Below are 70,434 nucleotides of genomic sequence, written 5' to 3' on the forward strand. Positions count from 1 at the left end.
GCGGTTGTCCTCCCGACGGCGGTTGTCATCCTAACCACCATCATGGCCACCGTTTCCGCCTTGACGGTTGTCTGATGGGTCGTTGTTGCGCGAGCCACGTTGGTTGAGTGGCTGTGAGAGACTTGGGTGCTGGCGGCTGTGGCTTGACTCGACTGAGACGGATGGAGCCCGGACTTGATTTACAATCTCTGCGGTCTGGGCCATGGCAGCCGTCAGATAGGCTTGTATTTCATCGCGAACCGCTTGGGTTTCCGGGGTGTTGTGTAGCCGTTGCATTATCGCCATGGCGACAGCTACGTTGGCACTGGGAGTCCTGAAGACCTGTTTGTCCCCCACCCTGTCGAAAGCATCGTTGAGGTCGCGTGGCTGGACCCTTATGCGTCATGCCTCCTGGTCTGCTTCGGCTTCAATTTGTCGGTGATTAAACCGGTCAATATTGCGTGCTTCGCGTGCAGTCCTTTCTTGTTCTGTTTCACCAACTGCTAGCGGTTCGTCGTTGCTGACAACATGGATCAAATCCCCTCGTCTTGGCGGGAAAGACGGGAATTGTGAAAATCCTGGGGCATGGTCTGGCAAATCTAGATCGTACTTGATGCCTTCATCTTCATGATGCTGAAGCTCGGTGTGGACAGATGCATTAGATGCGATGCTAGACGAGGAGCTGGAGTCACCCTCTTGGACGGTATGGACGGATCCTTCTTGATAATCTTCAATCCAGACCATGTTGACGAAGTTGCGTGGCTTCGGCCGAGGTCGGTGTATAGGACACAGATCCAAGCGGCGTTGTAGGTTATACGCGTAGCTGGAGGTAGCGTTTCGCAGGCTGTAGGGCTGGACCTGGTGGTTCTCCATCGAGGCTTCATACTCGGAGAGTCGGAGACCCGTCGCGAAGGCTGGCCGGCGACGAGCGGAGCGCCCCTCAGGAGTAGATATGACCACGAGATTTGTACCAAGTCATGCAGGACGACTGGTCCGAGCTGGTCGGGTAGATCTGTTGTGGGGAGCAGTTACCTGCTCATTAGGTTGACTTTGAATCATACTTACCAGAGCTAGGGTTTCAGCGAGTTTGGTGCCGACCCGATCGATGGAGTCGAGCAGGTCGGTGTTGTCGATCTACTTCCCTTTGTAGCGGGGAAGCGGACGACGGGTTGTCGGTGTGGCTGAAGATGATGTAGGCATGGTCAAAGCCAGATGTACCGTGGTCGGAGCCATATCCGTCGTGGTCGGAGCCATATCCGTCGTGGTTGGAGCCATAGCCGATGCAGGTGAAGTAGTGGTCGGCGCAGACTGAATCCACGCCTCCTCCGTGGTCATGGCGATGAAGTCGTCGGAGCCGGTGGTCCAGGTGATCTGGCCGATGGTGAACGTGAGGCCGTTCGGCGTAGCCATGGAGCCGGAGATGATGACCATCTTATTTGCTTGGAGAGCAGTACGCACACCCCCTACCTGGCGCGCCACTGTCGATGAAATATGGTCGGCAGTCTACCTAGGGGTATGCCCAAGGTAGTAGATTGTCGGTAGACAGATGCGCAAGCCACAAACAAGATGGTGATGCAAGACAGACACGAGGTTTTATCCAGGTTCGGCCGCCCAGAAGGCGTAATACCTACGTCCTGCGTCTGATTTGTATTGTTGTATGTCAATGAGAGATGTTTTTTAGAGGGATCCCCTGCCCGCCTTATATAGTCCCGGGGGCAAGGTTACAGATCTGGAAACTAATCCTAGCCAGTTACAATTGCCATATGTGGCCGGATAAGGATTCCTATTCTAACCGACCAGGATCTTGCTTGATCGCCAAATCCGCCTTGACTCCTTGTGCGGGACTCCGATCAGGTTGGCTGGGCTGCACGTCGTCTTTTGGTGGACCGGACCCACCGATCCGGACCGGCCCAAGCTTAGCCGTAAGGGTATAGGGGTTAATACCCCCACAACTGGCGTGGTCCACCACACTCGGAGCAGGGGGTGTGGAGCCGACGATGCCTCCGAAGGGCGTGGAGACCACGCTCGCTTCACCTCTCGTTCGAGGGCGGTCTTCGCTCGCGGCGTGCTTCCTTGACTCAGGAACATTGCCGCACGTCTTCATATCATGCCTACTGTCGACGGATGCAACCGTGGGCTCATGGTGCTCTGCTGAGGTCACAACAGCGCCCCTATATCCTTCATCCTCAGAGGCACTTGTGTCGCCGCCCATCTCTATGTGCTCCTCCAACTCAAGCTCTGCCTCCACGTCGCTCTGACTCTCACCCACCCGGACCCACCAGTTGATCTCCTTCTCCTTTTTGAACCTCCTCTGGGCCTTCTTAGCTTTCTTCTTTTTCTTGGTAAGCGCAGCCTCCCTCTTGGCAGCTTGCCGAGCTACGCCCTCTGGCCCCTTCGGAAGACGTGACTGGGATTTATGGCCTGCGAGTCCCTTCGAAATGAGGAACTCAAAATCAATCACAACATCAAAAATAAAGGAGGAAAAGGTCATAGGAAAAGGGGCATACCAGATTAGACAGCTTCACGGCGTGAAGAGGTCCGAGCATCCCTTCGAGGGAGTCTTTATCCCTCAGTTGCAGCACCTGATCGAGTCGACTCTAGACTTCATCCTTTGGCAACTCCCCTGGCGACGCGTGGTCGGGATCCATTGGGCCGGAGTACTCCCACATTGACCGCCTTCTCTCTACCAACACGGCGACCCAACGGTGGAAGAAGGTATGAAAGACCCGCAACACATCGAGGCCATGCTGCACAAGCTTCTGAAGCTCTGTCTCGATAACCTCCAATTTGTTCTACCGACTAGCGGGACCCCATGACTAGCTCTCCCTCCTCTCCAGCCTTCTTCCGGTAAACGTCAGGAATGGTGCCTCCACTAGGTTTCTAATATAGAACCACTCACCATGCCACCCCTGGTTGGAGTCATAGGGGGAGTACATAGGGTAGGGGCTGATGGCTTCGGCTTCTTCTGCAAGGCGAGCTCCCCAACCGGCACGATTCTAGGTGGCTTCCCCTCGGACAGGGCTCACCCACTGAAGATCCACCGAAAGAGGTCTACGTGTGGCTCCATCCCAAGGAAGGCCTCATAGATGGTGATGAAGCCGGAGATGTGCAACACCCTAATCGGGTTGAGGTGCTGCAACTCTAGACCCCACTCATTGAGGAGCCCACGTAGGAACTAGTGCACGGGATACCCGAGCCTGCGCTCATGGAAGGCGAGGAAGGATACGACCTTATTGGCCTAGGGGTGCGGAACAACCTCCCCTGGTGCAAGAGCCCTCCAATGTGCCACCTCCTATGATGGGAGTAGCCCCTTCTTGGCGAAGGCGGCCAGCACCTCTTCATCCACGCAGGAAGGCCTCTAGTTCGACATCGCACCTTGGATTTAAAGACAAATCTATGAGTTTTTTCTCTCCCTCGCTTTACCCTCCTCTCTCTCCTAGAAACCGTCACGACGCACGAACGGGCTTGGTGAAAAAGAGGAAGGAGAAGAGGCAGCAGTTGGAGAAAGGTGAAAGAATGGGAGGAAAAACCTCTCTCTTCCACCTATTTAATGAGGGAAGGTGTGCGGCGGGATGTGGCCCTTAGCTGATGGGACGCACCCTGCCCCGCAAAAGTCGCCTATTTAACGGGATGTGGCCTGGGTAGGTCCCACCACTACCATAACCTAGGCACATAAAACAAGGCGCAACCGCACGCAAACGACTCTCCACCTTCCCAGGTAGGGTTTGGAAGGGCCCACCAACAGAATCTCCATCGAGGAGAGGCCAACGGGTCACCTAAGTCGATTGGACGGCTCAGGCTACTACCGAGACATAGGTAAGGAGCAGTGGGATGCCCCATGCGGGCGATATCGACTCTGTCATGAACGACGGGCCTGGATTTCATTCGAATATATCTTATAAGAGCTCCCCAAACCCGTCACTCGAGCCATCGAGGTAACTTTACCAAAAATCCTTTTTGTTTTCTAGTGCATGATCATTCATTCATCCATTCTCATGCATACATTCATACATTCATCCATACATTCATCCCATACATCCAAGCATCGCATATGCAATTGTTGCATCACAACGCTTCGCGTTGCGTCACGAAGCGGTAGTCGCCTCATTTGATATGAGCGACGACCGAGCGGGGTTCGAAGGTTGGCCCATGAAGGGCTTGAGGCCGCCTCACGTCAAATAGAGCTAGGGGAGAAAACACAGATGAGCCCCAGCGGCCCTCACCCAATCTGCTCTAAAGCAGATAGGGTCATCTTGACCTTCTCGTTCGATCCCGACCTTGAGCCATGCCCACAGAATCTCCATCAAGGGGACGCCAGCGGGCCACCTGAGTCGATCTCCGGAACGGCTCGGGCATCTGCCGGGAGGTGGGTTAAGGAGCAGTGGAATGCCACATGAGGGCTATGCCGACCCCATTACGAACAACAGACCCGGATTCCACTCGAACATATCCATTATTAAGCTCACCGAGCGCGTCACTCGAGCCATCGAGGCAAGCGATATTAATTCAACCCCTCTGGTTGCGAAAACCACGGATAGGGTAATTCATGAAACTAGACCGGACCCTCGGCCATGCCTCGACAATTAGGTTGGCGCTCTACCTCGCTCGACCCCTCGACCACGCCCGACACTTGGGTTGGCGCTCTGCCTCGACACGCTTGGGTTGGCTCTCCTACTCGCCTAACCCCTCGGCCATGCTCGACGCTTGGGTTGGCGCTCCGCCTCGACACTTGGGTTGGCACTCCACCTCGCCCGACCCCTTGGTCATGCCCGATGCTTGGGTTGGCACTCCGCCTCGCCTGACCCCTTGGCCATGCCCGACACTTGGGTTGGTGCTATGCCTCGACATGCTTGGGTTGGCACTCTGCCTCACCTGACCCCTTGGCCGCGCCCGACGCTTGGGTTAGCGCTCTGCCTCGCTCGACCCCTCGGCCATGCCCAACGCTTGGGTTGGCGCTCCGCCTCAACACTTGGGTTGGCGCTCCGCCTCGCCCGAACCCTCAGCCGCACCCGACGCTTGGGTTGGCACTCCGTCTCGTTCGACGGCGACCCACGATCTTACACCCACCGGGCGCGCTCGTGAAACGAGTATAAACAACCCCTTCATGACTTCACAGAAGTCCCAAAAGGGCTCGGGGGCTCCTATCGGGTTCATAAACCCGAGGTCCACAATGGACCTGCTTCCTTGCAAAAAACTCGGCCCAGCAGATGGCATTACGACAACGCGCGCCTCCCGGACCGGCCTAGATACATAGTGACAGGCCAGGACAATGATCCGGTCCCCAACCGGAAGGCCTGGCCAAGGTGGGGACACTGTTCGACTCTGACCTCCTTTTTTGATCGGGGATACGTCGGACCTCTGCTCATGATTCTTCTCCGACCGACACGGTTGGGGCCAACTGAGACCAACCGACCGGGGACGCCCGCTCGATGAGGGCCCAGGGATCAGGCAAAGCAGATAAGGTAAGGCGCTCAAGTCAACCGCAATACCGAGGACCGTACCCTGACATGCCCTGCGCACCTTCAGGACGGTGCCACCAGGCCATGCCATACGGGCACTATGCAACTTTCCAGGCGTGTCAGAGCACAAACAGTATTGTAGGCGTCGATGTTTGTTGTACTAGGCGAACACGGTAGAGCCTACCACATGCATCTGACATAAACAGTATTGTGGGCACCGGCAACCGTCTCGTACCTGGCAGCGTGGGCAACAAGACTAGATAGCACACGTATCCATTCTCTCTTTCTTTGACTTGTAAGGCCATCCCCTTCAACTATAAAAGGGAATGCGTTCTCTCCTCTTGAGGGGACGTTCTCTCGACTCTCGAAAAAAAGAGGCTGGACGTTCTCTCTAGCTCTAGGCAACCTGAGCACTCGAACAGCTCAATAGTTCTAGAACCCCCTAGCTACACAGAGCATACACTACAATACTTAGCGTACGTTAGAGCACCCATCACTCTCGCCCATTCAGTTCAGAGTTCGATCGGACCTCTAACACCCCCTTCTCATTCCTACTCGTTTGTAACCCTACAATAAACTTTGAGCATCTGGACTCAGGAATAAAGTCACTGACCGACTGAAACTGGATGTAGGACACGTTGCCTGAACCAATATAAATCATGTGTCATTGAATGCTAGGCCATATCCGATCACAACGTACGGCAAAACTACAAATATTTACTTGTTGGACACTTTTCGCACTGACATAGACACATTTAAAAATGAAACATAACACTAAAAAAAGAAGACACAATAAAAAATAACTAAAACTGACAAATAGAAACTGAAAATAAAACTAAAACTGAAATTTCCAGAAAATGAAACTGAAATAGAAAATCTAGAACTGAAATTATCATAAACTAAATCTGAAATTGACAACCAAAAAAATAAACTAACATGGACAAATAGAAAAAAAAACTAAAGTAGACAAAATGGGAAAAAATTAAAATATCACTGAAACTGAAATTACAGCAACCACAAAAATTCACTGAAGTAGACAAAATAAAAAATGAAAGGGGCCTCCCTGCCGTTCTCAGGGAAAGAGAGAACTTTATCGGGATTAGGCTGTCAAAAAAGTACACCGTGCGGACAAGCATGGTGTTAGTACTTAGTAGGGAGAGTGAGGGGAGTTTCATATTGGGCAGTATCGCGGCCTAGTGTCCCGCGAACAAGTCGGAGCGCGACCAATCGCGAGTTAGACTTTGCGTATGAACTGTACCTAACCCAAACTATGGGCATGTTTAGACTGAGGATATGAATCAGTATTTGACACTGTAGCACTTTGTTTGTATTTGACAATTATTGTCCAATCATGGCCTAACTAGGCTCAAAAGATTCGTCTCGTAATTTGCCATCAAACTATGTAATTAGTTATTTTTTTATCTATATTTAATACTCCATGCATGTGTCAAAGATTTGATGTGATGGAGAGAGTGAAAAAACTTACAATCTAAACAAGGCCTATACGTGGACACACTTGTACATATAGAACTTGGTTTCAAAAAAATTACATATCGAACTTTGATTTATGGTAACATATTATGTTGCCCAGCATAGCAACGGATGGGCAAATTGTGCTAGTAAAAATATAGAACACACTAGTATAACCGAGTCTAACGTATTTCTATAGTTTGCATCATCTCCATTTCTCCATGGCCGCACGTAAGTTTCAGAGTGGCAGCATTGATGGGCCCACGTGATGTAGCAGGCCGGCCGGTCCGGCGTCCGCATGTGTGGTCGCGCGGTCGATGTGAGCGACCAATCGCGCGTTAGAATTTGCGAAAAAAAGTACACGTACCCGCATATAGTAACTGGGCTGAACGAGGAGCCAGCCTACAACGAGAAGCCAGCCCACACATACAAACACCACGCGCAGAAAAAATCGACCGACGAGGAACAAGAGAAACAGTCGACAGATGGTTAGAAATCTCGTATTTTAAAATAAATTTTATTGCTCTTGTTCATAGCAGAAATTCAGTAACACTAGAGACAGGAGCAAATTTTTTTTAGGAATGTTAATATAGCACTCGCATAACTTCACAATGTCCTGGCTTACCAAGAGCAAGGTACGCTACTTCTTGTTGCAAAGATCCCACGGACGGAATGATACATAGAGCTACATAACTACATTGCTGTAGCCACATTTCACGCAATCATTGTACATGTTCCAATCCCGCCCGGGGAGGTCTGGATTCTGAAACATTATTACAAATACAGCAAGTAACAGGGTTCAGGCATGGGGCACACAATCGTCGTGAACGAGGAGCAACTCAAGTTACAGGGAAAGTGGGACGGGGCCACAAATCACTTACAACAATTAAGTACACCACTGAGAACGAGTACAGAGAAGTTCATTGTTCGGAATTCAGACCAAGTTGTTTATGTTAAACATCTACACTCCCTCTGGTCATAACTTGACACATTTGATTTTGCAAGGTCTTCAATGATATTTTTTACCACTATTTTTTCGTAACAATATATTCTTAAAATCGTTTAGATACAAGAGATTTTGCAGGTATTTCGAATGCAGATCGACACATAGACCTACATGGTTCCAAAGTAAATAATATACTCCCTTTATCCCAAATTATAAGTCATTCTGACTTTTCAAAATACATATCTTTTACTATGTACCTGGACATAATTTATATCTAGATATGTAGCAAAAGTTATGTATCTAGAAAAGCTAGAACGACTTACAATTTGAAACAGAAGGAATATATATTTGTAGTTTTTAAGGTTTGACCATATCTGTCCTAAATGACAAGTTTCTGTGACCAAGGGGGAGTACATAGTTAGTTTCCCTAGCCAACAAAGTTCAGAACAGCAGATGGACCTCGCATTTAAAGAGGATAACATGCAGGTCCCTCCATCCCATCTCTGATTCTCTGTCATCCCCGGATGCTCTAATGTTTGCAAATGAGCACCGATCTATCGTGTTTGTATATTACTACTGCTCAGCTAACCTGTAGAAAGAATAATTTCGTTGGTGAGTTTGGTTTCCTTCCAACAAAACTAGGTATATCACAATGCATCAATACAGAATTGTTGCACAATTCTCGCAGCAGCTTTTAACAAGTTCATAAAACAAAGGCTGGCGCTCTGCCTCGACACGCTTGGGTTGGCTCTCCTACTCGCCTAACCCCTCGGCCATGCTCGACGCTTGGGTTGGCGCTCCGCCTCGACACTTGGGTTGGCACTCCACCTCGCCCGACCCCTTGGTCATGCCCGATGCTTGGGTTGGCACTCCGCCTCGCCTGACCCCTTGGCCATGCCCGACACTTGGGTTGGTGCTATGCCTCGACATGCTTGGGTTGGCACTCTGCCTCACCTGACCCCTTGGCCGCGCCCGACGCTTGGGTTAGCGCTCTGCCTCGCTCGACCCCTCGGCCATGCCCAACGCTTGGGTTGGCGCTCCGCCTCAACACTTGGGTTGGCGCTCCGCCTCGCCCGAACCCTCAGCCGCACCCGACGCTTGGGTTGGCACTCCGTCTCGTTCGACGGCGACCCACGATCTTACACCCACCGGGCGCGCTCGTGAAACGAGTATAAACAACCCCTTCATGACTTCACAGAAGTCCCAAAAGGGCTCGGGGGCTCCTATCGGGTTCATAAACCCGAGGTCCACAATGGACCTGCTTCCTTGCAAAAAACTCGGCCCAGCAGATGGCATTACGACAACGCGCGCCTCCCGGACCGGCCTAGATACATAGTGACAGGCCAGGACAATGATCCGGTCCCCAACCGGAAGGCCTGGCCAAGGTGGGGACACTGTTCGACTCTGACCTCCTTTTTTGATCGGGGATACGTCGGACCTCTGCTCATGATTCTTCTCCGACCGACACGGTTGGGGCCAACTGAGACCAACCGACCGGGGACGCCCGCTCGATGAGGGCCCAGGGATCAGGCAAAGCAGATAAGGTAAGGCGCTCAAGTCAACCGCAATACCGAGGACCGTACCCTGACATGCCCTGCGCACCTTCAGGACGGTGCCACCAGGCCATGCCATACGGGCACTATGCAACTTTCCAGGCGTGTCAGAGCACAAACAGTATTGTAGGCGTCGATGTTTGTTGTACTAGGCGAACACGGTAGAGCCTACCACATGCATCTGACATAAACAGTATTGTGGGCACCGGCAACCGTCTCGTACCTGGCAGCGTGGGCAACAAGACTAGATAGCACACGTATCCATTCTCTCTTTCTTTGACTTGTAAGGCCATCCCCTTCAACTATAAAAGGGAATGCGTTCTCTCCTCTTGAGGGGACGTTCTCTCGACTCTCGAAAAAAAGAGGCTGGACGTTCTCTCTAGCTCTAGGCAACCTGAGCACTCGAACAGCTCAATAGTTCTAGAACCCCCTAGCTACACAGAGCATACACTACAATACTTAGCGTACGTTAGAGCACCCATCACTCTCGCCCATTCAGTTCAGAGTTCGATCGGACCTCTAACACCCCCTTCTCATTCCTACTCGTTTGTAACCCTACAATAAACTTTGAGCATCTGGACTCAGGAATAAAGTCACTGACCGACTGAAACTGGATGTAGGACACGTTGCCTGAACCAATATAAATCATGTGTCATTGAATGCTAGGCCATATCCGATCACAACGTACGGCAAAACTACAAATATTTACTTGTTGGACACTTTTCGCACTGACATAGACACATTTAAAAATGAAACATAACACTAAAAAAAGAAGACACAATAAAAAATAACTAAAACTGACAAATAGAAACTGAAAATAAAACTAAAACTGAAATTTCCAGAAAATGAAACTGAAATAGAAAATCTAGAACTGAAATTATCATAAACTAAATCTGAAATTGACAACCAAAAAAATAAACTAACATGGACAAATAGAAAAAAAAACTAAAGTAGACAAAATGGGAAAAAATTAAAATATCACTGAAACTGAAATTACAGCAACCACAAAAATTCACTGAAGTAGACAAAATAAAAAATGAAAGGGGCCTCCCTGCCGTTCTCAGGGAAAGAGAGAACTTTATCGGGATTAGGCTGTCAAAAAAGTACACCGTGCGGACAAGCATGGTGTTAGTACTTAGTAGGGAGAGTGAGGGGAGTTTCATATTGGGCAGTATCGCGGCCTAGTGTCCCGCGAACAAGTCGGAGCGCGACCAATCGCGAGTTAGACTTTGCGTATGAACTGTACCTAACCCAAACTATGGGCATGTTTAGACTGAGGATATGAATCAGTATTTGACACTGTAGCACTTTGTTTGTATTTGACAATTATTGTCCAATCATGGCCTAACTAGGCTCAAAAGATTCGTCTCGTAATTTGCCATCAAACTATGTAATTAGTTATTTTTTTATCTATATTTAATACTCCATGCATGTGTCAAAGATTTGATGTGATGGAGAGAGTGAAAAAACTTACAATCTAAACAAGGCCTATACGTGGACACACTTGTACATATAGAACTTGGTTTCAAAAAAATTACATATCGAACTTTGATTTATGGTAACATATTATGTTGCCCAGCATAGCAACGGATGGGCAAATTGTGCTAGTAAAAATATAGAACACACTAGTATAACCGAGTCTAACGTATTTCTATAGTTTGCATCATCTCCATTTCTCCATGGCCGCACGTAAGTTTCAGAGTGGCAGCATTGATGGGCCCACGTGATGTAGCAGGCCGGCCGGTCCGGCGTCCGCATGTGTGGTCGCGCGGTCGATGTGAGCGACCAATCGCGCGTTAGAATTTGCGAAAAAAAGTACACGTACCCGCATATAGTAACTGGGCTGAACGAGGAGCCAGCCTACAACGAGAAGCCAGCCCACACATACAAACACCACGCGCAGAAAAAATCGACCGACGAGGAACAAGAGAAACAGTCGACAGATGGTTAGAAATCTCGTATTTTAAAATAAATTTTATTGCTCTTGTTCATAGCAGAAATTCAGTAACACTAGAGACAGGAGCAAATTTTTTTTAGGAATGTTAATATAGCACTCGCATAACTTCACAATGTCCTGGCTTACCAAGAGCAAGGTACGCTACTTCTTGTTGCAAAGATCCCACGGACGGAATGATACATAGAGCTACATAACTACATTGCTGTAGCCACATTTCACGCAATCATTGTACATGTTCCAATCCCGCCCGGGGAGGTCTGGATTCTGAAACATTATTACAAATACAGCAAGTAACAGGGTTCAGGCATGGGGCACACAATCGTCGTGAACGAGGAGCAACTCAAGTTACAGGGAAAGTGGGACGGGGCCACAAATCACTTACAACAATTAAGTACACCACTGAGAACGAGTACAGAGAAGTTCATTGTTCGGAATTCAGACCAAGTTGTTTATGTTAAACATCTACACTCCCTCTGGTCATAACTTGACACATTTGATTTTGCAAGGTCTTCAATGATATTTTTTACCACTATTTTTTCGTAACAATATATTCTTAAAATCGTTTAGATACAAGAGATTTTGCAGGTATTTCGAATGCAGATCGACACATAGACCTACATGGTTCCAAAGTAAATAATATACTCCCTTTATCCCAAATTATAAGTCATTCTGACTTTTCAAAATACATATCTTTTACTATGTACCTGGACATAATTTATATCTAGATATGTAGCAAAAGTTATGTATCTAGAAAAGCTAGAACGACTTACAATTTGAAACAGAAGGAATATATATTTGTAGTTTTTAAGGTTTGACCATATCTGTCCTAAATGACAAGTTTCTGTGACCAAGGGGGAGTACATAGTTAGTTTCCCTAGCCAACAAAGTTCAGAACAGCAGATGGACCTCGCATTTAAAGAGGATAACATGCAGGTCCCTCCATCCCATCTCTGATTCTCTGTCATCCCCGGATGCTCTAATGTTTGCAAATGAGCACCGATCTATCGTGTTTGTATATTACTACTGCTCAGCTAACCTGTAGAAAGAATAATTTCGTTGGTGAGTTTGGTTTCCTTCCAACAAAACTAGGTATATCACAATGCATCAATACAGAATTGTTGCACAATTCTCGCAGCAGCTTTTAACAAGTTCATAAAACAAAGGCTGCTACTGAAGATGGAACAAGCTGTAAGCTTACTAGTCCTAAACATATAGGGCCTGTTTGGTAGGCTGCACTAGGAAGGCCTATGGGGGGGCAGACTGGCCAGGCCTGATCTGGACAAGCTGAGGAGGTGCAACCACCTGTGTTTGGTTGAGGTGTTTCACGTTCATCAGAGCTTGGTTCACTGCAGCCCATGTTTGTTTGGCTACACGAGCTGTGGGACATAGCTCAAACGCAACAGCTGAGCGCCCCTTTTTGGCCCAACTGATGCGAGCGTGAGCCAAGCCTGGAGAAACAAACTTCATTTCCGTTTCCCTTGGTGCAGGCTTTTGGCTGGTTTAAGTAGTGCCAGCCTGACCCTCGAGGCTCTCGAGCCTACCAGACACGAGAAGCTGAAGCCAGTCAGCCAGGCCCCGCGCTCGTGCAGCCTACCAAACAGGCCCTTAGTAGATAGAACAGACATGCTAGTCAACACAACAAGTCTAATACAAAAGTACTCAAGTTTATAATGTTTAGGTGCAAAGATATCAGAAAAGGCAATGAAAGTTTTGAACCCATACCCTTTCTAAGTTTTAATCATTTCTACAGCTCTGAATTATGGCAAATGACTAGAGCCATTGAAGGGAAACACAGGGACCAAAGTTTACTTACGTTTCAAAATATGCTGTCTCCTGCGTGTTCTAGTGCGACGCCGAGCAATGCAGAAAGCAAAAATGCATACAAGAAGGCCCAGCTCAAAAACTAGGGCCATTCTTAATCCTGCATTCATGTAAAAATTGAAACCACATCAAGGACGCAAATTGTATTCCTGTAACAGCAACAAGTAAATCTTACATAGTAATGGCCAATACCTCTTATCTTCTGGACAAGGTCTTTGCTGTTGTTGTTCTTAATGTGGTCTTCCATAGCAATTGCATGTTTACCCATAAACTCGTTAGTAGTAGCATCTAAATGTGTTACTGAGAGGTCGCTGCCACCATCAGCAGCCTCAGCAATATCCTTTATATTTCTACACGTGTTCTGACAATGGATGCCACTTTCGTACTCATCACTTCCATCACAACAATCTATAGAACATACACAATCTGTCAAGAGTTCTGATATCCACAAAGGAATAAATGCAGTGAATAGAAACTAGCTGCAGATGTTAGAAAAGACAGCTCAAAAGTAGTAAGGAAAAGTGGAAAAAAAACTTCCAAACTCTTGCAGTTAACTTCTTTAGTCTATAAACAAGTAGCATACCGCATATTTTGTCATTCACAAACGAAGAGAACAACAGTCGAGGGGTATCTCCGATATTTCTGCAGTAAAACTTGCCTTCTGGACAAGCTGAAGTACCTACACAAAACAAATAATGTGAAAAATAGAATTACAATGGAGGATACCTTACACATTGATATTAGCACCCCATACAAGAAATGGCCACATTTCAGCAGTAGAATTTCATCAGGCGAGGCAGCAAGGATTTCACAGATATGAAGGCTACAACATACTGCATATTCAAATCTGGTATATCCATGTTTTCATTTGGCTAAATGTGACATAGTCAAGTGCATACAGGTACATCTGGTCAGTAGTTTAGGCTCTGCTTAACAGTTCTCTGATCTCTGCTCACATGAGTTAACCTATTCCCAAGATTGTAGCTCTATAGCAAAGGTCACATAGTTCGTTTGCTGAATTCGGAAAACTCTAGCAGCAACAGCATCAGTCAATCAACAAGAGAAAGATTTACATGAATTCTAATGCTCAGTGCATTGTTAATTTATTGCCACCAGAACCAGATCTCACAGCAATGGGCGAAATCGTCCAGATCTTCCACAGTTCAACTCTCAATCCCCGGTCAAGTTCGGACAAATTCAGGAGAGATGGAGACAGAGACCTGGCTCATCGGTTCCATCGACGCAGTCGCAGTACCCGTCGTTGAGCCGGCTCCTCGGGAAGGAGCCCGAGCCGTCTCTGCAGGCGATCACCTGCGTCGCGAAGTACGCCTCATCTGGGGGAAACGGCTCAGTGAGCAAATCAAGAAACGAGGTGCGGAGGTAGGCGCGTGAGCGAGCGTTCCGTTCACCTTGGGGGGAAACGCCTATGAGCGGCGGCGCGGCGTCGGCGGCGCCGGCAAGGAGGAGGAGGCGGAGAAGGAGAGTGGCGGGAGCAGAGGAGACGACGCGACGACTCGGTCGTGGGGTCCACATTTGTCGTTGATGTGAATCTCCGTCCCCGATTCGTCACTCCGGATCACAAGGAGTTCAAGTTGAAAGCCTCTGCGAACTGGGTGGACGTCAGGATGATCTCACGCGTCCGTTTTAGACCAAGAATTAACATCCCGTTTTCCGTAAATATTTAGCCTAAAAAATTAGAGTTAGTTTTGAGTTCAAAAACAATTAGAATTAGTTTTGGCTAGCTCAAAATACGGATGGTTAAGAATTTGGAACTAGAATTGTACCTTAATACCAAACATTATTCACTATAGTTGCAACCCTTCATCTTCGATACCGAAACATTTCCTTCGTATTGCTCAGCATTCAACAGCCGCCCTGATGCTCCTTTGCTCAGACACACCTCCATCGCCGACGCGCCCCCTTGAAGCGCACCGTCACCCCCGACATTCCTTTGTCCCCGCATCTACCCTCGACGTTGCTCCACCACCACCAATGTTTTTGAAAATACACTAAGATCATTAGAAAGAGTAGAGCTAAAAATGAAAAGCTTGATGCTAAAAATAATTCACTCTTAGCTAAATGCGATACATTGGAAAAGGCTAATGTTGAGCTTAAAGAAACAAATGATGCTATATCATCCAAACTCAAGGAGCTCAAATCTTCTAAGAAAGAGCTTAAAGATAAACATGATAAACTTGAGTGGGTGCACAATGAGCTCATCACTAGCCACAACAAGCTAAAAGATGAATGCACTACTCTTAAAATTAATCATGATATTCTTGTTATTGCTCAAGAATTTTTAACAAATGAGCCACATGATGCTACTAACCATGTTGTTAAGATTGATATAGCTACATCATGTGATGATTTAATTGATGAGAGCATTGAGCAAGGATCTAGTGGCAAAGGCAAGCAAGTGGTTGAGTGCAATGACTATGATGAGTATGTCAAGCTCAAGAGTGATAATGAGAAGCTCAAGAAATATCTTGAAGAGATCAAAAGCCATAACGCCATTGTGCTAGAAACTCTTGATCATCATGAAGAGTTGATCCTTGAGAATGAGAAGCTCAAAGAAGAAAACAAGAAGCTCAAGGAAGAGAAGAAAGATGATACTCTAAAGAAAGAAAATAAGAAGCTCAAGTTGGAGAAAGAGCATCTCAAGATTAGGTTGAGCAAGTTTGCTAGAGGCAAGCACCTCCAAAGTGAGCTACTCATGAACATCGTCATGAAGATGGATAGAAGTGGCATTGGATATGTGGCAAGTGTAGAGAAGAAGAAGGCTCAAGTTCAACAACAACAATCAAAGCCAAAGCCAAAGCCAAAGAGATGTTTTGAGTGTGGACAAGAAGGCCACTTTGCTCATGAGTGCCAAACTCCACCGCCACAACCCTTGCCCAAGCATGCTAGATCCTTTGCCTTCAATGCTCACTATATGCTTAGAAAGGATTCTAGTGGAAAGATGAAAGTTATGTTCTTAGGACCCCTAACAAGAATAGGCCTAAGAAGATTTGGGTGGCTAAGTCACTTGTTGAGAAGGTGAAGGACCCTCAACAAGTTTGGGTTCCTAAAGCTTGAATCTCTTGTGTGTAGGTGAACTACAAGACCGGTGGAAGTCATTGGGTTATTGATAGTGGTTGCACTCAACATATGACCGGTGATCCTCGTATGTTCACCTCACTAGATGAAGAAATAGATGGACAAGAGAAAATAACATTTGGAGATAACTCAAAGGGCAAGGTTAAAGGATTGGGCAAAGTGGCAATATCAAATGATCATTCCATCTTAAATGTGCTTTATGTTGCTTCATTGAGTTCCAACTTGCTATCCATTGGATAATTGTGTGATCTTGGCTTCCAATGCTTGTTCACCGAGAAGAAGGTTGTTGTATCCAAGGTAGATGATAATCAAGTGATATTCAATGAATTTAGATACAACAACTTATATCTAGTGGACTTCATCTCTAAAGATGCAAATTTGAAAACTTGCCTATTCACCAAAACAACACTTGGGTGGCTATGGCATAGAAGACTTGCTCATGTTGGGATGAGTTCACTCAAGAAGCTTATGAAGAATGACTTGGTGAGAGGGTTGAAGGATGTGAAGTTTGAAAAGGACAAGCTTTGTAGTGCATGTCAAGCCGGCAAGCAAGTTGCAAATACTCATCCAACCAAAGCTTTCATGTCAACCACAAGAATGCTAGAACTTCTTCACATGGATTTATTTGGACCAACAACTTACAAGAGTTTGGGAGAAAATCTTTATTGTCTTGTGATTGTTGATGACTATTCAAGATATACATGGGTATTCTTTCTTCATGACAAATCCAAAGTTGCATCTTGCTTCAAGAAGTTTGCTAAGAGAGCACAAAATAAATTTGAAGTAAAGCTCAAGAAGATAAGAAGTGATAATAGAAAAGAATTTGACAACACAAACATTAAAGCTTATTGTAATGAAGTTGGGATTAAGTATGAAGTCTCCGCAACTTATACTCCTCAATAAAATGGTGTAGTTGAGAGGAAGAACTAGACTTTGATCACTCTTGCAAGGACAATGCTAGATAAGTACAACACCCCCAAAGCTCTATGGGCAGAAGCAATCAACACCGCATGCTATGTATCAAACCGCCTATTCCTTCAAAAGTTCCTTGACAAGACACCTTATGAGTTGCTCAACGGGAAGAAGCCGGACGTCTCCTTCTTTAGGGTGTTTGGTTGCAAATGCTACATCTACAAGAAGCGGCAACACCTAGGAAAGTTCCAAAGACTTTGTGATATTGGTTTTCTTATTGGTTACTCATCAAAGTCCAAAGCATATAGAGTATTTAATCATGCCACCGGCTTGATTGAAGAAACATATGATGTGGAATTTGATGAATCTAACGGCTTCTAAGGAGCACATGAGAATCTTGATGATGTAGGTGATAAACCATTGAGGGAGGCTATAAAGAATATTCCTAGGGGAGACATTAAGCCAAAAGATGATGTACAAGTCATTGATCAACCTTCTTCATCAAGTGTGCCACAAGATGGTGAAAAAGATGAGAGAGTAGAAAATGAAGACACTCATATCTCCTATGAGCAAATGGTGGTACAAGCACAAGATGTTGATGCTCCACAACTACCTCCTCAAGTGGTCAGTAGAAGAAATACACCTCTCCTACAAGATCATCCATAAGATCTCATCATAGGGAGTCCATCAAAGGGTGTAATGACTCGATCTCAAAAACTTACTTCATTTATTGCTCATCACTCTTTTGTCTCTTGCTATGAGCCTACCAAGGTAGAAAAAGCTCTTAAAGATCCAGATTGGATCAATGCCATACATGAAGAGTTGAATAACTTCACTCGCAATAAAGTTTGGACTCTTGAAGACCAACCAAAAGGTGCAAGAGTCATTGGAACAAAGTGGGTGTTCCGCAACAAGCAAGATGATCAAGGTGTTGTTGTGAGGAACAAGGCAAGACTAGTTGCAAAGGGGTTCTCCCAAATTGAAGGTTTGGATTTTGGAGAGACCTTTGCACCGGTTGCAAGATTAGAAGCCATCCGTATCCTACTTGCATATGCATCACATCATGAAATGAAACTATATCAAATAGATGTGAAAAGTGCATTTTTAAATGGCTTTATTAATGAACTAGTCTATGTTAATCAACCTCCCGGGTTTGAAGACCCTAGATATCCTAATCATATTTATAGGTTGTCCAAGGCACTATATGGGCTTAAGCAAGCCCCAAGAGCTTGGTATGAGAGCCTTCGGGACTTCCTCATTGAGAAAGGCTTCACCATTAGGAAGGTCGACACCACACTATTCACCAAGAAGCTTGATGGGCATATCTTCATTTGTCAAGTATATGTTAATGATATCATCTTTGGATCATCAAATGAAGACTCATGTAAAGAATTTGGTGAATTGATGTCAAAGGAATTCGAGATGTCAATGATTGGTGAGCTTACATTCTTTCTTGGTTTTCAAGTCAAGCAAATAAAAGAAGGCATCTTCATCTCTCAAGAGAAATACACAAAAGATCTTCTCAAGAGATTCAAGATGGATGAATGTAAGCTAATCAAGACAACAATGCCTACCAATGGACATCTCGACCTAGATGAGGAAGGTAACCCGGTTGATCAAACTCTCTACCATTCCATGATTGGTAGCTTGTTATATTTAACTGCATCTAGGCCCGACATCATGTTTAGTGTGTGTATGTGTGCTAGATTTCAAGCTAATCCTAAGAAAACACATTTAATTGCCATAAAAAGAATCCTTAGGTATCTTAAGCACACACCAAGCATTGGCCTTTGGTATCCCAAAGGAGCTATATTTGAATTAGTTGGCTATTCTGATTCGGATTATGCCAGTTGCAAAGTTGATAGAAAAAGCACATCCAGAGGGTGCTATTTGCTTGGTAGATCACTTGTGTCTTGATCCTCCAAGAAGCAAAATAGTGTTGCTTTGTCCACCGCCAAAGCAGAATACATTGTCGCGGGTGCTTGTTGTGCACAAATTTTATACATGAAACAAACTTTGCTAGACTATGGTGTAGTTCTAGAAAAGGTACCTCTTTTGTGCGACAATGAAAGTGCAGTAAAACTTGCAAATAATCCAGTTCAACACTCTCGCACCAAGCACATAGATATCCGCCATCACTTTCTAAGAGATCATGTTGCTAAAAATGATATATCACTAGAAGGTGTAAGGACCGAAGATCAATTAGCGGATATCTTCACTAAACCGCTAGATGAGGCTACTTTTTGTAGATTGCGGAATGAGCTCAATATACTTGATTTTAGTAACTTCACTAAAAGATGAGCTTGTGTTGTTCCTTGCATTCATTGTAATATACAACATGTTTAATTTTTGGTAATGCATATATGGCTTGTCTAACATGGTTAAGATAACCACCGAAAAGCGTATGAAGAAGCTTAACCTTGGATCAAACTTGACAAGCAACTAGATTTACTTACAAGTACTGCATATGCATGAATGTCGTTTTGTCGTTTTGTTCCATTTGCCCTTTTATTACCTATTTTCATAAAAAGAATTATAGCCTAAGGCAAAATATTTTAAAAAACTTGAGGGTTTGAGAGAGGTCACTCACATCAGTCCCAATTGGTGTTTATTTGGATCTTATTCAAGTTGGGACTTGATTGGGAACAGGTAACGTGATGGATCTTTGAAGATTTGCTAGAAAAGAGTGACCGGACGCTGCACCCGACTCTGATGTTCCACGTCCGGTCAGTTCATAGGAGGTGAACTTGCTGCGAAGGAGTGACCAGACTCTGCCTTTCTGCGTTCGGTCAGAAGATGTCTCAGCGTCTGGTCGTTTGGAGAAGAATCTGGCTGAGTTGATCGGACTCTGGCTGTGTCCGGTCGGTGTTCACCGGACGCGTCCGGTCGCGATTCCAAAGGGATTGGACCTCTCTAGAATCAACCGAACACTGGGTGGTAGCGTCCGGTCGCTACCACCGGAGCGTCCGGTCAGTAGATATCATGCGGCATCAGGTCTCTTTCCTATTTTCCTTTTCTGACTCATGGGGGCCACCCTATTTAATCAAAGCACCGGCGATTTCTTTTGACCTAATCCACCGCCGACATCGCCGTGCCCCCATCGTCCCGTGCCGCCGTATCACGCTCACCGGATTCGCCACCCAGGCGCCTCCAGCGACTTCCCGTGCTGCCGAGCCCCGCACGCCTCAGCCCGCGCTGCGCTCCCCGCACCGCCGCGCGTGCCCTAGCCCCCGTGCCAGCACAAGCTCCACCCGTGCGCCTCCGTTCTAGCGTCGTCGTGGTCTCGCCCTAACCTGTGTTGTGCTTCTCCCGAGCCGTGGCCTGCGCCATCGTGGTCCAAAGCTGACCTTCTACCGTCCAGCGCTGGTAAGGCCCTGCTCGTGCCCGTGCATCCTCCTTGCAACTCGCCCGTGACCTAGCTATTCATCACTACGCCAATTTCATAGGGCCGTCGATTCACTGCTCACCGGCAACCCTAACCCTAGATTCGGTGGTTCCCCGCGTGTCACTTCTCTTTTCATTGGATCACCGTTTCGTCAGGTAGCAAGCCAGTCGTCTCAATTTCGTACCTAAATTGCTTGCTCTCATAGGATTTCGCATCTATTAGGTATATTGTATTTATTGTATATCTATCTATTCCATCATGCAGCGAGTCGGTACCGTTGAGATCGTGTGGCAGTTGTCAGTCAACTCGGAGCCAAGCTCACGAGTACGAATCAATGCCAAGCCTCAAAAGTGTCAGTGGATAGTTGATCTTGTCAGTGGTAGTTTCTCTTGTCAGATCAGATGGCTCGCAAAAAGAATGTTGGTGGTGGTCTAGGAGATGAGGATCGAAGGCCCCCGCCTCGCCAGCCTATAGGACCTAAAGGCAAGGCGATGAAGAAGACTGCATCAAAGAAGCGCAAGTACCCTGATGCAGAGACAGCGAGAGCAACAGTAGTTACAGAGGCCGCAGAGCGTGCCGAGAGAGGAGGAGCCCGCAGTGGAGTTGTCATTGCAGATCATCTGTCATCAGAGGCGCAGGGCAGACTTGAGCGTATTGAGCATCTTCATGGTAGTCCATCTAGGACTATCATGATGGCAGGACGACGTCTTCCCATTATGGATCCTCAGCCTTAGGGGGAGTCACAGCAGGAGTCACAGCAGCAGCCCTCACCAGCAGAGCCTCAGCCAGCTCAGGAAACATAGGAGAGACAGCCGTCACAGCAGACTCAGGAGGGCCAGCAGGCCAAGGAGGCCGAGGAGACCAAGCAGGCACCCCAGCCACAGCTACGCCGCTCCGGTCGTTCCCGTGTTCTAGTCTCACCGAGGCTGCCGACGCAGCAGAGGGGATCTCGTCCACCGCCTAGACCATAGGGTCCGCCTCTAGTGACCCACCTTGACTTGAGGGCCGCCACGACCAAGCAGGTTCAGCAGCTTTGCTTTGTCGAGTTTGATGTGTGGTTTCCACCTAGGAGGGATGAGAGAGCAGCAGAGGGTTTCTACACGCCACTACAGGAGGATTTCTATAATGCCTATCTGAACAGTAGAGTAGTCTTCAGATCTTAGAGAGTCTGTAGCATAGAGGCTATAGTCGCAGCACCTGGAGAGCACATTCGCCCCTACCTTGCATATCTGTCGGGGCTGATAGATCTGATTGGCCGAACAAGATTATATGTACCATCTTGGGTTCGGCAATTCTATGCTTCGCTCTACATTGACCCGCATCATAACTTTATACACTTTGCATTCAGAGGCAGAGACTATAGGATGATGAGTCAGAGGGTCAGGGAGATACTGAGGCTACAAGAGCAGCCTACCAGGTTACATGAGGTATGTTATGGATAGCAAGAGCCTCCCAGGTGTCCTCATGGTGGTTTGATGCCCCCTACAGATCTTGTGCGCCATTGCTTCAAGGAGCCCTTTGGTGAGGGGTCGAGGAGGAACCTAGTGACCTTACTCCTACAGCTAAAGTGCTATAGGCTATCATAAGGAGGACACTACTTCCCAGGATGGGATACAGAGAGGGCTTGACTCGCCTCTAGCTTTGGCTCCTCAATGCCCTGATGCAGCAGACAATGTTCGATATTTAGAATCTTCTTCTGTCTGAGATGGAGGACATGATAGCTGAGGGCTTCAAGGGTCATAGGCAGCTTCCATATGCACATTGGGTCACATTCCTTATTCTCAAGGCTATGTAAGTTAGGACACCAGAGATGGTTGCAGAGTACAGAGGTGCCACCATAGAGTTTCCAGCTTATAACATGGCACAGAGGATCAGGCATAGCACACCATAGGCACCCACTCAGCCTCGCCGTCGTCCAGATGTACCAAAGTCCACAGCTCAGCAGGACAAGATTATCAGAGGCATAGCCGCTACTGAGGAGGAGCAGCTTGAGGCTCAGGAGGAGAGGAGCGAGTCTAGTGACAGTTTGGATGATGACTACCTGCCTATTCCTCATATGCCTCCATGCAGACATGATGCAGAGGCTGGCAGTTCTAGTTCTGCTCCACCTGTAGTGCAGACAGACCCCGCTTTGATTGCTATCCTTAAGCGGATGCAGCTGGATCAGGCGAGACAGGCTCAGGAGACCGCTGCCAACTTTGCACAGTTTCAGGCTCGTCAGGACGAGTTCTAGCGACAGCAGCAGGTCCTCCAGCAGCAGCAGCAGCAGATGCATCAGCAGCAGTTACTCATGCAGCAGCAGCTTTTGGGATTCATGCAGCATGTTGTGACAGCCATTGGGGCCCCATAGCCATAGCCTTCGCCCTACATTGGTCAGCCTACTACCACTATAACGACTCCAGCAGTATAGCCCAGTGGGTTTCAGAGTCAGGGATAGCCTCTAGCTTCGTCTACTTCTCCCACAGTACAGGTGTCCCAGTGGTTATCCTCGCCAGTGGTAGCCCCACAGTTCACACCACTTCAGACGGGCTTCACACCAGACCAGTCACCCTCGCTATTTGTGCCTGACATGTCAGTCTCTAGAAGTCTTGGAGCATCTTTTAGCGAGTTGACAGGGATGCCTACACCACCACATATGTATGCCCCAGGTCCTTCTACAGCAGCTCCCGTCGCCGTAACTACTCAGAGGCTCCCTTCTTCTGTCGCATCTTTAGATCCTACGACAGATATACCAGTAGCGTCATAGGCAGCACCTGCCCCAGCTCAGACCTAGACCGCTTCAGCGATGCTTCCAGCTACAGAGGGTCAGTCAGTATAGAGCTCAAGGTCAGATGATGATGGCGCCCAGTTCCAGCTTGCTCCTCGTACCTCAGCGCCCGGCTCGTCCGCTGTAGCCCCGCCGACCGACCCTTAGGTTTTGGTGTTTGACGCTAAAGAGGGAGAGGGTTTGAGTATGTAGACTCAGGGGGAGCGACTTTTAGGGGGAGTCTAGTTAGCTATTAGTCTATTATATACATTTGGAGTTTTATTTGTGTGATACACTATTACTATTATGCATTCGTGTGTTTACTTTCATGCGTACTATTATATCTATGTGATAGTGATATCTACGTGATTGTGATATATGACATGTGTGCTCTCTACTTTGAATTCATTGATATGTCATATCACTTGTGTTATGCTCATTTGCTTTTGCTTCCACGCTTTACTCCGATGCAAATGAGGTTTATTACTTGTACTCATGCTTATTTCATATCCTTTGAGTACATTATGCTGGCTTGGGTCATGTAAGCTTGCCTAACTATTTAGTTCTTATTGACAAAAGCTTATATGAACCAAGCATGTCAAAAACCTCACTCTTTCACATACTCGAGGTGGTATTGTCATCAATCACCAAAAAGGGGGAGATTGAAAGCATCTAGGCCCCTAGTTGGGTTTCGGTGATTAATGATAATACAAGATTACTATGACTAACGTGTGTTTTGCAGAGGCGATTAAGTTAGGTCATGGTGATGGGGATCAATTGGGCAATCGAGGTGGTCATGCCCCTACGATGGAAATCATTTTAGTTTTCAAAGGATGGACGACAAGGTTAAGGATGACTAGTTCTAAGTGTCGATTGGAGTTGGAGTGACACTTAGAGTAGTTTAGGACTTTGTTTTTCCTTTGGCCGTACTATTAAGGGGGGTATGGACGGGTAGCTTGACCTAGATGAGTCTAGTGAGTTAGGTGTGGTGCACACTTGTTAAAACTAGCGCTAGGTAGCTCCTATATATGCCTAAGATCCTTTGGAGCAAACTTTATTCACATATGATCGAGTGTTGGAAGTGAATGGAGGGTTAAATACTGACCGAACGCTGGCTCCGGTGCGACCGGACACTGGCTGCAGGGTCCGGTCAATTCATTTGATTAAGGAGATTGCGTCTGGCACGACTAGACGCTGAGTGGTCAAGTGACCGGACACTGAGAGGTAGCATCCGGTCGACTCCAGTAAGGTTCTAGAAGAGTGAATCTACGACCGGACGCGTCTGGTCAATACTGACCGGACCCTGAGGATCCAGCGTCCGGTCGAGCACAGTAAGGTTCCAGTGAGGGTTATATGCGACCGGACACGTCTGGTCAGTGGTGATCGGACCCTGCCTGCATCCGGTCAACACTTAATCACTGGTGTGCGCGTTGAACTGACCGGAGCGTCCGGTCAACATGACCGGAGCGTCCGGTCACCCCGCAGAGGCACATAACGGTTCGTTTTTTAGGCTGCCTTATAAATAGAAGCTCCACTCGTGTGTGGAGTTACTTTTGCTCATTCCAACAGCTGAGAAACACGTTTATGAGTGCCAAGAAGAGCAAGGTCCTAGTGAGGTGATTGAGATTTGAGAATCCAAGAGAATAGCCTCATTAGTGAATCAAGAGTAGCAAAGTGTGCATCCACCGTTCTCATTAGGCTTTGCATGGTCAAGTGAGAGTTCATGCCTGTTACTCTTGGTGATCGCCATCACCTAGATGGCTTAGTGGTGATTGGAAGCTTGGTGATCACTCAGCGGAGCTTGTGGGTGACCCAACGCAAGTTGTGAGCGGTTGTGTGTGATTCACCACAACGGAGTGTCGAAGAATCAACCCATAGAGAGCACTTGATCCTTGCACGGATCAAGGAGGAGCTACACCCTTGCATGGGTGCTCCAACGAGGACTAGTGGGAAGTGGCGACTCTCTAATACCTCTGCAAAACATCACCGCGTTCCTCTCTCTCCATTTACTTTGAGCATTTACTTTGAGCAATTCAATGCTTGTTTTTACATTTATAGAATTGCCATGCTAGAGTAAGTTTGGAACATAGGTTGCAAGTCATTTGTGCGTTAGATTGATAGAAACACTTTTCTAGGCACAAGGGGTTAATTGTGTTAACCGTAGGATTCAATTATTGCAAGAAAATTTAGAATTAGCCCAATTCACCCCCCTTCTTGGGCATCTTGATCCTTTCAACCACTGCTCCCTTTTCCTTAAGTAGGAGAGGGGAGAGAGTTTTTGTTCTGCTCTTTTGCCTATTCTTCATCTGCCGCCGCCTTCTCTCCTCCTCTTTGCCGTGAGCGTTCCTGAGAGCCGTGGAGGTTTCTAGGAAAGAAGGGGAGAGAGCGAGGGAGAAGAGAGGAACTCATCGACATGTCAGATTGGAGGTCGTCCACCATGAGGGCGTCGGTGCTAGAGGCATTCGTCGTGAAGGGGTTCCTGCCACCACAGGAGGTGGCGCACTAGAGGGTCCTCAGGAAGGATGAGGAGTTCCCGCAACCTCGTCCCGATGAGGTGGTTTCTTTCCTTACCTTCCACGAGCGTGGATTAGGATAACCCGTGCACTGGTTCCTACGTGGGCTCCTCAATGAGTGGGGTTTGGAACTGCAGCACCTCAATCCGACGGGGGTGTTGCACATTGCTGGTTTTTTTACCATCTACGAGGCTTTCCTCGGGATGGAGCCGCACGTGGATCTCTTCCGGCTCTTCTTCTCTGGGAGAGCTATGGCGGACTAGAGTTCGGCTGAGATCGCACCGGTTGGAGGCTTCGCCCTGCAGAGGAAGCCATGTGTGGGAGGCTCGTATCCCGCGTAGTCCCCATGTGACTCCAACAGGGGATGGCATGGGGAGTGGTTCTACATTAGGAATCCGGCGGGGGCACCGTTTCCAACGTTTACCGGCGGGAGGCCGGTGAAACAAAAGAGTTGGTTGTGGGGTTGCGCCCACATGGAGAAGCACAAGGTGGAGGCCATCGAGGAGGAGCTTCGGAAGCTTGTAAGGGGCAGCCTCGATAGGGTGTGGGTGTTCCACACCCTTTACCGCCGCCGGGTCACGCCGTTGGCGGAGAGGATGTACCTGATGTGGATGTACGGTGGCCGATCGGACCTAGACTGCGCGTCGCCAGAGGAGCTGCCGGACAACGAGATCTAGAGTCGCGTCGGCCGAGTGCTGCAGCTGAGGCCCAGAGAGACGGTGGTGGGAAAACCCATACCGTTTAATGCCTCGATCGTGTCCACGCTGGTATGCTCCCTTATTTTGTTCGTGCTTTTTTCTCTACCCCTTCTTTTTTGATTTCAGTTCATTCGTTCCATAGGGGCTTGGGAGGTACAAGTCCTGGCTGCACCTTCCCAAGGGCCGGTGGGCTAGGCCCGGCAGGCCACCCAAAAGGAGGCGACAGACACCCGAAAGAAGAAGAAAACCAGGGAGGTTCGAAGGAAGGAAGAGAAGAAGATGGAGGTCGCCCGGCGCGTGAGGGCCGGGGAACGTAGGAGCGATGTTGAGTCGGAACTCACGTCGAATGATCCTATGGATTTGGATGACATGATCTTCTCTGATGAGGAGGAGAGTCGGGAGGTCGCTGTGACCTCGGCGGAGCATTGCGACCCTACGGCGGCGTCCGCTGGCGAGGAGCAGGAGGCCACGTGACGTGTGGGGGTTCCTACGTCGAGGAAGCACGCTACGAGTGCGGATGTCGTCGGTGAACGAGCGGCGAAGAGGACGTGGTCACTGCGCCCCTTGTTGGCATTGCCAGCTCCGTCGTCGCCTGCGGCGGATGCGGCTGGACGAGCCAGGCGGTCTGAGGAGCGGACCAGCGCCTGTGCGTCGACAGAGCCGGTGCCAATGCCGGACTTGTGGCCGGAGGAGGCCCCGCCTGCCGTGGGTGTGGTTGAGCAGTCTGGGCGGTCTGAGGGGTAGACTGGCACCCAGTCAACGTGCAACTCATAGTCGAGGGACGCCCCACCCACTGCTCCGGTCAAGGAGCCCTGAGCCAGAGGTCGTAGCGACCCGCAGGCCGGGCAAGAGCCAGTTGGAACAACTCCGACCCCGTCTGAAGTGAGGGGGAGCGGGTCACAGTCCAGGAGCGGTCCTCGTCCTATGGGCCCGTCATTGTCGGAGTCTGCCTTCAGAGTAGTGTCGCTCGCCACCCGGTATGTTTCCTTTTGCTGTTTCTTCAACTTTTGGTGGTTGGGTCTTTTTTGGAGTGTGTCTTACTCATGATTTTTGTCAGTGGTCGGGGGATGCCGGGGTTGAGCATCGCCTCGACCCCCGTGTAGGAGGTTTGGAGGCCCACTCTGTAGTGTGTTGCGGCGAGTGAAGGGGGCAGCAGGGTGGCGGCGGCGAAGCCTTCTCTCTCGGGGGTGGTGCCCCCCGGGGCTGCTGATAATGTGACAGCGGCGGCGATGCTGTTGGCGGTGATCCTGGCATCGATGGCGGAGGTGGCGTCAGAGGTAACTCTTGCGGCCCCTCATCCGCCGGTCGCGGTGGAGGAGACGAGGGAGGGCGAGCTCCCTACCTCATCGGGTGGAGGGCTGCACGACCTATCCTTGCCGTCGAAGCCAAAGGCGCTAGAGGGAAGCGTGGCCGGGATGGAGTTGGGATGCCCAGTGGCGTCCCATGCGAACGTGTTGGTGGAGATCTTGTCTGATGACGAGGCGGATACCATGGCAGAACTGGTGGTGTCGCCGCGGGAGCTGGCGGTGGTCCGGTCGGAGGCTGGGCCCTCCGGCGATTCATCGGAGGGTGACCTAGAGTGGCCCTTCCCTGAGGACCCGTCGAAGGCAAGGTTTGTCCTCTAGGATTCCTAGGAGCGCCAGCTCTGGGACATTTTCGGGGGGCAAGGGCATGCCACGGTGTCTGAACTGACCAAGCTATCCGTGAAGCTTGAGAGTGCCCGAAAGTAGGCTCAGTTTGCCCGGTAGCTGGTTGAGGTCGACCTGCAGCTCGTCGCAGAGGTGAGTTTCTGGTACTTCTCCTTACCCTTTGGATCTTTCATCGGTTGTTCTTAACATGCCTGTTTTTCATAGGAAATAAGGAAGGTGTCATCCCGCAAGTCTTACTTCCTCTGGGTGGAACACGCTCGGATGGCCGAGCTTGAGTGCTGGGTGGAGTCCGCCTGCCGTGAGTCCCAGGTCTGGGTGGCCGAGGCGGCCGCTGCGTGGGCGGAGGGATAACGTGCGGCGGAGCGGGTGACTGCCACCGAGCAAGGGCTCGAGGCGGCAAGGGTCTGTCAGGTGGGGACTGAGGTGGGGCTATGGATGTCCCTGGTGAACACTGAGGCGGCACTTCAAGAGGGCTTGGTGGCCCTTGAGCTAGAGCGGGCCGCCCTGGAGTTGGCACAGAAGGCCCTAGAGGCGAAGCAGAGGGCCCGGTCGGAAGTGGATCAGGAGGTGCTCTTGCTTCAGGACCAGGTGATGGGGATGGAGGACACGAGTGCCTGGCTACGTGAGCAGGTGGCTCGGCAGGTAGAGGATCTCTCCACCCTTGAGGCCTCTCGCATCGGTGCGTACCTTTTTGTTTTCTCATGGTGATGATTTTTCCCCGTAGCCTGTTTCTGAGCTTATCGCCCTTCTTGCAGAGCTGGGTGAAAAGGTGAAGGCACTGGAGCGAGACCTGGAGATGACCAAGGCAAACTTCAGCCAGAATGTCGAGGAGCTGGCCAAGTCCCGTGAAGAGCGACGTGCTCTCGAAGGGGAGCTCGGCCAGATCCACAGCGCTGTCGAGCTCGTCGTCTCGGAAGACTTCGGGTCAGCGCCAAGTGCCAGTGCACCCGCGGTTCAGCTAGCGGAGGTCCCATACGCGGTCGAGGACCTTGTCAGGAGTAGGCTGTTTTATGGAGCGTCGGGGGTGCTAACCTCGGTGGCGACGTACACGTACCACCCGAATTTGGACTTTGCCACTATCTATGGCGGGTATGCTGAAGGCCTGAGCATGGAGGACATCCAGTCAATCGGGGAGAGCCTGCAGCCGCACGCGGTCGGTGTCAGAGCAAGTCTCCGCCGAGTGGGTGATGGATGTTCGCCGTCAAGACATGGCCTGAAGCATGCGTGGAGAGGATGCCTCTGAGCCTGCAGATATCATGGAGCCTGGTTTGTGGGGGGGGGGAACGTCGCCTTGGCCCTGATCGAGCCGAACGTCGTGCTGCCGGGGAGCGAGCAGACTGCGCCTTTGTCGGTCGCGCCGTCAACAGATGTCACCGGGCCGGTTTAATACCTTGACGAATATAAGTAGTTAGTAAATGTAAGAAGTTTAAGTTCATGGGGGGGAACCCCTGTGTAAAACGTTCGTGTGTGTTTTAATGACCGCAATCGGTTTTTGTTTTTGTGATGGAGTTGCTCCGTTTGGGGAAGCTTGTTCCCTTTCGTTCCTTAGTTTTCCCTTAGCATAATTTTGTTTTAAATTTCTTTCTTTCTCGTACCTACCCGTTTGTTCCGTAGGCCGCAACTTTATGAGCCCGGGGCGTGGCCCACGAGGCTCGGTCGGTCGTAACCGTAGGAAAAGGCGGGGTGCAATCAGTCAGAATATTTCAAAGTAAAGCTACGTAAGGTAAAACAAAGGAACGAACTACCCTTTTGTTCAGGTAGGAAGGAGTTTCTCCATACGAAAGTAAAAGAGTACTTAAGGTAAAAAACAAAAATAGAGGGGTAGTAGAGCCCCCTAGTGGAGCCCCCGAGCGCCTCGAGCCAAAAAGTGTTCGGGTCGGGGTGCTCTTATAGGAGCGTTCGCTAAGTAAAGGTAAGACTGAAACTTTGGAAAAGAAGAAACGACATAGCTGTTCCAAGGTCCTCGGAGAGGGCATCATCGTCGTTGTCCTTCAGTCGGTAGGCTTCTGGTCAGATCACTTCAGTCGTCTGGATCCTTGCTCGCTGCGCCCCTTCCTTTGGTTGCTGCTTCCTCGCCTTCTTCTTCCCTATGCTTGCCAGCCTACCCCAACAGGCACTTGAGGAGCTGGCAGTCCTTGTAGAGGTACTTGATGGGGTAGTCGTAGTTGGTGCACGAGCTCTCCATGAGATCGTGGAAGTGGCCCAGAGGCTCTTGCTGGGGCTGCGTGCCCGTGTGATCGGCCGCGGTGACAATCGTGAAGTTAGCCGATTGGCGGTGATCCTTTATGTTCTTTTTTCCCCTCTGCATGGAGGTGCCCTCGTCTTGACCCTGGCGCTTGGCCTTAATTTTGTCGCGGCCCCCGTTGAAGCGTGGCGGAAAAGGCGCTTGCTGGGGGTGTTGGACAAAGGTCCGTGGTTCCAGGCTATCAGGGCTGGGACTCCGATCGACGCTGCGCGCATCTCGGTTCAGCCTGAGCCGTGCGTAGATAGGCGGTCGGCACGGGGCGGTCGTCAAGTCAAGACGAGGTGCGATTGTGGCTTCCTGTTCCGTACTCGGTGGTTGTGGCGGTGACAGGGTGTAGTGCCCCATCTACTGTGTCCCTGTTCCGCAGACAGGGAGCGAGGTCGCGAGTCGGCGTCGCGATGCGGAGCGCTCCGCTTGTTGAATGGCGGTGATCTCCACCAGTGCCTGGAGGTTCTGGTGGATCGCTTGTTCGCAAGGGTCGTTTGGCTCGGACAGGCTACGCAGGAGCATTGCCGCAGCGGCAATGTTCTGACTGGCCCGAGCGAGCTATGGGGGATTAGTCCCTCGAGCCGAGGCGTTGCGCTGGGGCTAACGGGCGCGACCCCGAGCGCCGTTCGCCGGTCTATGCACACGGGGCGCAGTGTGGTGCGCCAAGCATGCTGGTGCAGTTGGTGGCTGATGCGGCCGATGTCGTAGATCCTCCCCATGCTCACGTGTGAGCTCGGGGGTCTCCGCGTGAGGGCCCGGTGGGGCATGGGTCCGGAAGGACTCAGTTACCCTTAGCGGCTGTTTCGGGGCGTTCGCCACTGCGTACTCCCAGGATCGATGGTGGCTAGGTGCCACATCGTCATCCATGATGTCGAGGAAATAGGTGGGAGCATAGCTCGCCATCCCCACGAACTCAGACATGAGAGGGTGCGGCGCCAGCACCTTTTGGAGTCCCCGGGCATATGTGTCCGCGGAAGACGCGAGGCCGTAGGGGAACTGGCCGTACGGTGGTTGCGTTAGAGACAACGGGGTTCTACTGGGTAATCGGTGGAAGATAGAGAATAGTGAGTACATAACAGCATGTATATTACTCACAGCGGGGTTTGAGCAGAGAGTTTGCTCAGAATGAAGCGTAGATGTCGCGTCGTCGAAGTCGTGCGTCCCGGAGTCGATGGAGGACGTCCCTCCGACAGGTGCCGGGTCGCAAGCCTTCTCGCGGAGGTGGAGTACGCCGAGTCGGTCGACGATGAAGTCCAGTCTTCTGAAGAGGAAGACCTGGGATGGCTTGAAGATGGGTGTAACCCACACTCCGGCAGGCGAGAGTGCGGGAAATTCCAATGAGCCGAAGCGAATTGTATCGCCTGAGCCAGCCACGGCGGGGGTGGCGAAAAAATGGGCCATCCGATGACCAAAAAGTGTTGACGTACAGCGTCTTCCCCACGGACGGCGCCAACTGTCGGTGCAGAAAGTGACCAACTAGTAAATATTTGTAGTTCTGCTGTACGTTGTGATCGAAGGTGGCCTAGCACTCAATGACACAGGATCTATACTGGTTCGGGCAACGTGCCCTATGTCCAGTCAGGGTCGGTCGGTGACTTTATTCCCGAGCCCAGGTGCTCGAAGTCTGTAGTGGGGTTATAAACGAGAAGGAGAAGGGAAGGGGTGTACAAGAGGTCCGGTCGGCTCCGACCGGAAGGGCCGAGAGTGACAGGAACTTTGCTACGAGCTAGGTATTTGAGCGTGTGCTTGAGGGTTTTTGAGCTATCGATCTAGTGAGTCTGAACTTGAAGAAGTCGACCTCCTTGGTTGGAGGGAGCGCATCCCCTTTTATAGATCAAGGGGATGGCTTTATAGGTGAGAGGGAGAGAGTACGGATGTTTCTAAGCCTTGTTGCCCACGCTGATGAAGATTGGATAATGGTAGGCGCCTCCAACACTATTGATGTTGCTGTAGAGTGTCAGATGAGCATGGGAGGTCGAGCTATCTTCTTCAGGAAGGATGGACGCCGGTACCTGCAAATACCTTTTGATGCCTAGTGGTATGTGAGGAGCTGCGCTATGTTCACCCGGTATGGCAAATCCTGGAGCCCATACTGCGATCGATGTCCAGAGACACGTGGGGGGCTTACCGTATGGGAGTTTTAGCGGCCCCTACAATACTGTAGGGGGAGATGTCGGCGCCTATAACATTGTTTGTGTCAGGGTGGCTGTAGAGCACTGTTTCGTGCAGGGGTGGTCCCTGGTACAGTGATTTTGACTTGTGAGCCTTGTCTTGCCTTTCTCCGCACGTCTTCTGGTTCCTTCCGAACGGGGTGCCCCCGGTCGGATGGCTCCAGTCGGCTCTGAGTGCGCCGGTCGGAGAAGAGCGGTGAGCAGGGTTCCCTACGGGCCCCGGTCGCGGGGTCGGAGTTGTGGGGTCGGAGTCACGGTGTCAGAGTAGGAAGCAGCATTTTGGGCCAGTCCTTCCGATTGGAGAGACCGCTCAGAGACGGCTGGTGCCCGAAACGAGTGCTCCGGTCGGAGAGGTGGGCCGAAGAAGTTGACGAGTGGGTGCTTGTTCTTTTGGGTAGACCTTCCGGTCGGCGATCGGACTGCCCTCCCGGTCCGTTGTGTTTTAGACTCTTGGGCCGAGCCCGGGCGTGGAAGCCGGTCCCCGAGGGACCCCGGGTTTATGAACCCGACACAAACAGATTTTGTATTGTGCCTAATCTTAATACCAAGGCTGATTTGGTACCCGATTCAATTTCAACACCTCCAATATTCACATCCAAACAAACCTAGGAAATTTCACTCATTTTTAGCAACTTGTCTCTTACCATGTGTTTAGCTACGGAGACTATAAAATTGGGGACATATTGATCCCCTTTTATTTGGTGTTTAGTTTGGGGTGTACGAGGACATAACGGTCACTAGAGGGAAATATTTTCTTCAAATGAGGGATGCCTTCCACTTATGCGTTGGGTTGACTCGTGCAACAGAGGCATCCCTCAAGTAGAATGTCACATACTCAAAAATAAGGGATGAGTATATTCCATCCCATCTCATCACAAGCCAAAAGCGCATGCTTAATTTTTCGCTCATAACTTTCTCTCTATGTCGAGATCCGGGAGATCAGAATGTTGTTTCAGGGTATCCAAGGTACACATTTGCAAGATGGTCTTATATAGAACGTGTATGCGCACTTTTGAAATGGAAGACGCCAAATTTAGCTTTATATCTTTCATTGCCGGTTGATGATTGCTAATAGTGTGTTTGGCTTGGTTTCTCCCTAACTGCTCTGGCCCACATCTAGAATGCAAGCCTCCATTGACAAAAGCTCAGGTGATGCAAAGGCATGGTTGTTCATATGCCGACGTTTAGAGCGTCTGCGCACCAGCACTCTGTTCGCTTGATCGTATCAGCCATGATACAGTGTTTTTCTCTCACAATAAAACATCATCAACCGGCTTATAAGCCACAGAAACAATTAAGCGAATAGGGTGAAGGATGGGCTGTTTGGTCTCCAGGTGGGGATACAAGGTAAAAAAAAACAATTGGAAGCACAGATATTTGGTTGACTGCAAACAACAAAATCTAAAATGGACAATTAGAGGAATGATGTATCTAAGGCCCTCCATATTGTGCGCTTCGAGTGGTGCTAAGAGAAGAGGGAGACGGTTGCATACGTAGTTGCATCGGTGTCAACCAATGCTTAGGAAATAAAATAATATTTTGTCGACCATCAGTTCACCTTAGCCGTCTCACATCTCACCTGTGCGCGCGTCTTGTTGCTTCCATTTTTTTTTCTCTTACTGGGTGGGCCCCTGCGGCTTGTGAAGAGCGATGCAAAAAGTTAGATGTAGGACCTTTTTTTTCTTAGCACTACTGCTGTACTACATCACAGTGGAGGGCAGGTATACGGTAATACCCACTTCCACTCATCATGTTTGTGTACTTCCTGTGTTTTTAACTCAGAAAGGAAAGAAAAAAAAAAGGCAGGAGAAAGTTAAACACAGCAAACTAGGCGGTCAGATTAAGATCGTGGAGGTTACTTGGAAGAAAATGGCATTTTGTTCTAGGCATGTTTCCCTTAATTATTAGCTAGAAAATTGAAGTTTTACGTCGGCTAGACATTGCAACATTATGTGCAAGTTAAGTTGATCCATTGATTATTCTAGCATTCAAACAGGGGACTAGGAATTCCAGATCAGTCGAATCGGAGCAGACATGCCTTCAGCCCTCCGCCCCAAATTCCCAAAAAATGCTACAGTACCTACCACATCGAATGTTTGCGGCCCATGCATGGAGCATTAAATGTAGACGGAAAAAAACTAATTGCACAGTTTGGTGGGAAATTGCGAGACGAACGTTTTGAGCCTAATTAGTCCATAATTGAACACTAATTGCCAAATAAAAACGAAAGTGCTACGGTAGCCCCAACTTTCTGAAACTAAACACACCGTCAATACCTCTATAGCAAAAAACCATGAACGCGCTCATCAAGGGACAACACATTCAACAAGACCTTTGTTCGAGTTTGTAAGCGCCCCGCGCAAAACCAAATGTACCTTGATTTATCAGGCCTTGGGAGGCCAATGAATGAATGAAAATGGCCAGGTGGGGGATTCTCTTCCCTTCGGTCGACTTATCCAAAAAAAAAACATTCAACAAAGCGCAGGGATGTGTATGTACACGCCAGGCGCATGGCCCCTTGCCCCTGGACCAAGCGGTAGATTCAGGTAAAAGATGTCTAGAAGCGCATATTGAGAAAGGGGCATGCGAAGCCTGCCTGGCCATTGGAGAGCAGCTCGAGTTCCATGCTGACATCGACTCCTTCTACGCCATTGGAAGGTTCCACGGGGCCAGTGAACGTTCCATTTCCATGCCTGGCCCTTCTTTCTCGTGGTTCGACACTCGTGTCGTCCACGATGCAGCTGGCCCCGGTTAGAGATTGCTAAAAGACTCTTTCACAGGGCAATTTGGATTGGCTATAGATTCCCAACAGGACCTCAGTCCCTTACGCAGTCTGGTTATCGTAAACAAAATGGTGATTAAAAAATTTGCATGAGTAAATAACTTTGTATTTTGAGCTATTGGCACCGGCCACTCGGCCAGCTACGGAGTGGGGCACGGCCGGACAGGCAGCTCGCACTGGCGTTAGAGCTGAGCATCTCAATGCAGTCCTCCAATACAACTCTCCAAATAGAATGGTATTAGGGTAGCCAATATCACTTTCTAGATTTATTAGAGGAGATGCTGCAGCAGTACCCTAATATATCTCTCCCAATATCTATATGAAATGTGGGTCTCACAAGAGTGTAAAAGAAAATATGGCTGAAAAGTGATAGTTGGAATGGTCCCCATGATATTGGGGGAGTTGTATCTCCCCTTTTTTTAAGAGAAGATGAGGGAAATATCGGTGGCCACAAAAAAAAAGAAGAGGTATTGGAGAACTGCTGGAGAAAAAAAAAAGTATAGATATCTCCAATATGACAGTTTTATGGAAATACTGAGAGGTATTGGGAAACTCCTAAAGATGCTCTAAGGTCTCTAGGCACGTCCAATGCTAGCTAACAGCATCTTATGCCCCAGCTGAATTCGCCGGCCCACGCATGCAAGCAAACACTAGGGACGTGTATCCCTCATCGCCGGTAGGGAGATGGATGCTTTTTTTTGTCTGAAGCTTTTGACAGTGCATGGAGCAGCCTTTCTTGCTTTCTATGCTCTCGAAGCAGCTACTTTCCCTCCCCAACGCGTTTTTCACCGGTGGCTTCTGTTTTTTTGTCAGTTGAGACTACCGGCTCCTCTGCAAGAGACTATGAACAACTACGAGACCACCACTCTTGGTGACATGGAGCCTAGACGTCTACATGGATGCTGGGGCAGTACTCCACAGTGTTGCATTGGGGAAGCCCTAAGAGAATGTAATGAAATATTTGTTCAGATGCATAGCAGACAGAAATACGTAATTTTAGAATGGATGGAAGTACTAGCACTGTGTGGCCTGGACAAACATCTTCTTGTATTCTTGAGCTCTTGCTCAACAAATCATAATTACTTTGGTTGTTAACTAACAAAGCTCTCTCTAGAAGAACCTAAATGTTGTAATTACTCCAGTGGTTAATCAACAGATCTCGATAATTCAGAGCTTGACGGCGAGTTTAGTCACAGAAGACCCAGGGTGAGGACTGAGGAGACGTGGCCAAACTAGCCACAACTCTGCGACTGCGACATCAACGCCTTTTGTCAGAGCATCTTCCATTACGATGATATTTTTGGTTGGCCTCCCGCGTTGCCTTTCCCCCAAGAATTGAGACGCCTCTGGCGCACCCAGTGTCCACGTTCCGTCAATTGCCACGAGAAAAATTAACAACTGAACGGCCGAACGCATGATGAGCCGACTAGGCAAACCACCATTTAAGCCGCCCCCCTGTGGCTATAACAACTTGAAAAAGAGCGATTAACCACGCATCGACAACCGGAGGACGCAAGCGCACGAGAGATGGTTGCCAATTCACATTCTGCGTGCTTTATATACTCAATCACACGTCATCAGCCCTCACCATGAAATTCCTCCGGTTTGCACCAACTCAAATAGCGCAGCCACTGCACATCTTCCTCCTCCCCGAGGCACTCTCTCTCCACCACAGGTCAACAAGAAGGCACACTCTCGTGCGTGTCGTCTCATGCCCTTGCCACACCACACGAGCAGGTCTGCCGGTACGGTGTGCGTAAGACATGAACACGTACATGTCTCTCTCCTTGGAGCGCAGCAGCAGCGTGGTCCGCGACGTCGCCACGCCCGCACCTCTGGCCAGTGGTGCCAGTGCCTCGTCGTATCCACGCGCGGGCGCGGGTGCGGGCATGGGCACGTCGCTCTCCCTGGCCAGCGCCGTGGCGGCGGCGCACGGGCACGGCCAGTACCTGCCCCTCAACGAGGACGACTCCCTGGACATGGTCCTCTTCGACGTGCTCCGCGAGGCATCTGGCTCGGCTGCGGCGCCCGCCACCTACCACCCGCCGGCCTCGTCGTTGCCTACGCTGAAGAAGGCGCTCGCTTCCGGCGCTGCCGCGCGCAAGGGCGGCGGCGTCGGTGGCAACAGCAGGGCCGCGCACGCACCGAAGGCGGCCACAACGGGGCGGCACTACCGCGGGGTGAGGCGGCGGCCGTGGGGCAAGTACGCCGCGGAGATCCGTGACCCCGCGCGGCACGGGGCGCGGCTATGGCTCGGCACCTTCGCCACGGCCGAGGAGGCCGCCGCGGCGTACGACCGCGCCGCGTTCCGCATGCGGGGCGCCAAGGCGCTGCTCAACTTCCCGCCGGCGGTCGCGGGCTGCGGGAACGCCGGCGCCGCAACCGCCACGGCGGAGCAGGCTGCTGGGGTGACGGAAGCCAAGTGAACGGCAAATGCGATCTCAAAGGAAACGGGTCATTGGCAGCTGATGACCCCCTGATAGTGAATGTTAGATCTATGCATGCATTAGTCAGTCCGTTGACCAGAGTGGCATGGTAGCGATCGCTCTTCTCGTTGTATGTAAGGACATGCCGTGAACTGTGACGGGTTGAATTTGAGGGGGGATAAGATAGCCATACAACTCCAATGTATCTTTTTGTATTTTGGGATCCTTCAACATTTGGTTTGGGGGCGAACGTGCACGATCTTCGCCCTGTTTGTTTGGGCTGTTTTGGCTTATAAGCCATGGCTGAAAGTACCGTTGACTGGTTTGGTGTGAGAGAAAAATGTTGTTTGTTGGCTGATAAACTATGGCTTATAAGTCAAACAGACCGCTTATTTTTGGATATACGTATATTTATTAATTGTGAATGAATGTATAGAAAGGTCAAGATGAAAACATGAATGCTTAGTTTAATGAAGATTTCTCAGTGTGAACAGATGTTGAGTACAGAATTAGGCAACCAAACACGAAGTGGTTGCATTCTTACCCAGATTTTAAGAACCGAACCGGATTCCAATAGGATGCACTGCCAACTAAACACGCATGAAGATTTCTCAGTGTGAACAGATGTTGAGTCCTGAATGTTCGCTCACGGAATCACGGATAATTTGGTGCGTCGAGAAAGAAACATCTGACGTGATGCCTCGAGATGACCGGTGGTCGTCTGGAACTTGCGGAGAACATAGATGTAACTCTGGCAACTTTTTTTAAACCACAACAAGAATTCAAAATACATTTTCCATAGAACATTCGCCGTGCCATGGCCCACCGTCTGCGTGACATCATGAGTGACGTCATCGTACCACAGGCAACGTGGGAATCCATGCTTCACCCACTTTGACAGGATTTTCTTTTTGAAAAATCTTTGACAGGAAATTTCAGTCCTACCAGTTTTCACCTTCCCATTGCCCAATGTCAGGTCGACAACAGAATGAACTGTCCATAATAACAAAAACATGCAGACTAGTACATCAGAATTCGTCACCAAATTTCGTGGGGTATTTAGAGGCTTTACCTCTCCATTCGTCAGCACAGCACAAATATGCTTGCGCCAGCCTAGGTCAAAAACACAGAAAAAAAATCAGAAACGCAGGGAAAAAAATCTTGTGGTTCATTAATACTTTCGAAGCCTTCGAAGCCCCACTATGCCATCTAGTCACACTCTCTGACTCCTGTTCCATCCAGGAAATTCTAACCGTAGAAGAGTCTGCACCAACCGGGATGACCATGGCACTTAATGCACCAGAGCACATGCCTGAAATCTGTTTACGATACCATGATGTTGACCTGATACCACTTCAGAACTGGAAGCTTAAAAATAACCAGTTGCTTGTTGCCTTGCTACTCCAGTTGTGGATGAATCACATGCATGGAACCCTGACCACATTGGTAGAACAAAAGATTCCTTAGCTTCTGATTATACCACCAAATTCCAGCATGCAGTGTTTTGATGTTTATCCATATAAAGCACTGTTAAAGCTGCGATCATGCTAGGAGATAGGAAATTTGATGACAAGCCTGAGTAGCCAATCTCTTCCCTTAATAAAGTATCCCGTTTCTTGATGGGTTCATAGAGAACCTTGAATACTTGGTCAGCTGATTCAATTTGCATCTGGCGGATTTGATCGTTGGAAATAACCTCACTGGTCCAATCAAATGGGATAGATGCCATGAGGTCCAATTCACATCGTAAAATGAAAACAAAATATTGCTAAAAAAATGGAAACACAATGTGACTACTGAAAACACAGAAGAGGCAATTGTAGTAACAAGCAATAAAGTTAAGGAGCTGAGACACCTGAATGTATGACAGGCCTATAGGCTATGGATGCCAATATTATCTTTGAAAATTTACTACTGGGGGAAATTGGTTCTGTAGCACGATAGAACATCATTTTCAGAAAATACCACTAGAAAATCTCCATCACATCAAATATCACCCAAAGAAAATACTAATCGGGAGATCTTTTCATGTTATTTTCTAAAAATGATGTTCTTTCGATGCTACAAAACCATTTTCTCCTTATTGATCTATACCCATTCATACGCAAAACCTGATCAACTATCAAAATGGGTTCTCTGCCATTTCTAATGGTTCACACTACGACATTACAAGCGGTAGGGAGCCAGTGGCGGATCCAGCAATCTGGCAAGCTTTGGCGGTCGCCAGACCTGCCAGCCGGCTGGAGCCTGCAATCTCTCTCTTTTCTCATTGGTCACCGAAGGAGATCAGCTAGGTTGAAAGCATGAGCTGATGGTGCTCAAGTACATTGGTTTGTGCACCTTTGCATGTCCAAAATAGAAACATATTTGTTTATTAAGACTAGTACTATCTATAACATCACTTTATCAAATTTGTTCGCTGACCAGTGAATTTGCACTCCTATTGAACTGAATAATTTACATGGTTGCCCCCTAACACCGTATCCTGCATGATATGTTTTACAGTGCTTTTTTAGAAACTAGGCAACTACTCCCTCCGACTCTTTTTATCTATCGTTCTCACTTTCCGAGAAGTAAAGCGTACTCAACTTTGACCAAATACATAAAAAAATATATTAATATTTATGATATATAATTAGTATCATTAGATAGATCGTTGAGTCTATTTTCATAATAAATTTATTTGAAAATATAAATATAGCTAATATTTTCTACAAGTTTAGTCAAACTTTAAAAAGTTTGACTAGCACGCTTTCCATGGCGACAGATATTAAGGGACAAAGGGAGTAGATTCCAGCTTGGGGTGTGGATCTGTGGATGGTAGGGCATCCTCAACAGACCACTTAGGTGGATGTGAGAGGCTAAAGAAAATAATATTTTACATTCTCTTTGCATGCAGCAGACCACTCTCTGTGTTATCAGCTCTCACAAATTCTCGATCGACGTAAAATAGCTGGGCGATTTGTTCATCGCTATTTAGTGCTCTCTCTCCTCTATTTCTTTCGCCATATTAGATCATGTCCTACTCAGCAGACTATGTCGTCCATTGTTGGGACGCCTGTAGTTGACAACACCCTACACGAAATGCCAAGCTCTTGCACGTTGCACCTATAGGGATGGATAGCTTTGCCATAGGTGGATTTCAATCCTGAATCCGCCACTGAAGGGAGCAAAACCTGTTTGTTCTATGACATGACTTGTAAAAAAATGATTTAAGAAAAATAGTTCTGACATACAAAAAAATGGAAACTATAATCACTCCAATAAGGAAGCTTAACAAAAGGTAACATACCAATTGTTATTCATTTTCATAAGTGATTGGGTCATAATTAATGTCAAATCCCACATTAACTTCGTAGCAAAGAACCAGAAAAAATTACGATTCCTATCCCACATTTGTATCCTTCTATAATAGGTGGTACTCTAAGCTAGACCATGGGTGCAGAAAAGAAGGCAAAGAAACCCTCAAACTCTCAAACTCTAAATATTGCATATTCCAATTCACTAGAGGAAGTGCATATCAATAGGTTCAGCAACTTTAATGGGCAATTCAGTGAAGGCCCTTGATTGTGATTATTTTGGATAGTAAGATGCTCCTCTTGTACCTCTAGAAAAAAAAATGTCTAGGTTAGAAACATGTTACCTTAATTTTGCAGCTAGATTCTTAGCTGTACAAGCCCGAAATAGGATCTCAGGCACAACAGGAGAATTCAAGAGAATGTTGGGCAGAGAAATAAAGTTTATCTTTTTCCTCAAGTGGATAAAGCATTCTGTAATGAAATGAGCTTGGTAAGCTACCACACAGGGTAGTCTTGCTAACATTAGTTCCATAACAGCTGTACCTGAAGTACATAATGCTGCTCTACTAGCCTGCAAAAGGAAGCATTACCTTCTTAGTTCACTCAAGGGATGCTGAAAGTGCAATCAAATTTGCAGTAGCATCTAGCAATTAACTGCAACAACTAAGTTACGTGATGACAGTTTGCACAGGCAGACCTGGCTGCTTAAGTCAGACACTAAAAGTTAAACCGCGAACCAGGAATTTCTCATTAGCTCTATTTGTTATACTTTACTTGATTGGGTCGAGACGTAACAGATGCTAATGAGGATTAGATAATCTATAATCATACCAACATGTGTACTCCACACATCTCAAGTAGGTCTGAACTAATTGATTGTGAGATACTATGGGTGTGTTTGGTTGGGTGGCCAACCCCTAGCCTGGCTCCCTGGAGCCAATTTTGGTCTGTTTGGTTGTCTGGAAGTGGGCTGGGGTCTGGCTAAGGCCGGCCATCCGTACCCCTTTAGCCTGGCCAGGATTGAACGACCGAATCGGTCGTTCAACTGGAGCCAGGTCCGAGCCAGCCCCCCTGCTCGTTCCCCTCACCCCCGGACGCCCTCACCTCCTGGGCCTCCCGCGCGCCAGATCTCGTCGCCGGAGAAGAACACGAGCAGCCTTGCCGGAGTCGAGGTGCTCCACCCTCCCGCGCCGTGGACCTCCACCCTAGCCAAGAGTCGCCGCGGCATGGACGTCTTCCTCCACCCTCTCTCGCGCGCCAAATCTCGTCGCCGGAGAAGAACGCGAGCACCCTCGCCGGAGTCGAGGTGCTCCACCATGGTGAGGCTGCTCCACCCTCCCGCGCCGTGGACCTCCACCCTCGCCGAGAGTCGCCACGGCGTGGACGTCCTCCTCCACGGCGCTAAGGACGTGCACAGAGTAGAGGCGGCGCCGTGCCGCCAGTGCTCGCCGTGGGGCGCGAACACAAGGTCCCGGAAGCCGTACATTAGGATCTCGGCCGTGCGGAAGTAAGGCCGTGTGCCGAAGGTGCCGTCGTGCTCGCGTATGAGCGCCGTGGCGGCGGCCGGGGAGGAGGCCACCAGCGCGGGTACCTGGCCGAGGCAGAGCCGCATGAGGTTGAGCGCGCCGTGCGTCGCGGCGAGCGCGCGCAGGGCGCGATGGGGGAGAGCACCCGCTTGGTGCAGCCGTGTGTCATCGGTTTGTTGCAAGAACGCAGAGGATGCCCACCACTTGCAAGAACGCAGAGGATGCCCACCACTTGTTCGACAAAATGCCTCATAGGGGTAACCTTACCAATTCAGAGAAGAGGTGACTGTATCAAAACAAACCAGACAACCAAACACACCCTGGGGCTAGCCAAGCTTAAACAGCACAGACAACCAAACAACCAGGGATTGACTTGGTGGGAGCAGGCTAAGGCTGCCCAGGCCAGGATTCTAGCCAGGCTAGAAGTTGGCCAGGAAACCAAACACACCCTATCTGGCCGGTTGGGTTCCAACTCCCAATAGCTATTACTTAATAGCAGCATGTGTATCTTTGAATATGTTGCAATTAACAAACCAATGATCTAACTGGCTGTGGTAGAAAACACACATCTACTTAATTGACAAAGATTCAGGATAATGTGCTGAGCCTTCTGTCCACATTGACAGAAGTAACCGCTATCCATGACATGTCAACAACAAACTGTTCTCAGAGAGCCACTGATAATAACCAACTCTACAACTATAATTAATTTGCTGACATAAATCGACAAAGGATTCAGGTGCCATTTTGGAATGGCAATGACACATCTTCCCCTACTAAAAAAAGGGAGGCTGTGTTTAGAGGAAATGGTAATCTGGCAAGAATACCAGGTAGAGCCTTGTTCTCCACAATCAGCGCTCAAGCACCCCATTGAAACTGCATACCATCGCAGTGACAAAACACAAGGGTTGTCTCTTGTATAAAAAGAGATTGACCTGCATATTACTTTCTGTCCATTATGTAGTTATACTTTCTTATGATCCAGTGTCACAATGTAGATCTGATCTTAATAACAGAATTATTTCATAAATCACCTAAGACAAAATGGACAGAAGCATGCACAATCCACTAACTGCACTAATCAACAGTTGTCTAAATTTCTCTTTTATTTTATTCTTTTATTCCTGTGCAGCCGATAGAAATCAAACATGAAGCTTTTTGAGAATGACTGTGATAATCTAGAATTCAACTGTTAGGAAGGTATGGTTATTCAAAAGATATTCACGTGAAACGAAAAATAAAGGATAGAAACTATGTGAAATATATCGTCAGAATGAAATGGAGCTTGAGAATTAGACTTCAGACGTGAGCTCACACTGAATGCATTGTATCTTTCCTTAAGTGATCCCCCGGGTATCAACACCACTGGAAAAGGTCCTGACTGAACAACCTTTTCAATATAGGTCCTCACATCTCGATGTGGAGCAACTGGGATTACTAATGATAGTTCATTAAATGTTTGTCTTAAGTTCTGCACAGTATGCAAAAAGATCGGAAGCATTCGAACTACCTCCTGCATCCTACTTCCAGGCAACATGGTTATGATTGTGGCACCTAGCAAGGGTGTATTTTTCATTAGAAAGCGGGCATGTATTGACCACACAATCAACAACTGGACATTAAGACTTAGTGCACTAAGACTAAGAAACATTGATACAACTCCATAGAGGTGAATACACGACGTCTTGATATGAACCATTATTGATGAATGCAATTCGATGGTTTTTGCGTCACTCAAAATATAATAATAATATATCTATCATGTTTGCACATAGAACATATAGCTGACTATCATCACCTTTGAATCCACAGTAGCATCAGTTGAAATAAATGGAGCCTTCATGATGGAATATGTACTTCATTTTTTTCAGATTTAGTTATATGTTTCACAATTGAGGTTGAAAATTAATATAAATGTGACCCACAAGTTGTCTAGCTGATTTGAAAGCGCTCCAAAAACAGAACAATTCACAATGATTGCTCCAACAGAACAAATCTAAATAGAAATTTTGTCAACACAGTAGCCTTGAATTTTAATCGAATTGATCAAGCTGCAATACCAACAAAATGGATTTTCATAGCTAAACAGCCTGGGACTAACTGTAGAAAGTAAGTGTGCATGCGATTACTGGCAGTTAGAAACAGCAAGAGTAGTTTACATATTTGAAGTTGCATCATTATCGGACAGCAAGCTTAGCTACTGGAAAACAGTGTCTAGTTCCTTCCAAGGTAGTAAGGTTTAATTCCAAAAGACACTTCAGAAAGAACATATATGGCGCACTAATCTGATAAGTATGAGAGAAAAACAAAAGGCAGAAGGTAGCCATTGGCACTTACAGTCTAGGATCTTGTGCATGTAAAAAGTAGTGGCAAACAAATCATGTGTATGATTACCTGGGGACACCCCATGTTCCAGTCGGAAAGCTTCACAACTTCTTTGATACTTGGACTTGTCAGAGGACAATTCTGCCCCCTATAATTTTTTCCAGATGAGGAGTTAAATTGTAAGTAAAAAAAAACAGTGATCTCATGAGAGCTACAATGGATTGATCTTGAGTCTTGACAATTGAATTACATGATATAAACATTTCCAGTTTACCAGATCAAAATGTTGTCTTTGCAATGAAATAATTTATCACTTGCAAATGACAAAGAATACATCAATACAATGTTCAGTAGTTACTGCATATCAACGGTACATTAGATGAGCACTAATACACTACACACAGGCTTTGCACCCTCTCATCTTTAAAGCTACATTTTACCCTCAATTCACTGTAAGCCATATGACTGCATGTGACTTTCTTGGTTTAATACAAGGTCTTTATGCAAGAAAATATTAACTGGCCACATGGAGAGAGATAAGGTATGAAAAGTGTTTGGGAAAAGATGAAAGAAAGATTTGGATAGAAAAACTTTGAATTGAATAATTCTTTAGGTTAATGTCATTGATGGCTTGATGGTGAGCTAAAGCTACACAGGTCCTTACCATGTTTAGGCCAATCGCATCATCCAATAAGGGGTGGCCCACATAAGTAGCAGGCAACCCATTTAATCTGCATATTTCTTCCTCAAATGGAAGAATACACAACATGTGATCCACAAAATTATGCAATTTAGAGAGCCTGCTTTCACCACCTTTCCAGGCCCAGAATGATGGCGAAACATAATGGATATGCAGAGGACTTTGAACCTTCTGATTGCTTCTGCCTAGACAACAGAAAAATTTTATTCCATATTTGCTGATGAATGAATTAATCAAGAGAAATGCTTCCATTAACACCCTTACATTTCAATTGCTTCAACAGTCGAAAACAAAACCCCTTTGAATCAACTGTAACCACAGCATGAGGTTGAAATAGCATAGCCGCATTTGCAGTATCCTCAATTTTCCTCTGCAGAATTAAAGTGAGTATAATTAATGTCAAGTGCATCATATGAACAGAAAGCAAAGGATGAGGCACACACACATGTAGTACCTTGATACTATATATGTGCGGCAGCAGCTCCCACATGCCCATAATGGCAATTTCTTCCATGGGAAAAAGTGATTGCAAACCTTCCTTGCACATTAATTCACTACATTGACAAAAGAGTATGTATAATGGGGAAAGAAATGAAAGCCCATAAGACCATATTTGAACAAGAACAAATGATAGGATCCACGTTCCAACTTGAAACTGGGATTGGATCAAATTGCAGATGGAGAAGCTAAACAATGCAATTATGCTGAAGAGAGCATTTCATGGGTACAGGGAGCACATGCTAATTTCACACTTTGCCTTCAAATATAAGAATACAGAAGATACCTGATTACAAAAATGACCCTATGAAATTTGATCAGGAAGTATGTGCGTATATAAATGAGATCATAAATTGAAGAATGGTCGAAACTCAACAATAAATCTTTCTTATGATGGAGAAAAGGAAAAGAAACGCAAGTTCAAATGTATGATGTTGTCTTTGATTTATTTGTGTCTTCTAATCTTCTTCATTCTCCTCTTCTAGAGAGAAGAAAATGAATAAATGTTCGCTTTTCTCAAGCAAGGAGTCAGACAATAAAGAAACCAAACCATTTGGGCCAATAGAATCAGGAAGAATGGTGACACCATCCTAGTATCCTTAATGTGCTGAGCCTCAAAGAAATATTGTCTCAACGAGTACCACATGTCAGTATAACAAGAACAAATGAAAATGCAACATATCTATCCCTGCCTGAAAATTAATTAAAATGTTGCATGCCTCTTATCCTGACGTTTTTCATTCACCTCTGCAAGTTCTATGTTTCAAGTGGGAATGGATGCAATCAAACTCTATAGGCTATCCAAAAACTAATAGTGTTTGGTTTGAGGAATGGGTTAGTCCATCATCTTCTCCTTACTTTTTTTTGTTTGGTTTGTGGAATGGAATGGGTTGATGCATCATTACCTCATTCCTCACGACTAATAAATATTATTAGTGTGAGGAATGGAGTCATTCCACCAAATTTGAGGAATGGACTCACAATGCACCACCTCGTCTAGAATGGTTTGATTCCTCAAACCAAACACCCTATAAATGTCGCTTCTACCTTCGTTCTGCTCAATAACTTGGATTGTATAGCATTTATTTGACCGCAACCACAATAGCCACAATTGTTAGATGATCCCCAACGGTGCATAGGTGTGCATTGCACCAATGTGCATTGACATGAGAAATCAAATGTGTGATGTGAACCTCGGTAAAACTTCGGGAGTAAGTAAACCCGAGTTTGAGGCCCTAAATCTTTGACGGTACGAGGTATTGAACCAAAAGACGGACGAGGCAGAACACATACCCGCCAACGCCAGCGAAGCGGACGGGCACAGGGGACAGCGCCCTGAGAGACGCCATGAGTCGCGAAGCGAGCGAGTCGCCGGATACCTCGCCAGCGACCACGAACACCCTGAGCTCCCCATCGCGAGCGGCAGCGTCCACAACCCTACCGTATGAGAGCGCGCGCGCGAGGGGCCTAGGCGGTCGCGCTCGCCGACGCCCCTCGGCTGCGATCCATCGCAGTAGCATCTGCCGCGTCAGAAGAAAGCGGCGCCGGACGGAGTGGAGATTGGAGAATGGCGAATTGGAGAGTCGAAGCCTGGGCGTGGGCGAATGGGCGAAGAAGCCCAACACAAGTCGGCCTACCTGGCCGGGGTGTCTGGCGTGGGCCTTCCGCACACGTCAACTGAAACCCCAAAACCCTCGAGCTGCTGCGCGCGTGGGCTTGCCGCTCCCAACAACGCAAAAATATCACGATCCACGCTTCCCAGCTGCCGTCGCCGCCGCCGCCGCGAACGAGATGGCGGCAGGCCTTTTGCTCCGCGGTCTCCGCTCATCGGCGAGCCAGGCACATATCCACTCTCTTTCCCATGCCTCCTCCCCGTCGGCGCTGGGGTCTTCCCTTCTACGCCGCCTCTACTCCTCTGCGGCGGCGTCAACCGCCGCCTCGGCTGCTTTCACGCCCGGCGGCGTCATGGACCCGTCCCGCATCCGCAACGTGGCGGTGATAGCCCACGTCGACCATGGGAAGACGACGCTCATGGACCGGCTCCTGCGACAGTGCGGGGCCGATATCCCCCACGAGCGCGCCATGGATTCCATCAGCCTTGAGCGCGAGCGCGGCATCACCATTGCCTCCAAGGTAGGTAACACATCTCGCAGGGCCCGTGCTTGCATGCGTGGTTAGTGAGGCTGGAGCTGGGATTCTTATCCTACTACCATTTCGTTGGGCAACTTGCGTGCATCACAACAATGATCTTAACATAATCCGCCTCAGAGGCCATTCTCAATTTTTGATTTCTGTGTCCCATAATTTTGACATGCACTCCTGAGTCCTGAGTAACACTTCGACCTTTAATTGACTTCGTTGTGTTTGAATTCTAATTGGTCAGAGGATGGATGTCAGCATGTCACGACTGATTCAACTACTGTTCTGAAGTGTATACTGTGCTTGATGACTCATGTGGTTCACTTGTATCAATTTACAAATACCTTATGCCCATTTCCATGAGAAACGAAAGTAGCATTTGGCCCAATACTCTTTATTCAACATTACCCGCACTCATGCATCCTTGCAGTGATCACTTAATCCTCGCTTTTTTTTTCCGTCCGATAGCGTGAGTGGACTGTATTAGAAGTTTAGAACTTTCCTATGATCTGTAGTAAGTATATCATTTATTATATGTTAGGCTACTTGTCTTCATGCAACAAATATAAAATCCGATATGCCATCAATCCACATTCTAGAATCAAGAGTGACAAGTTGGTGTGTCGGTGCTGCATAAAGAATTGTTAAGTTGCTATTGGAAACCACTACACTGTGTATAGAAGATTTTGTGTAGATCATTTCTTATTCATTATTCCTGCAATGATTAACTTGCCATCTGATTTCTCTTGTTAATGTGCACACAACATATCATGTTAAATTTGTATACCTAAATTTAGTCTTAATTACCCTGCTTGTTAGAGGCTTAGAGCTGAAATGACACAAAAACTGTTATGTTATCAGCACTTCAATTACAAGGGTCTCATAATTAAAATAGTAATCAGGTATTTATCTGATATTAGGCTGTATATAGATTATAGAATAGGATCTACTAACTGCTCCTTTGCATGTGGATGATACTTAACTTGCTACTGACTGTAGGCTCAGAACATTCTTTCATGATCTTGAAGAGCTTGATTAACAACCATTATGCGGCACTTCCATTTTGTGTCTAGTAAATCAGAAATGAAGAATCTACTCAAGAACTTAGGAAAAAAGGATTAATTGTGTTCCAGTAGTTCTCACTAAATTGAAGTTAATAAAATAATTTCAAACTACAAAGCATTGTATTCCCTTTGTATGTTTAGTAAGATATAGCATTAATCTGACCTGTTGATATGATATGACCGTTTATCCCATTTAAATGGCCGTTTTGCCCGTCTAAGTGGCTGTTTAGCCCGAATAATGGCTAAACGGCAAGTGACCAACTGTTTACCGTTTAGGATAACACTAATGATAAAAGTTTGGCATGCCAGCTAACTTATGTAATATCTCGCGTGCCAAGTTAGTTTTGATGTTTACACCACATGTGCACTCTTTCACCATATGCAAGATTGATTTGAACTAACATCTGCATAGTCTGGTTGATAAACATGCTGGACAAATCACATGCAAATCAGGTGCTCATAATGCACTCTGATTAGCGTACCCTACCCTTATTTCCTATTCCTAAGTTCCTGCACTATAGTGAAGTATTGCTGTATTCCATATAGAGCATGCCATATGAAACCTTTAGCAATACTGCTTGCTGATGTTGGCTACTTTTAGGTCACTTCTGTCTCTTGGAGGGAAAATGAACTCAACATGGTCGATACACCTGGCCACGCTGATTTTGGTGGTGAGGTATGTGGTCCTCATATAATTTTCTATGATTTGGACCAAAATGTAGATTTTGATGTGATGTACAATATGATCGTTGCCAAATTTGTTGCAGGTTGAACGAGTTGTTGGGATGGTGGAAGGAGCTGTCTTGGTTGTTGATGCTGGGGAGGGACCTTTAGCACAAACTAAATTTGTGCTTTCAAAGGCTTTGAAGTATGGCTTGCGCCCAATTCTTCTCCTCAACAAGGTTGATAGGCCTTCAGGTCTGCATCATTATCAGACGTTAACGTTATTTCAGTAGTATTTTCTGATTGCAATGGATCAGGTTAAAGACACAACGAAACGATTTTTCTTTACAGGGAAACCATTTTTAGTGTTCATCATTTTAACTGAAATGCCATTGCACCATTATTTGTACTAGTTTGTTCGAGTAAACTAACTGATAAAGAGTCTTATGGTGAGCATGTACATCTAATTTGTACAGTAATATGACTAAATGCAGACTACATGACATCTGAAGTTAAATGGGTTGAATGATAGGTTGATTTAAATAAGGCAAGGGGAAAACAAGTAGAATGTAGATGCTTTAAGATCCCCCCCACCCCCCACCACCACCACCATCAGGAGCCACTAGAAATAAGTAAATTAAGATGAAATAGTTTTGACCAAAACTTCTAAATATTTGTTTGTTCGCCAAATTTAATTTGGAAGCTGAACTTTATGCAATGTAGACTTCTTTTAATTAGATGAAATGATGCTATCCACAATTGTTTAACTCTCTTATGTTGCATCAACAGTTTCTGAAGAAACCTGCAATGAAGTAGAGAGCTTGGTTTTTGATCTTTTTGCAAACCTTGGTGCTACAGGTCCAGTCCTGCTCTTCAATTTGGTTTCTTTAAAGTTCTTTCTTTTCTTTTTGTGAACTTGTTTTGTTTGGTTTTTGCAGAAGAACAGTTAGATTTCCCAGTTCTTTACGCATCCGCTAAAGAAGGGTGGGCTTCCTTAACTTTCACTAAGAGCCCCCCTGATAATGCAAAGAATATGTCTTCATTGCTCGATTCCATTGTACAGCATGTTCCTTCACCAAAAGCTGATCTTGAGGCTCCATTCCAAATGTTGGTTAGTATGTACTTGAAGAACACCAAAACTTGATTTTGTTTGAGATGAGGGTTGTGTCTGCAATTTCTTTTCTTTCTTTAATTCCATCCTTAGTTATGCATATGGTAGAATCACTGGCCATAGGAGATGTCTTTATTTGTATGAGTTCCACTTGATTTGCAACTAGAAGAATAAACAGGCCTTTCATTCTTACAATATTCGCTTCGATGCCACAGTCCATGGTACCGATTTGCCATCCCATTTACTGTTCACCAGTGGTCTCTATTACTGCTTGGGTTGGTACCTGGTGAGAGGACATCATAAACAAAAGGAGGCTGGCGGGATTTAGGGTAGGTGGAAGGGACGAGGGAAGTACTGTCAAGAGGCACCTAGGATGGCTCATGGCCCACGTTCCAAGCTAGCATCCTACACCTGCCCTCATCAACCCTTGACCTTCATTTATGGCTACCATGTCCCAGTACTGATCCTGAACCCAGTCGCAATATGTTTAAGGAATTGCTCTCTGTTTAAACGAATGAGATTATCAGTAAAGAATAACAGAAGGATAAGTTCTTGCTACACCAAGAGCCTGGTCCCAGGCAGGAATGCTCCCAGTCGAACACATGAAATCTCACTTTGAAGGTAGTAATTCACTTTTCTTTCACAGGTTTCCATGATGGAACGTGATTTTTATCTAGGACGAATACTCACTGGGAGAGTAAGATCTGGAGTTGTCCGTGTTGGTGACAAAGTCCATGGTCTTCGCAGTACAGATGATGGAGTTCAGAAGATTGAAGATGGAAAGGTCTGTCAGAACATTGTGCCCCTTTTCCTTTCAAATTCTGATAATATTATTTTTTCCTTCATTATGTGTTAATATTGTCTTACTGAAAAGCCTCAATGACTTATACAAATTATACTAAATAATCTAGGTTGTCAAACTCATGAAAAAGAAAGGCACAAGTATGGTAACAGTAGAGGCTGCAGGGGCTGGTGATATAATTTCAATGGCAGGATTGGCTGCTCCAGCAATTGGACATACTGTGGCAAATTCAGAGGTAGCACTATATGCTTTGATTGGCCACTTAACCTTGTCAATTGCCTCAAATTTACTTCTACCTCTGGTCATAAAAACATGTCCTTTAGGACAAGGTTTGATCAAACCATAAAAAGTACAAGCATCAATAACACTTGATTATTTAGTTTGGAAACATGTAAAGTGGTTGCTATTTTTAGGTATTGACTGCTCTGCCTACAATTGAGTTGGATCCTCCCACAATATCCATGACATTTGGCGTGAATGATTCACCGTTGGCTGGCCGGGATGGTACTCATGTAAGTACCAAATAACTTCCCTCTACATCGTACTTAATGGTGTTATTATTATTTTTATTTTCTTCTGATCAAACCTTAGTCTTCCATTGGATTTTGTGAACAGAAGATTAAAGAGCTTGCACACTTGTAAAAACAAGAGTATGATATATGAGATAAAATAAGATTTCAGCTTATGTTTATCACATGAACAAAATTATAAAAATCAACTAGACCTAGATGAGCCGTGATTTAATATTTGATTTATGATTACCTTGAGTCCCCTGAAAATTGTTACAGAACAATCAGTGTACCTTATATATTTTGATTGACAAATCAAGTTCATGATGTGGATAGCTTGCATGGAGAGAGAAACATGCTAGTGGGGTTTGCAAATATAAGATATATAGATATAGATATAGATTTGCTCCACCCCTTTACTTAAACTACTAATCAGAACGTAGTTTCTGTCATTGTTATGGACGTGGGCCTTGGCCTTGAGCAGCAGGATGATGCACAGTAGAAGAAGTGCACCGGCCAGCCAACAGAAACTTGCATCCAGGAACTATGTTAGTCGCATTAGTTAGTGGTTAACTAGTTAGTTTGTTAGATGTGCATATCCATCTGTTAGCCTTATCAATCTGTTAGCAGGTGTGCTAGTCTCTACATAAAGAGCACACCATCTGCTTTGTAAACCAAGCAAGAACCCAAAAGAAGCAGTCAGAGCCTCCAGAGGGAGGGAAACTAGCCAGTTCTTTGTGCTATCCCGTCCATATTAGTCATTAATTTGATAACTAAGTCAAGACTTAATGATGCTTCTTGTTGTTTTCCTAAACGGAACACCAGTGATCAGCCTCATTTGGTTAAAGGCATACATCCAATAAGAGCTATTATCAACCAGCTTCACTTGTTGCTCAGTACCGACTAAACATGGACAGTTGGACTGGACTGAACTTGATTAAATATATAGGATGACATTCTAGTATGTCATTTTAAAGCTAGGAATATAAAATTTGTATTTGCTAACAGCGTGTTTGGTTCATGGATTGAGTTTTATCTGACATGAGTTAGTCCAGCATGCAACTAGAATGGGTCCATCTGTCATTTTCTCGGAATGGATCCATTCTGCAGAATCACCTAGCTGTTGGCTTGCGGGAGCACTGTGCAGAGTGTCTTCGTGACTCATAAGTTCAGCTCGCGCTGCAAACCAAACAGCTCAGGGAGGTTCAGTTTCTGGTTCCAATGATTCCATAGAGTCATCACACGAACCAAACATGCTATAAAGGAACACAAAAACAACTGCTCATATGGCTTTACTTTCTATAATTTTGCAGCTAACTGGAGCAAAAATTGGTAACCGCCTGATGGCAGAGGCAGAAACGAATTTGGCTATTAATGTTCTCCCTGGACCATTATCAGAATCTTATGAAGTTCAAGGAAGAGGAGAGCTTCAGTTAGGTCTGGATTGTTGATGAAACCCCACCTATTCTACTGTATAACTGAACTTAAGTTAACTCTTTTGGAAGTTCCCCATACTTTGTTTAATGTGTAATCAAGAATACAAAATGATGATCTGTGTATGTTCCAGGAATATTAATCGAAAACATGCGGCGTGAGGGATTTGAGCTTTCGGTTTCACCTCCAAAAGTGATGTGAGTTGCAATTTTTCACGTAATAGCAAACTATATTCTCTCTGATTGCAGATATAGATCATTTAGGACATTGGCATGGTCTATAATATGACACTTCAACTTACAATTATTTTCAAGTTATACTATCTAATTTAAAATAGAGTTATGTATTATGAAAGTATTTTCCATGATGAATCTAGTGACATCCATGTGTTATCAATTTATTTAACTTTTCATGCATTGATGGATCAGATCAAAGAAGTTTGACTTGATTAGAATCCTAAAATAACCTACATTTCGAATTGGAGTAGCTCGATATCTATTTCTATGTTAGGTTTCTATATTAGATTCTGTGGTTCAAAAAGACCAGCTTTCCTTTCCTTGCTGAGCCTCTTTGGCTAAGTTTGAGTTCCCCTTCTCGCCCTTCTCAGGCTCTGTACAGTTTTTCTGTTGTCTCTTTTGTTTTCCTCTATTAGTTTGTACAGTTGTTCAGTTGTTTCTTATTTTTAATAAAATTCTTACAGCGGGGGCCTCCCCTGCTGTATTTACGGTCAAAAAAAGTAATTCCTTTTTATGGCATGGAACTTCATGTGTCAGCAATTTGCAGCTAGCTTATTCATTTTTTTCCTTGAAATAGGTATAAAACAGAGCGTGGTGAAAGGTTGGAGCCTATTGAAGAAGTGACTGTTGAGGTATAAGAAACTATGGTTGAATCACCTAATTTATCTTTGTTTTCTTCTAATATTAATTCTGAATACCAATGAGATATTGTAGGTGGATGAAGAGCATGTGGGATTCGTCTTGGAAACCATTACACACAGGAAGGGTGAAGTAGTTGACATGGGCCCGGTTCCTGGGACAACTGGAAGAACTCGAATCTTCATGACCTGTCCATCTAGGTCAGTTGTTGGTATTGTGTGCTAATGATTAGTTACACCATAGAACCTAGAAAAGCATGTATGGTATCTGCTGAATAACTGTCTTTAGGCTGTAGCCTAAGTTGTTCATGCTTACGGCATACCTATCCGCCTGTTCCCAGCAGGGTTTACTGAATAACCAATCAGTGTGGGATTCCAGAGTTTCTTTTTCCTTCTGTGGAGTATTAAACCAGTTCTGTTATCGTAGTATCAAATGATCTATTGTGGAATGCAGGGGTTTGGTGGGTGTCAAAGGAATTTTCAGCAGCTTTACACGTGGAACTGGATTTATGCACCGTGCTTTCCAGGGTATGATGCTATATTTTTATTGATAATTCAATTCAGTGCTAACTCACATTCAAGTCTGTAACTGATCTATGCTATTGCTAGAACTTGAAATTACTTTCATCCGAACATGGAGGCAAATAATGAACTGGCTTGCCAATTTACTCATCTGTAGGTTTTAATGATATGTGAGCGCTTAGCAGAGATGTTATTTTTGTGTAGTTAATGTTCTAATGCTCATTGAAAAGTCAGAGATTAAACGTAAGCTCTGAAATGATGAATGAAGATAAATGATCTTATAAGTTGAACATAACTATTAAATGGGGAGGATCCAAATTAACCCTATCTGGAACTTTGTGGTGAAGTGGTAGAGTCTCTCCACAAGATTAAACAAAAGTAGGGCTGTTTAGAAATTCCCTTTCCGACACCCACCATGTGTGGGAGCTTTCAACACTGGATACACACTTTTATGTAACTATAGCTTGCTAGATTTAAGCATTTGTGAATCATGTCACTCTTTTTATCATGGCTAGATGGTAATTGCCCTTATGTTTACACGAGCAATGTGTACAACACATATGCGCAGGTTGTAAATCAGTAACATGATGTTAGTTGTGACATAAGATGAGCATTGAGCAACATTGACTGCTTTGTTTGGCCATTAGTCGAACAAGTTCAAATTCATTTGTACCTTCTGCAATGTGTACCTGAGTCATATCGCATTAATTTGTTTGCATGAGCAAATCAGGTCATTATCATATGAAAATCTGGATGGTGTGGGTGTGTGGGTTTGTAAGGGCTTTTACCCCTTCTTTTTTTTAATATAATGACCCAGCTCTCCTGCGTGTTCAAAACAATTGAATCTTACTAATTGCTGAGGACTAACTAGACTTGATGGTTATTTGACGAATTGACGTGTGGTTTCCTGTGATTGCAGCATATGCTAAATACAGAGGTCCACTTGGCAGTGTCAGAAAGGGAGTTCTGGTAGAGCCATTTTCTTCAACTTCATAATTTTCTATTCTATCATGTCCTCTTTGTTTGCCAAACATGTGTTCAAAGAATTAGAAAGCTAATGAGATACTCCTTTAGCAAATAATTTTGCACAACTGAACAAAAAGGGGTCCTGTTGAATGTTGAATAAAAACAAGACTAAATGTCACTGTGCTGTTCAACTCTGACTCAAACTTCTCTATGTTCATATATAGATATCTGTTGGTAAGGGACTTATCACTTCACATGCCCTTATGAGTTTAGAAGCTCGCGGGATCCTCTTTGTATCTCCTGGAATGGAGGTAACTATAGTACATTTTATTGTGAGCTACTATCTTGGGTAAGAGTTGTACTAACCCCTCTTTCGTCCTCCTGTTTGAAAGGCATATGAAGGCATGATAGTTGGTGAACACTCACGTGACAGTGATCTTGAGGTAAGATGATTAAATACAAATCACGGTCTATTTCTTTTTCTCTTTCCATACTTGAAATCAACGTCCCTTTGGCAGGTGAATCCTGTGAGAACTAAAGAACTTACAAACATCCGAGCCCCGGGAAAGGATGAAAATGTTCGTTTGTCTCCACCTCGATTGGTATGTTCTTTTTCGCTCTTTTACTGAGATATCATGAGAGATGGTGTTTCTTTTCTGTAAAGGAAACACAATACTGCAACGCCTCATCAATTGGTTAATTGTCCACTGTGACTTAGATCAGCCATGCAAATTCTAGAACCTATTATTGCCATATGATATTATGTTCACACATTGGGGTTCGAGATCTGATGAGAGCAGAGGGAAAATGAGGCTTGTTTTTTTTTATTTGTTTGTTTGGTGAAAAGTTTAACATTCCTCTAGCTATCACAAAATCTTAAAAGAAATTGTTGAACCATGCAGATGAGTTTGGAAGAGGCAATTGGATATGTTGCTGCAGATGAGCTTATTGAGGCAAGTATCATAAGTTCTTAATTCTTGAAACAAAGAATCCTATAGAAATTTCAGCTTTTAATTCTATTTTGTAAGGACTGGAACAAATGTACATGGGCATTTCATTCTTCTACAACCACCAAGTCTTGTTCCAATTCTTCTCTCTTGGGTGGTCTCTATAGATCAGAAATCAGATATCCTCCCGGTAACGTTAGTTTCTGGAAGGTTTTGTGGGGTTTATTGACAATATTGGACACACTAAATCTCTAAACCAAATGGAGATCCTGCAGCCTAGGGTAGAATGCAGTATTATTTCTGTGCGGCTATGCAAAATGATCTCTTGCAGCCAGATAGGGTGTGATGTCACCTTTATCAGATAGTGGAAATGAGTATCCCTAGGCACATCAATCGGTGTTACAATTACATACATGTATACAATAGTCAGTGCTAAAACGAAGAAAATATTTAATAAGCTCTTTCATGTATTTTGGAATTAATAGAAGGTAGGTTTGTTTCTTTAACAAAAGTATCATCTGCAGTATTTTGCTAGTTTAGTTTTGGTGATTCCTTGAAAGTGCAGGTGAGTCCAAAGAGGAAATCTAATCACCTAATCTTTATTAAAGAAAGGAGTTCTCTTATTACTCGATTTACAATTTTGTTCCTGAAGCAACTGGCATTTAGTACCAATCTTCTTTATATTGACATTTGAGCCTCATCAGGTTACTCCCAAGGTTGTACGTCTTCGGAAGAAGTACTTGGATTCCACTAAACGTAAGATGATGAAAAACAAGCCCATGGATTAAAACTCCAGAGACACCAACTTACATCAAGCACTGCCAGTACTACTGTATAAGTTATCATCCAAAAGACAGCATTTATGTATAGGTTAGTGTTCAATGTTGAAGAGCAACCAGAGTTCTTCACCAGATAACACATTTTGCCGGCAGTTTCACCCAGGTTTTACGTTCACACAGGATTGGAATGATGTTTCGTGTGGTTGGGTACTAACAGAATAAGCTCATCATAGGAGGTACTGGCGGTAGGATCCACGCTGTAAGCTGGTTATATCTATTTATAGCCTCTTTAACGGTGAATTTTTAAACACCCATAGATATACCTTTGGAAGTTAAAGAAGTGAAAGTGAAAGAAAGGCAGGCCTAGGTATTTTGTTTGAACCGGCTTCTTTGTTGACAATTTTATGAGCATGTGTTGTGAGAAATGCAAGGGAACGAATAAATTTGTAACCTGTAGCGTTGTTACACCAGCATTGATCAATACAGGATGAATTTGCGATTGTCCATACTTTTTTCCCTTTTCTTTCTTTTTTTATTTTTTGGTTAGTGATGGTCTGTTCGAACCGTTTTGTATTTTATCCTGTAACTTAGCATAATGAACAAACTCATGGGGTTAATTTGGTTGTCATTTAAAAGCGTTCGATGTGTCTTTTGATTTGCACAAATTCATCGCATGCTTAATTTGGTTTATGGATATGGATTGGCAAGCGAGAGCAATCTCGCATCTGCTGTCTGCTGTGTTAGTTTTGCTCCGAGCGGTGAGCGGCAGGTAGGACGCCAACAAATTGGCTTTGATTTCTAGCTCTGGGCCTTGTAATTCCTTGCTCCAAGCGTTGGTGTCCTTGTAATTCCTTGCTCCAAGCGGTGTGTGGTGTGTTGCAGGCTTATAGGCTGTTTCGATGAATTAGAGCTAGTTGTTAATTGGACTAAAAATTAGTCCAAATTAGCGGTTGGGTAGCTAGTTGGTTAACTAGTTAAAGACTTGCCTATAAATTAGCCACCTATTAGCCCTCTTGTTTCAATGTACTAGAACTAATTTGAGCTAATTTTTAGCTAAGCTAGTGATTAGCCCTTGTACCAAACACTGGCTCTTTCACACATTGCAATATGTAGCATTCGTTGTCGACGCCGGGCAGCAGCAACATGCGTTGGTGGATCAACCGTTATCTATTGGGGTAGGGCAGCACGTCCACGTCGGAGCTCATGCTAACATCCAAACAGTCCCACTACCCACCATTATTTTGTACAGTAAGTTAAACAGTCCCACCACCGATCATTTTCACCAGCATCTACGGCCAGGAAAAAGGAAGAGCCAATTTCGCACAAGCTGATCTTGCTACTTTTCAATTATCCCAAGCTCAAGTTTACAGGAAGCCACGACCACAAGACCACGTTACTGCTGTCAATGCATATTTTATGGAAATATAGAATAGAGACTGGGTTTATAAAAAGATAACTTGATGCATTATAAATAAATATCCAATGCCTTCATGCCTTCGTGGACTCGTGGTCCATGATTATTGCCGTTACTTCCGTGCTTCGGACTTCCTCTGCTCCTTGGCTGCCGTAAACAAAATAAAATTCAGTGCGTGCCATAATCAACAAACAAATGAATTTCTATACGTTATATGCCGACTGAGAATGCCAAGAGCTCAAGCAATGAGATACGAGCCAATGTAAAGTGCATTGTACAAAACAAAGTTACCACATGTTTTTGGTGAAATTATTAAACGTAAATATCCATAGGTCAAACAGAAACATGCAAGAAGCAAGATAAAGAAAGGGATGTACCAGCTTTCTCCTCTTCGCGTTTCTTTGCAGCATCAGCCCTTTGCTGTCTTATTAAAGCAAGACGTTCTGCATCCAGAAAATTATAAGGTTTATGGCTCTTTGAAGTTCAGGAGCAGTGTTTCAATACTGACAACAACATTTGATGAGATTGCACGCATTTAGACAATTTATATCAGCTATGAACACCCAAGAGCTGCGCTTGAAGTAGCAGGAAAAGAGTGAATGGCAGGTGTGCATCTTAGCTTCAAAATTGTTTAGTGCATGAAATTCCACAATTGCAGAAGATCTAAGCGGGAAATACTTTAATTCATAAGTTAAATTTGGGTGGAAATTCAGCAGTGAATGCAGCAAGGAAGTCTCCATATAACCATAAAACCACTACCGAAACGTGACAAATTTAAAATGTAGACTTAGAATGCTTAAAACTTGAATAGAAGTAAGATCTAATAAGGCTGTGCTTATAAAAATAAGAAGGTAATACCATCGTGTGGTTGTCTATTTCATTAGCAATTTAGCATGGATCCTTTTACCTGTATGTAATGCACATTAGGCATTGTGAAAAGTGAAAAGTGAAAAGTTTAACGCTAGTCATGGCGAGCTTCAGATGGATGTTGATATTTATTCAGATTATTTTTACTAGTACCCTGTATCAGGCTACCTCCTTCAATGTAATGTATAAAAGGCCGTACCCAGTGCAGAGAGCTCCCGCTCTGTGCGGGGTCTAGGGAAGGGTGTCAGTGGCAAGCCTTACCCTCGCTTGTGCAATGCGAGGAGACCGCGACTCGAACCCGGGACCTTCCGGTCACAGGCTAAGACTCTACCGCTTGCACCAGGCTCGCTTCAATGTAATGTATGTTTTTACAAAACAAAATGGAAACTGTGATGATACTTCCAGAAGCAGGCTGAGGCTACAGGTTGCTGTGATCTTGTGCATTTTAGAAATACAAAGCCATAACAGTAGAGTATCAGCAAGTGTAACAGAGTTCTCACCCAAATCTTTCCGTGCTTGTTCTGTTTTTCCTTGCTCCTGAAGCTTCATATAACGTTCATGAGCTTTTTGTTTCTCAAGCTCCTCTCTACAGAATGAACATGATAATATGTAAATAGAGTCGATGTATAAGAACACGTTAAGATAGTAAGCTCATCCCGACCACCCATCAATGGCCCCTTTTCAGTAATAGGTGAAACATTAACATCAAGAATATGTTTACGCCAAGACAAACAAATGCCTAGGTAGTGAGATAAACATAACAAGACAACTTAGTTAGGTGATCTCTCGCAATTCATAATCATTCAACATCATTTGCATGTGTGTGGCGATTTGGCACAAAAACAAAAGGCTGTCCATTGCATATTTTATTTCTGCGCTGCTCGCAGGCTTCAGTAAGCAGTTTATCTCATGCCAAATGATATTAGGAAGAAATAGGTATAACAGGGAAAATGAACTGCAAATATCAAAACACAAATTTATTGCCAGTCGAAAAATAAGACAATGGCACATTTTTTTAGCTCAAATAAGGAAGTGCACCTTTCGCGCCTTGAGAGTTCAGTTGTCTTTCCAAGCTGTAAAATGAATGCTTAGTTGGGCATATGGTAAAAGATGATTCAAATAAAAGAGTACTAAGTAATGCAGCAAAAGTGCTAACAACAATTTGCCTGAGTTACATGGATACATCAGGTCACCCCCGTATCCTGTATCAGATACGTATCCGATACAGATATGTGTGGGATACAGCATGGAGTTGTCTCCATGGAGTATTGGCGCAAAAATAAATAATAGAATTTCAGATACGTGGTCGGAGACGTGTTGAGGTGTATTTTTTCCTCGAATACATAGGAGAGCTGTGTATTGTTGCATTAAGAAGAAGAGAACTTAAAAATACAACGCACGCAAAAACACACACACTATACCCACGCCAGATGCACAGATTAGAGAGCTACAATCGTGCCCGTTTCTTCAAAGAACACAACCCAATTTGACAGCTAAGCGAACCTTCAACCTGTCTGCTACCAATCGGGCTAGCCCCTTGGCGCCAGCAATGCACCAAAGTTGAGCCTCCTCAAGGATATTTCTAAACACGAGTTGTATGTTGGGAATAGCTCCATTAAACACATAGTTGTTACAATGTTTCCAAAGAATCCAAGCACTGAGGATAATCAGCGAATTCAAGCCACACTTGAAGTCCTCAGGGAAGAGAGCAATGATACATATCCACCATTTAAAGAATTCAGGCTTGTATTGAAGTGTTTTGTGGATACGGCCCAGTCCAGTAGGTCCACTGTAACCCCGCCGCGGCGAGCCAGGCAGCCAACAATGAACGTGCACGCCGCCACCCGCCCGACTTCCTGTTCACCCAGCCGTCCGCTCGTCCCCGCCCATGAGATCGAGCACTGGCCGCATGCTCGAGCAGGCATCAGCTGCGGTGATGCACACCACCCATTTGTGGACGCCTCACGCACGCGGCGCTGCAACGAGCTTCACCACCCGCTGGTGATAAATCGATGGTGAGCCGACCAACACGAGTTAGTGGTGATTTCTTCCCTGCTTCCTCTCCTCTCTTGTAGCAACTCCCTACCACGCCCCCACCCGCCTTCCCCATGTCAAATTACTGTAGACTCATTGAAATGCTGTCAGATTAATCTCGTCTGCAACTGGAGTTGAAAGGGGAAAGGAATTGGATCAGTGATTTACTCATCTCCTCCAAGCCTTGGATTCTCATTTGGATTTTGCAAGTTTGAATTTGAGAATTTTGGATATGCTGGACAGAACAACACAATGGCAAGAATGCAAGGCAATTTCAAGTTCCTGCTTGTGTGTTACTGCTTTTAGAATTTTAATATGCCTTATTATTTATTTTTTTAAAAAACTAAAATGTATCCGTGCATCGGTTTTTTAGATAAATATCGTATCCGCATATCCATATCCACCCGATACTGATACGTATATCCGTATCCGTGCTGCATAGAAATTAGCTATACATAGCAAAATAATTGTGGGAGTCAAATCCAGCAGGATAACATCATAACACATTGTACGATAATGAATTTCATAGGCAAGTAGATACCAAGGGATGTTCCTCCTTGATTATACAAGATTAAAAATAACAACAATGCATTTGTATACCATTATGGCTATGACAACATATGGAAGGAAAGACTGGGAAACTGTGAAGCATAGTTGCCTCCTAAAAGCATGGTGATATTAAGATTAGAGAATAAACAAAGATGCTACCAGTAGCCAGCAACTTACGTCAACTTCCTTGGCCTTTATATTCTTGGCTTTCACTAAGTTTGGATTTTCAATCTGAATAATACCCTCAGTACCTTTATGTTTCTGGGAATATCAAGGTAGCATATCAGATCATTACGAATGAAGCATACACATGGGTATAAGCTAGCTGGATTGGAAAGTCCTTACAGGTTTGTCATTAGACTCGTCTTCAGATTCTTCCTCCTCGGACTCTTCTCTTTCTTCCTGTTCCTCCTCTTCCTCTTCCTCCTTCTATTTAATTTTCAAAAATCAAAACAAACCAATTGTTACAGCAAGAACATATAAGCCACAATCAAATTTGCAGCTAGGTAATGTCCAAATAGATGAGTTTTTTATTTAGTAAGTATGCCTAGCTGATGAAACTTTTACAATGACATTGATTAATGGAACCAAATTTGATCATGATTCTTTATTATATGCATTGCTTGCATTATATTGAGCAAAGCAATAGCTAAATTGTGCTAGCATCATCAGAGTTTAAAAAAAAAGCTCAACAACAAAGAATGCCTAACACTTTTGGAACAATATGATTGCCAAACTAAAAAATTGGGAATTTAATTGCAATAAGGGCATAGCACAAATCTTGCACGGTCCACGCCAAACATAATTACTCCATAAACTATCAAATCACTGTACCAATTCTAGAAAGTGATCTTCCATGGGGCAATATGAAATATGAATTGGAGAAAGCTGTTAGCTATATTTAATATTATCAAAAGCAAGTGATGAAGAAATCCATTTTGACTCATAGGAGTGCAAAAGGGTTGCAGGGAATAAAAGTAACACTAATCATGTGGATGAAACTAATTGAATGAATAGTACAGACCTTCTTAAAGGTGCGTGGGCGGCCTGAAGTACCAGCAGCTGCAATTATTTGGAGGGTAAAAAAGTTTATCAGAAACCAGCAAAAAAGGATGCCCTTAGCAGGACAACCACACGAAGTAACCATGCATATCCCCAAGTAGAAATTTGTAAACAAGAAGAGGCTAAGGGCGTGTTTGCCTTGCAGCGTGGGAAATATGCCTGCACCAGGCAAAGATCTCAGGTGTCCATTTTCCTATGCCTGTGGTTAAGCGAGCTGCCTGACTAAGCCTGCCCAGGCCATTATAGCAACCAAACAAGCCCTAAGTGTAGCATTTCTTTCCTGTATCCAGCCTCAACAAGCTTTTATCTGATGCCAGATACAGTGTGCTAATTGATTTATCACTGCGTTTAAACTTCACACAAACCCTTTTCGGTGAAGATCTCTGACAGTGAAGAAGAAATAAAGCTACATCTGAATCAAGAGCAGAATAGTATCAAGTTTCCTACTGCATCATTGTTGGATGAATAAAAGCAACTAAACCTTTGAAACACAAATATAAACCAAACTGCACGTGCAAGCAGGTAACTGAGCCTCTAAATCGAACAGATCAACAAATCATCGTTCCCCCAACGATCCGAGACACCATCGAATCCCATGGAAACTCGCGGCCCAGATTAAAAGCAGGAATCTAAGTGGCAACTCGCAGCAAGCTACTAGATGGTTTGAATTCTGCTCGGCCACGCAAACCCGGCCAAGAACTAGCTCACCCGGGAATCAACAGATCAAGCAGTCGCCTAGGCTCACCGTGGCACGCTCCAGACATGAAATCGAATTCGACCTACAAACGGGAAAAACGGAAAGGGGGGCGAGCGAGCGCGTCGTTACCGATCTCCTCGGGCGTGGAGAAGTTGCGGCGGCCGGTGGGCTTTCCCTTGAACTTTCCCCTCCCCATGGCGGCGGCGAGCGAAGGGCGGGCGAAGCTGGTGCAGATAGAGAGCGAGCTGGAAGGAGCGTTGGCCGGAGGGGTTCTCGCCTAGGTTGCACGCTGGATTAAGCCTGGGCAAAATACCCGATACCCATTACCCGTACCCGAATTACCCGAACCCGGACCCGAATTACCCGAACCCGGACCCGAATTACCCGAACCCGAGGTACCCATCCCAAATTCGAATAGCGATTTTGATTACCCGAAATTAGTTTGGGTAATTCGGGTAATATCCCCCGGTACCCAAACTACCCGAACTACCCAAAGATTTGTTTTTGTCTTTGTATTTATCATGTGTTGTTAGCTGAACCATTTAACTTATCACTTTATTAGAATATAATTCTCTCTATTTGAATGAGTGACCGTAATATATTATTCTCTACAAATTGCTATTGAAATTCTATACAAATTGCTGCTGAAATTATATATAGATCGCTATTGAAATTTAGTGTAGTTTGTTGTTTTCTGTAAATTTGGGTATATCGGGTAATACCCCAACCCGAACCCGAATTATCGGGTACCCGAATTTGCGGGTAGTGTTTTTTCGAAGGTAATATCGGGTAGCAATTTTCATTACCCGAATTTTGAATTACCCGAATTACCCGACCCGAAAAAATCGGGTAACCCGAACGCCCAGGCTTACGCTGGATGGGCACTGAGGGTGTGATCGGTTGCCCGAATCGAACCTCATTTGGCCCATTCTTTTTTTTAGCCTCTACTCTGGGTACAGCTGTAGAATCTGTTCATTCATTTGGCCCATTCTATATCTTTTGGTGCATTCGTCTGTGTTTGGCCCTACTTATATTTTTTTCTGCTTTCTCTCGTGCAGATTCGCTCCTCCATTCCGGACGGCGTCGTCTTCTCGATCCCCATTTCCCTCTCGATGTAGGCTTGCTTGGTGCTTGGCGGGAACCTCCGTGTCTAGCGCGGAAGATGAGGCCGTCCGGGCCATAAAAGCGCGCGCAGGGGTCTTGGCTAGGGTTACCGCCCTCCCTCTTCGTCTCTTCTTTCGCCATAGCTCCGGTGCGAACTTCTGTCTTGCTCCCCCTCGACCTCGGTAGCCCTACCGAGGCGATCCTCGTCGGTGGATTTCTCTCGGTCCTTCGGCGCTTGGACGGTATATATGCCACCTGCGTTCTTTTTCTCCTCTTTCTTTAGTGTCGATTTTATTGATTTGTTGATGGATTTTGCTTGAAATACCCAGAAATCAGGGTTCTTGGTTTGACATCCTCAGATCTGTACGATGCTATACCTGATTTACCTGTTCCTAGCTTAGATCTGTATATGATGCTTCGTACTTAGTTTATACCTCATATTTTGTGTAGATCTTGTACATGTTGATGCCTATTTTGTTGTACACACTGAGCAAAGTGCCTAGAGGTTAGTGATGTTGATTGTGTAACAATATACGTTGGAGGAGCACCCTTTGGTGTGGCAGCCGCGTCTTTCATAGTTCATTTTGTCTAATGTTTTGCTTGCTAAGCAGTACACATCCATGTTGCATGCTCCCTTTCTAATGTTGCCCTCCATCATGTTGGTAGACATGGCATTTAAAGCTAGGCGAAGGGCTGTCGCTGTTGTGGTTGTTACAGTGGCTGCTTGGTTTTTCATGTGGTCTAGGAGAAGAGTTGAAAATTCGTGCTCAGTCACCTATGGTCTCTTGGCTGAGAGGGACAAACAGATGATGAACAACCTTAGATACATCTATGAATCTGATGATGTGCACTGTGTCAACCTTCTTAGAATAAAGAAGGACCCCTTTTTCCAACTTTATGATATTTCCGTAGTAGAGAGCTTGTCACTGACAGCATACTTGCATCTGTTGAAGAACAAGTAGCCATGTTCTTGCATGTTGTTGGTCACAATAAGAGGTTTAGGGTGGTTGACCTCACCTTCAGTAGGTCCACAGAGACAATTAGTATGTTCTTCCAGAAGGTGTTATATACGGTAGGAGAGCTGATGAATGAATTGATTATCCCTCCTGCTACCAATGTCCATCCTATGATCCTTGGGAGCAGAAGATGGTACCCCTATTTTAAGGTTGGTATCCATAACTTGTCATACATAGGTCTCATGCATTATCAGTTTAGTGTCAATGTTCACTTGCACTTATGTTTTGTTGAATTAGGACTGCATAGGAGCAATTGATGGTACTCATGTATTAGCTAGAGTGCCTGTGAAGATGCAAGCTGCCTTTAGAGGTAGGAAGCACACCATCACACAAAATATGTTGGCAGCCATAGACTTTGACCTCAAATTCACCTATGTGCATGCTGGTTGGGAGAGATCTGCACATGATGCTCTTATCTTGTCTGATGCTCTTGAAAGAGCTGATGGCCTTAGAGTGCCACTAGGTATCATCCAAACCACAAAAAAAACATTTGACACTTTGCTTAATCCTAAATAAAACTACCAAAACATATTCCTATCTGCTAATTTTTAGGCAAATTCTATCTTGTCGATGCTAGCTATGCAGTGAGGCTTGGTTTCTTGCCACCATTTCGTACTACAAGGTACCATTTGAGGGAGTTTGGTTCAAACCAACCTCAAAATCAAAGAGAGCTTTTTAATCTAAGGCATTCGTCTCTTAGAGTAATAGTTGAGAGGGCTTTTGGGGCTCTAAAGAATAGATTCAGGATATTGGACAACAAACCTTTCCACCCATACAAGATCCAAGTTAAGCTTGTTCTTGCCTGTTGTATTCTTCACAATTGGATCCTCAGGCATGGGTAGGACGAGCATGTGCCTGCTGAATCCACATGGACTCCTAACATCAATGACAATGCCTCACAACCAGATCATGTCCCTAACAATGGTACTTGGGCACAATAGAGGGAGGCATGGGCTGCACAGATGTGGCAAAATAGGGGGAATTCTAGGGTGTAGTGGCATGGTGTGTGTACTATTTAGTAGCATTGGAGAAACTTGTATTTTAACTAAGACCTATGGCACTTTGCAATGATGTAGTACCTATTCCTTTTCTGCCTATTTGATCTGTTGAACTTGTATTTCATATCATGCAATTTGTTTTGCTTACGTACTGGTTGTTCAATGTTATGGTGGTTGTGGATAGGAAATGGACAATATGCCTGACCAGGTTGTTAACATTAGTGGGGCGGACAATGTGGTGGAACAGAGTGGGGTAGTTGCTGCTGATGATGGCAACTAAGCAGCCCCTCAGCCCAATGGCCCTATGCATTGGAGTCCTGTCCAGTCTGAGTTCATGCTTAGGAGGTTCCATGATTTGGTGGGGCAGGGGGTCAAAACTAAGAAAGGGTTCAAGGAGGTACATATTAGGCAGGTTGCACTCATGGTCTCTGAGTTTGCTGGGGTCAATGTGAGCACCCAGTAGATTTACAATCACCTGAGAAAGTGAAGGCAAATGTGGGTTAAGATTGTTAGGCTTAAGGATTTGAGTGGTGCTTTGTGGGATGAGGACCACCATATGATAGTACTTGATGATGAACACCTGCTTGGCCACACCAAGGTTAGAAACTGTTTGAATAACACCTCAGCTATCCTTTTTTTTCTTTTGCTCTCCTATGTCTAATAGTTATATCTGTTTCACTAATTAGGACTATCCTGCTGATGCTAAGTTCTTGAACACATAAATAGAGAACTATGTTTAGATGGAGCCCATCTTTGATGGTAACTAGGCCACAGGCAGGTATGCAATGGGCTCAAATGAGCCTCTAGGTACTCTAATTGACATTGGCCAAGGTGATATTGATACCGTTGAGGACATCACTGACTTAGGTGACACAAAGGCTAATTTTGAAAAGGGAACTCCTTCTAGTATGGAAGGCTCTAAGGGTTCTGATGCCAAGGGCCAGGAGGAAAGGGGTGGCAAGAGAAGGAAGCTTGCCCCAGAGGAAATAGACCTCATGAATGGAATGATCAAGGCTGTGGAGTCTGTAGGAGATGCCCTCAAGACTCCACAACATAATGATGTGCATTAGGATCTTTATGGTTGTGTTATGGACTACCCTGGGTACTCACAGGAGGCACTCATGTTTGCCCTGGTTTACCTGCTGAAGAACAAGGCTGAAGGACTTTGCTTTGTTCAGATGACAGAGGCTCATAGGATCATGTGGCTTAGGACCTACCTGAGCACAACCTACTTTGCTTAGATGCAATACGAGTTGGCCTCTCCACTTTTTGCATATAGCCACGCTAACTATCTTATGTTGTAGAAAGTATTTTGATATGTAGCACTTACCTCAACTGATGCTACAAAGAACCATTTGTCGCCTAACCAAGGCTGCATCTAGATTGGAATAGCATAGGAGCCATGGTGATGGATGTGAGGCTTTGTTGATCCGTGTGGTGTAGACATTAACAAAGGGGGATGGATTGTCACTTAGTTGATCTGTGTGGTGTAGACATTAACATTTTAGATGTTGTTATTGTTCTTGTAGAAGTTCCTATTTGGCCGATGATGCAAACTATAGCAATCTGAGATGGCTGTGGGTATTCTTCCTGTTGGTGCTTTATTGTCTTCTTGTGTTTTTTATGTCTTTCATCAAACTGTGGGATACGTCCATTCCTAAGCAACTGTTGTAGGCATGCCTACCGGATGGCTGGGATGGACGTGTCCCACGCTTCCATGGAAGTCATGAACTTGCCTTAGCAATTTATGTTCTTATTTGCCACCCGGGATGATTGCAGTTTACATTAACTAAGGCCTACGTTTATTTGTGCTTATGATGTCAACCATTTTTTGACTGAGGCTGATACAATTGTGACATTCTTTTCATGCCTATGAAGATAACAGTGCCAGTTTGAGTAATGAATTATGCACATTGATAACCTTGGACTTGTGAGGTACTAGAGCATTGTTTCTTCTATCTTCTGCTTATGCTTCTCATGGCTGTCATCAAACCATGTGAGACATCCATGCCCAAGCAACAACTGGGCGGTTCTGATGATCTGATGGCTAGGCTAGATGTCTCTCATAGTTTCATGCTTGTCATGATCTTGGTTTTCTACTATTTGTTTGATGTTTGTTGATGTCTATGTTTCTTAAGCTCCAAGTTCAAGATAAAATGAAAAGGCAATTAAATCTGAGGCAAATCGATTGAACTACTCCTCATCTTATCAACATCTTATACTTGCTTTTATGTGTTTTAAGGGGCAAACGGCTTGGTATGTTGTGTACCATGGTAGAGTTTCTGGGGTATATGTAACCTGGGCTAGATACAATGCCCAAGTAACTGGTTTTAAAAGCAACAGTTACAAGAGCTTCCCTAACAAAGAAGAGGCAGAAGCATCATATTTAGAGTTCATGGGTTGTGAAGATGATAAAGTTTTTGTTAATCCTCCACCAAAGGTGCTCAGGAACAAACCAGTGTTATTTATTGTGGTTGTGGTGCACTCTTTTCTGTTGCTGGTGCTCCTGTGGTTCGTTTTTGCTCGTTGCTATAACTGTCTGTGATGCTCAAAATGCCATGGCTTAGTATGTTGCCTATCGGGGAAAGAGCCTGGGGTCTATGTCCTAAAATGTCTCCTTGCAGTGCTTTGGGCAACCAATGAACCTCTAAAATACCTTGGTTACTGGCTATTGCTTTGGTTCGGTTGTTTATTTTGATGATGCTTGACTTTTTTATTGCTAAGCATTGTGTAGGTGTC

General features: G+C 45.8%; 5 protein-coding genes across 6 annotated transcripts; 2 read left to right on the top strand and 3 right to left on the bottom strand.

Moving 5' to 3' along the window:
• Window positions 1-11,503: 11,503 nt before the first annotated feature.
• LOC136459021 (glucosidase 2 subunit beta-like) lies at window positions 11,504-14,771 on the bottom strand. Of its 2 annotated transcripts, none has more exons than XM_066458919.1 (6): window positions 14,595-14,771; window positions 14,406-14,519; window positions 13,769-13,855; window positions 13,378-13,593; window positions 13,178-13,285; window positions 11,504-12,400 (listed from the first exon to the last, which is right to left on the bottom strand). In XM_066458919.1, the coding sequence occupies exons 1-6, from the start codon at window positions 14,716-14,718 to the stop codon at window positions 12,396-12,398; spliced, it is 654 nt and encodes a 217-aa protein (XP_066315016.1). In that variant the 5' UTR covers window positions 14,719-14,771; the 3' UTR covers window positions 11,504-12,395. The 2 variants fall into 2 exon arrangements, with proteins under 2 accessions (XP_066315016.1, XP_066315015.1); XM_066458918.1 differs by having other exon boundaries at window positions 13,769-13,864; window positions 14,595-14,766.
• Window positions 14,772-36,835: 22,064 nt separating this feature from the next.
• Window positions 36,836-38,137, top strand: LOC136459022 (pathogenesis-related genes transcriptional activator PTI5-like). Its single transcript, XM_066458921.1, has one exon. It carries the CDS (start codon window positions 37,134-37,136, stop codon window positions 37,794-37,796), a length of 663 nt encoding a protein of 220 aa, XP_066315018.1. The 5' UTR covers window positions 36,836-37,133; the 3' UTR covers window positions 37,797-38,137.
• A 463-nt stretch (window positions 38,138-38,600) lies between these two features.
• LOC136456568 (probable lipid-A-disaccharide synthase, mitochondrial) lies at window positions 38,601-47,685 on the bottom strand. The gene is made up of 8 exons (XM_066456474.1): window positions 47,438-47,685; window positions 46,101-46,200; window positions 45,911-46,016; window positions 45,611-45,831; window positions 45,016-45,094; window positions 43,937-44,175; window positions 41,440-41,666; window positions 38,601-39,496 (listed from the first exon to the last, which is right to left on the bottom strand). The coding sequence occupies exons 1-8, from the start codon at window positions 47,662-47,664 to the stop codon at window positions 39,271-39,273; spliced, it is 1,425 nt and encodes a 474-aa protein (XP_066312571.1). The 5' UTR covers window positions 47,665-47,685; the 3' UTR covers window positions 38,601-39,270.
• Window positions 47,686-47,828: 143 nt separating this feature from the next.
• Window positions 47,829-58,458, top strand: LOC136456567 (uncharacterized). Its single transcript, XM_066456473.1, has 19 exons — window positions 47,829-48,277; window positions 49,949-50,023; window positions 50,115-50,265; window positions 50,800-50,868; window positions 50,949-51,121; window positions 51,768-51,905; window positions 52,033-52,158; window positions 52,337-52,435; window positions 53,746-53,869; window positions 54,000-54,063; window positions 54,680-54,734; window positions 54,817-54,941; window positions 55,195-55,268; window positions 56,182-56,231; window positions 56,453-56,539; window positions 56,621-56,671; window positions 56,747-56,830; window positions 57,131-57,181; window positions 57,880-58,458. The coding sequence occupies exons 1-19, from the start codon at window positions 47,936-47,938 to the stop codon at window positions 57,961-57,963; spliced, it is 2,022 nt and encodes a 673-aa protein (XP_066312570.1). The 5' UTR covers window positions 47,829-47,935; the 3' UTR covers window positions 57,964-58,458.
• An 812-nt stretch (window positions 58,459-59,270) lies between these two features.
• LOC136456569 (uncharacterized) lies at window positions 59,271-64,878 on the bottom strand. Its single transcript, XM_066456476.1, has 8 exons — window positions 64,707-64,878; window positions 63,843-63,880; window positions 63,164-63,247; window positions 62,996-63,079; window positions 61,274-61,308; window positions 60,736-60,821; window positions 59,746-59,811; window positions 59,271-59,515 (listed from the first exon to the last, which is right to left on the bottom strand). The coding sequence occupies exons 1-8, from the start codon at window positions 64,771-64,773 to the stop codon at window positions 59,481-59,483; spliced, it is 495 nt and encodes a 164-aa protein (XP_066312573.1). The 5' UTR covers window positions 64,774-64,878; the 3' UTR covers window positions 59,271-59,480.
• Window positions 64,879-70,434: the final 5,556 nt, after the last annotated feature.

This window comes from Miscanthus floridulus, chromosome 6, assembly GCF_019320115.1.
Source record: "Miscanthus floridulus cultivar M001 chromosome 6, ASM1932011v1, whole genome shotgun sequence".
Taxonomy (NCBI): Eukaryota; Viridiplantae; Streptophyta; class Magnoliopsida; order Poales; family Poaceae; genus Miscanthus; species Miscanthus floridulus.

Bases quoted from the DNA above. Each gene is read 5' to 3' on its own strand.
- LOC136459021 (XM_066458918.1), bottom strand. From the start codon at position 14,718: ATGTGGACCCCACGACCGAGTCGTCGCGTCGTCTCCTCTGCTCCCGCC. The intron at 14,520-14,594 runs GTGAACGGAACG...CGTTTCCCCCAG, and splicing joins CATAGGCGTTTCCCCCCAAG to ATGAGGCGTACTTCGCGACG. The intron at 13,865-14,405 runs GTCTCTGTCTCC...TGTTTTGTGTAG, and splicing joins CGATGGAACCGATGAGCCAG to GTACTTCAGCTTGTCCAGAA.
- LOC136459022 (XM_066458921.1), top strand. From the start codon at position 37,134: ATGAACACGTACATGTCTCTCTCCTTGGAGCGCAGCAGCAGCGTGGTC.
- LOC136456568 (XM_066456474.1), bottom strand. From the start codon at position 47,664: ATGCTACTGCGATGGATCGCAGCCGAGGGGCGTCGGCGAGCGCGACCG. The intron at 46,201-47,437 runs GTATGTGTTCTG...TTGTCAATGTAG, and splicing joins CGCTTCGCTGGCGTTGGCGG to TGAATTAATGTGCAAGGAAG. The intron at 46,017-46,100 runs GTACTACATGTG...TTAATTCTGCAG, and splicing joins CGCACATATATAGTATCAAG to AGGAAAATTGAGGATACTGC.
- LOC136456567 (XM_066456473.1), top strand. From the start codon at position 47,936: ATGGCGGCAGGCCTTTTGCTCCGCGGTCTCCGCTCATCGGCGAGCCAG. The intron at 51,906-52,032 runs GTCTGTCAGAAC...TAAATAATCTAG, and splicing joins AGAAGATTGAAGATGGAAAG to GTTGTCAAACTCATGAAAAA. The intron at 54,064-54,679 runs GTGAGTTGCAAT...TCCTTGAAATAG, and splicing joins GTTTCACCTCCAAAAGTGAT to GTATAAAACAGAGCGTGGTG.
- LOC136456569 (XM_066456476.1), bottom strand. From the start codon at position 64,773: ATGGGGAGGGGAAAGTTCAAGGGAAAGCCCACCGGCCGCCGCAACTTC. The intron at 61,309-62,995 runs GTAAGTTGCTGG...TTCATTTTACAG, and splicing joins TAAAGGCCAAGGAAGTTGAC to CTTGGAAAGACAACTGAACT. The intron at 59,812-60,735 runs GTGAGAACTCTG...TTCTGGATGCAG, and splicing joins ACAAGCACGGAAAGATTTGG to AACGTCTTGCTTTAATAAGA.